This window comes from Watersipora subatra, chromosome 8, assembly GCF_963576615.1.
Source record: "Watersipora subatra chromosome 8, tzWatSuba1.1, whole genome shotgun sequence".
NCBI lineage: Eukaryota > Metazoa > Bryozoa > Gymnolaemata > Cheilostomatida > Watersiporidae > Watersipora > Watersipora subatra.
The window spans coordinates 32,034,841-32,106,929 of record NC_088715.1 but is presented as its reverse complement, the minus strand read 5'-3'; the positions used below and the strand labels follow the sequence as shown (position 1 = coordinate 32,106,929).

General features: G+C 32.3%; 1 pseudogene; it reads right to left on the bottom strand.

The window, feature by feature from the left end:
• Positions 1–53,212: 53,212 nt before the first annotated feature.
• Positions 53,213–62,083, bottom strand: LOC137402463 (octapeptide-repeat protein T2-like; annotated as a pseudogene).
• Positions 62,084–72,089: the final 10,006 nt, after the last annotated feature.

Genomic DNA, 72,089 nt, shown 5'->3' with positions numbered 1-72,089 from the left:
GTGCTAAATTCAACGAGTAAACTTTTGCTCTGCCAAAAGAAAGAGCAGAAAAAGAGTTGAGGTCAGAAAACATTGTGGAAGGTATTGGACAACCAAAAGTTTGTTTGTTCTATCAAAAGTAACATTCAGAACGCAGATATTCAAGCAAATGAGACAAATGTTTTTATTTTGAAAATGTTGATTTTTGTTTTTCCATGTAATGTAAGTATGGTTTGTTTATGCCACTTGTTCACAAATATGTATTTGTAATTTTTGATAGATTATCATTACATAACTTATAAAATTGCCAGTATATAACATATTATGTGATAGAATCATTACAGTAATCTGATCTTACAATTGATCTATTCTCGTGACTCCTTTTCTATTGCACATAAAAAGCTAGTTTTGGCTACAAACTCTAGCAAACACATCAATAAGTACAAGGAGTTTTTATGCAACATTAGTAATATAGATATAAATATGTCTTCAATATATTTGTCAAAAATGTTTAATATCGCTCCACCAGAAAAAGAGGGCAAAGAATAATCAACATTCGTTTCGCCGGTAGAAGGGCTAAAACTATCTTCTAAAAATTCGGATGAACAGTTTGAAACATACAACACTTGCCTCTTTTTGCCCGCCACCTCCAACTAGCTGTCACTATAAAGAAAAGGTTGGAAATTAAAGCGCCATTGCGTTCAATTAGAGGTTTTATGTAATTAGCATTATTATTTATAATTACTCTAAATCTTTATCTCATTGCAATATTTGCATCATTATATAACAAATGATGACAATGTTTTGTCCCTTTTACAAAGGGACAAAACAGTGTCTGTTGGAAGCAGGTATTATATTAAAAATTTGGTTTGAAATAGTCGAATAAGACCTGCCAAGATCTCTTAGATGTCATCTAAATTTCTTACCGTTAACGATTTTTTGTACTTTAAAAGTACAATATACAGCAGATTTTAGTTAGAACTCAATGCAGTGTATACCAATAAGAGAACATTTGGATATAGTAGCCACCACAGTAAACACACATTGCTATATGGACTAACTAGAGCAAGTTACATTTTGTTGTAAAACATGCACATCGCTGCATATAATAAGCGGAGTACACTAAACTGTACAGAAACTAATACACAGTGCCCTATATAATAACTAGAGTACACTACAGTATATAGTAGCTGATACACACTGCGGTATATGATAACTATCATACACTACGGTATATAGTAGCTGATATGCATTGCAGTATGTTATAACTAATTAACTAATAACTAATTTTGTACCATATAAGTCGCTACAAACTTTACAAACCTGCGGTGAGAAACCTTCGGAAGACACTCGGAGGCTATCACGAAGGCAGCCAAGACAAGAATAACGCATCGGAGTTCTACAAATTGGTAGTAAAACAGAAATAAGGATATCAATATTCACAAAGACCAAACTTAGAGCTTTTATATTTAATTTAAAATAAATATGTTACATATACTGCATTAATGAAGCATTTTCTTCTTGACAAATGCTATTATTTCTTGTTTGACTCTAAAATCACCTCTAAGTCCTTATATTAAACAACTTAACACAAACTGTGATTGATGCATATACATGTACAATAGGTACAACAACTAAATGGTTGCATTAAATTGTTGCAATTGAAATACAGTAAGTTGTGAAAATTGAATCATTGGTACTATCAAATCATCCTCATAATTTAATTTGAACCAATAGTTGCCAGCTAAACTCTTTCTAGTAACTAATGCTGTTATTTTTTTAATACCAAAGTAGACTGTAAACTAAAAATACTTATCCTGTAACTAAATATGGTTAATGAAATTATTTGAAAACAACATGATTTAATTTTATACAACAACCAACGTTCAAAAAGTACAGATAATTATATATATTTGCAACTTATACCTAAGATATCATAATTATGTTCAAGTGAGTTTTTGTGACAATGCTTAACAACAACAATCAATACTTTGAGTAATTTAATACAGCAATAGAGCTGATGTTTTTAAAAAAATTTAAAAGCTTCTATTATATGTAAAAGATAATTGATAAATTTATCATGAACAAACAATTCTATTGCTTTTTTTACTTTAAGGGAGCCTAAAAATGTGGCTTTATATTAAATGTGAGTGATGGAAATAGCAACACAACTTACTCTAGTTTACACTGATTCAAATTTAAATCTTTAGTTATTTTTATATATAAACAAGTAATATTTTATGAATTGTCACTATTGTTAAAAATTTTCTTTGAACAAGTAATAAATGGAAAGTTGCTTTACTAAAATTATCAAGCCGAACAGAATAGTAAGTCTATTACATAAAAATAAAAATAGTTTATCACCTTTATTGCTATGCCTTACACTATTTTCACTCGATGTGCTCCGAAAAAAACTATTGGCATTACTGTTTGATTTAAACTCTATCTAACTTACCCATTATTCTTATCAACTGTCTAAGGAATGGCAGCTAGAGTAAGACAGTAGGATTGTTCACAACTGAAAGTCATCTCAAAGCGTCTCTTGCTGCCTTATATACCCAGCAGACTATAAACTTCCTTAGGATGATTTGCTCCTTTCAGGGTTTATGAAAAACACTGCATAAAAAGTGATATAAATGATTTGAAGGCTGACTGAATAAGGTCGAATGAAAGGTCAACGAGTAATGGCTAGGAAGCTTGTTATTGAATTAAAACACTTAATCAGAGATACTTAGTTATCTGCTGTATGCATGTGAGACTGAGTTCAACAGTCATTTAGCAAAAATAGAGCTCGGTTATGAATGAAACTGTTTTCATCAGGTATTAAACAAAAAAACTATCTATTTCGTAGTATGCTCCGCAGCGTTGATAGAAAACTATAAATAGCTTTGTCATTCAGCAAGGCAAGGTTAATTTTGCTATATATGTAAAAGGAGCAGGTGTGTGTTTTAAACAAAACTGGCTAAATATAGGATTTGAAAAATTCATTGGCAATTTCAATTTAATTTTCATCACCATTTTTTCAGCTCAGTGTACCTTCCTTTCCATTGTCATGTAGGTACAGTGCTGCTTATTTACATGTAACGTTCAACAGAATTTGTTGTGTGAAAAGTTGCAATGTTTTGCAAGCGGAGTTATTCTGGCTGTGTGACCTCATCTTATCTCATGTTGTTAATTAGAGTTTGAGGTTATAAGGAAAGCACAAAATTAGCTAATCAAATCTTGATTGAGCTTTAAATAAACAGGAAACTTACCTCGGTGCATTTTTTTTAAATGCAAAAGTTTATTGAAGACTTAGTTTCATTGCAAATGCAAACTTGTGCTATAAAGGTTTGAGTCGAAAACCTCTGGTCTGGTTGTATTCATGTCTGCGTGTACAGCTGTACATTGCCTCAATAAATAATTACTCCTTTAACTACAGTGCATCTTGGCAGCGGGAAAGCAAAGTTGATGGAATATATTTATTAGATTTTTACTAAATCAATAAAAACAAAGGTTAAAAAGAAAAACTTATTAAAAGAGGTCTGAAAGAAGGATGACACCGAGGAGTAATATTTTAAAGACGGACCATTATGTTTGCTTTTTTGCTGCACTTTGAAGCTGTGCTTGTTCATAAAGATGTTGTTGCACAAACAATGTCTTTGTTGTTTTAGCCAATAACGTTTGATCTCACTGGCAAAGAGTCCCAAAGACAACATATACATGGCCAGTTGTGCGGGGAATTTGGGGTTAGATACCATTATTTAGCTACTGGTTTGCAGAGTTGGTGCTCTATAAAACTGCGGTGTTTTTAAAGCGCAGAGAGAACAATATATCTTAATATAGCAACCCCTAATCTTTCTACACATAAAAATACTAAAGTTCTGAAAAATAGTTCTAGAGACCATTTTGCTATTTTATTTAGCGGTTAGGTATGTCAAATAAAAATTTACGATTAGGCTATTTAAACTTTAGTTAACTAATGAAATTAGGCTATAGAAAATTGATTATATAACTACAGCTGCTGTTTCTTATCTTAGGCACATGTGCAATAGCTCGAAGACTGATTATTATTTCTGTAATTCAAGCTATGAGTACAGATGTTGGCAAAAATCCAGGTTAATGATCAATTTCTTCTGACTCTCTATATTCAAAGCACCTGTTTATATACTTCAAGTATTTTTGCCGCATTTTAGTGTCAGTTTTGTGCTTAAGTTTTCTTGGATTTGCTGTTTCGTGGGTGTTTGAGTAGAGAGAAAAGTAGTAAATTGAGTGGAGCTGAGAGGTAAGTTTAAAAGATAAGCTATGATTACCAAACTATGAGAAAAACCAAGGGGTATTTAGCTTAACCGAAGTTAAAATCCTTTCAAATGTTATATAGTAAGGGAAGGTTATAAGATATTATTCTATAGCTTTTGTGGTGTGTGCTACTACCCTAGCAGATTTTTTTCCAACTGCATCAATTCAATCGCTAACGCTTTGTAGCATCTAGATCTTCAGCGATTTCGCTAAAGTAAAGTTGCTCAAATATAGTTTGGATAAGGAAAATTGCCCAAGAAGTTATAAATTGTTAATGATATTCCTAATTTGATGGATAAGTCTGCATGTGTTCATTAGATAATTTTAAGACTCAGATGGGCGTGAAACAATGCACCCTCACTTAATTGCAAACAATGCTTAGTTTTTAGTCTGATTATCTTGTAATGCTAAAGCTAATTAGCCTATATTTATATATGCCACAACAAAAATCCTAATTTGATAAAATAACATATTATTTAAATACCAGTTATGGAAAAAACCGTGGTAGATTTTTCTGTTTTACATACCACTAGATTTGCTTGCTGAGCATTTGTTTTCTTAAGTGAACTTTGAAATTTTGCGTGTAGTCACGGCTTCACCATTACGTTTAACCCTAAAACGCTTAAGTTGGCGGTAACGTCGAGGTCAAGCTTTTGATTTGGTGAATGAATCACCGTGTGATGGAGGCAATAATTGCTAGCACGGAAGCAATACGAATCATCACAGCTGGCTGTTTTTGCCTATGTATTCTTTGTGACCCTGATCATGCATCAAAACAATGCAAACGGTTATTTATAAGGTGTCAAATACAATAAACAGAAGTAGTTGTCTCAGCTTAACACTGATGACTAAAGGCTTAAATTTTATGTTCTAAAACTAGATTTTATATGCCTTAAAATAGGTGCTAGAGTCGCATAATAGTAAAACAACCATGAGTTCAAGCTTTTCAATACATTTTGAGTTGTTTGCTGGTTTGGTTAGTTACGCAGGATTAAAGGCTTGTAGGATCAGAGCGAATATGGCTACGAAAAAAAATTTAATTTCACATGAAAAAAAAGTTGAAAGTGATCTTTTTCGATTGTTAGACACATCTACCCAGTAGTTCAGACTGATGAGTGTCATAATTACTGGAATATTTAGGCACGGTTTTTAGATAATTCAATTCATGTTATTCTATTTTTAGATTATTCTGTTATATTGTTAATATATTTATTTTGTACTATATTTTGTAAAACCTTATTTAAGTTAGATTTAATATTCAAGAAGAAAACAAATTCTGAAGCAAATAAAAATCGGTCCTTTGGTAATATTTTAAGGCATACATTGTTTAAGGTGAAGTCTACTGTATATTACTACAGAGTTTAATCTATAAAAAAAGAATGCTTAATTATTCATAATAGCATTTTGTTGGTATTATTCATTTATATTATTATACTTATAAAGCTCTGATTGTCATGTAGTCTCACTTGAAGCCATCAGTCAGAAAAAATAGATTACAAGGTAATTAAAGTGCTTAATAAAAATGATTTGTGGTTATCCAACAAGACATTCAGATCGCTAGTCTGAAAATTATGGAATAACATTTACTATAATGAGAGCGGTATTTCATGATGTTTAAACTTTTTGTGTGGGGAAGAGCTATAAAAGCGGACTGCCCGAGCTGTACATGACACCTACAGCTGAGCTACTGTAGAAAAGTGGTATCACTTACAGCAATGCTGGGCTCGATTTGCAGTCATAAAGCTTTCATGTTCTATTATAACATTATAATTGAATTCCGCATAAATCTCTGACTATAAAACATCTTAGTTTGAGTAGCCCACCCTTCGAAGGAAAAGGCTGAAAGATAAGTTTATGTTCCTGCTCTACTATATGAAAATGCTCCATAATTAACCCACTTAAGAAACTCAAAAATGTGCCTTTGCCCTTGCATAATTAAGCATATGTACCTTCAATTCCACTGTATATGGTTTTCTGCCATGAAAATAGGGTAACAATTAGCATTGGAAAAAAAGAAAGCTTGATCACAGCTAAACCTAATGCTAGTAATATGCATAAAAACAACAAAACTTTCACTTAATTGTAACAAAGTTTTTGAAGAGCAGATGCATTATGAGAATTGGTAAATGCCTTAGTTATGCTTTATACAGGCTGTCATGAGTTGCTGCGTAGAAGTTATTAAAAATAATTAATCAACAGGGTTTTATTTTATCTTCATGCAAATGGCAGACCTTTTGAGACTAATTTTAGTTTCTGTTTTCATGTTACTCAAAAAATGAAATCTCTAATATGCCTTGCAATTTCACAAGTTTAATTTATGATTAATCAATTATCGGTATAAACTCTTTGCATCATCATTATTATAGTCTTATGCTGATAAATCTATGTCTATGTATCTATGCTTCTGGTAGCTATGTATCTATGTATATATGTATATATGTATTTATGTAACTATGTATCTATGTTTCTATGCATCTTCATGTAAGTACCTATGCGCCTTCGTATATCTGTACCTATGCATTTAGTTATCTATGTATTTATGTACCTACATATATATACCTATCGTTCCATGTACCTATATATTAATGTATTTATATATCTACAAATCTATGTACCTACATGTATGTACCTATGTATCTATGTACCTATGTATTACTGTACCTATGTAGCTATGAATATATGTACCTACATGTATGTACTTTATGTATCTATGTTCCTACATGTATGTACTTACGGTTCTATGTACCTATGTACCTATGTACATATGTACCTATATACCTATGTATCAATGTACCTATGTATCTGTATACCTATGTATCTATGTACATACATGCTGTACCTATCGTTCTATGTACCTACATATTAATGTACCTATGTATCCATGAATCTATGTACCTACATGTATGTACCTATGTATCTATGTTCCTACATGTATGTACCTATGGTTCTATGTACATATGTACCTATGTACCTATGTACCTGTGTACCTATGTACATAGGTGCATATGTACATATGTATCAATGTACCTATGTATCTGTGTACTTATGTATATATGTACATTAATGCTGTACCTATGGTTCTATGTACCTACATATTAATGTACCTATGTATCTATGAATCTATATAACTACCTGTATGTACATATTGTTCTGTGTGCTTATGTAAATATGTACTTATGTACCTATGTATTTATACAGCTACATGTATGTACCTATGTATTCATGTGCCTATGTATCTATGAATCTATGTACCTGTAAGGTTGGATTTCAATTCGCTAGCATTGATTTGATTTTCATTTATGGCCACTGAAACCTTCTACCCTACTAGGCCAAGGCAGAACTCAATTTGGTATGCGCATGTAATAACCGGCCTTAACAGCCAGTTGTCTTTCTAAAATGTTTTTCTTTGGTGACTAATTTTTCTGGGTATATTATAATAAGCAATGGCTAGAAAAATGTTGCTATACCTACCTGCTATACCTGCTATACCTACTGTAGATTAGGCATAACAACTTTCAGTGTCAATTGCACCTACTTATTTTAATAGGCATCTCTTTCACAGCCTCTCAAAGTTATGAGCACTTGAATGTCTGTCAGACATTTAATGAACAAATAAGGAACTTGGTAGGATGAATATAAATAAGAGCTCAAGATAAAATTAAATAGGTCCAAGTTTATTTCATGAATCCATAATAACAAGTTCAAAATGTAAGCAAACATTTGATGTTCAGAGATTCACTCAGGGAACATGTTCTATTTAGTTTTGAAGGCACCGTAACAATGTTAGTCACCACTGTAATCATCTACTTTTATAATATGTTGTTCAAGAAACTTTTAGTCTTTCAGTTATCTACCTGCAAATGATCTGTTTTGGAGTTCAGGCTATTTGAGAGAGCCAACCTAGCATTATCAGCTCATATGCTTTTCTATTGCTTAAATGACAGTATCTTTATCTTATAAAAGGACAATTCGATGCATTGAATTACGCAGTTAATTTATGTAGACCTGTCTTACCTAAGAAAATTGTAGATCTCTGACACCCACGTTATTGAACAGTACTGTTGTATATCATGCCTCACTAAATTAAAATTTATTTAAGTTTTTAATGTGGACACCTTAACATAATTGCGAACAAAGCAAAAAGTGGATGTTTGCATTCAAACCATAATTCATGAGCTAATCTAAAATCACCTGAATTTTTGTTGTAAACTTTGACATAATTTAATTAAACAATAAAAAGTTTTAGCCAAGGTCAGCTGATCATCATCATTCTAGCCTGTGTGTTACAAATTAACATATATGTGTGTACTGAATTGAACCAGAATATGATGCAATACAAGTGTAAAGATGATGCAATTGTGACTTTAGAGCAAGTAATTAATTTAAACAAGTGCGATCTTATGTAAAAATCAGACATGACTTCTGACTGCATCGCTCTACTTTTATTAGACTCTAGTTGCTCTTCATATCACCTTCAAGCATCTATAGAGACGAAATTAGACTCAGATCTTAGATGATTTAAAGATGCGGGCTTGTATCAGCTACAACTTCAAGGAAATACTTTAGCAAGGTCTTCTCAAGGTCATGCTTCCATCTCAGAGGACTGGCTGACTAGAGCCTTTGAGTTCAGAAACAGCATTTAGAAGTCTACAAAATAGCTGAGCAATCCCTTCCACAATATAATGTTTTAGGTACTATGTTCATGATTTTTTACCCTTTACTTCTGATCAGTCGTATCAATATTACTGTTTTTTAGTTTAAAAAAAAGGCTAAGCTTGATTGGTAATTTTCTCACAAATTGTTTCAAAAAAGTAGACTCTGGGGGCCCTTCTACTTGAGATGTTCACATGAATAATTGTTGTTTTCAGTATGATACATTTATTCAAGAGAGATAAAATGAGTGCAGCGTAAGCACACAGCGACAACAAGCTACACATGCATCAACATGGCTTATGATTTTGACAAAATCCGAAGAAAAGAAATCAGAAGCTGTAAATATTTTGGGGTTTGATTCAAAAAACAATTAACTGCTCATTATTTGTGCATGATAAACTTGAGTGATTAATTCCAGAGATCTTTAACCCGGGACCGTTTGTTCCATTAATTCTCGGCTAGCGCTCTGACCTTTTAGTAAAGCTCATCGCTAGTGCAGCCGACCCTTGTGAGTGTCTTAACTGACATCAAGTTATGTCAATTTTAATCTTTAAACATCCTGGTCGTCAGATCGCCTCAAACATTAAAAATAGTAAAATACCAATACTTTTAGATAAAATCCATTAAAATTTTGCACAGGTTCTGTATTAAACACAGCATATTTATTTTCTGGCTTCAACTTTTAAATTAATCTGTGCAATGATTTGCTAGTATTAAAAAGCTTCTACTAAGCACTGGAATTACGCCTGACCAAAGTCCCAGGTTCACTCATGGCCAGGCCAACTAACTAGCAGGTTCCTGGCAGAAATAGCATTTGGAGGCAAGTTTCACAAAAGCATAACCATCTGATACTTGTTCAGTGAGCTGTGCGAAGAACTTAAGGCTACTCTTATTGTAAATTATAGGCGTTGAGAATGGATATGGTTTAGATTGTGGTCTATTATAATAGCATTGTGTTCATATATGTTGGTATGCAAGCTCGCAATGTTGTGTTGCGTATAATTTATAGGGGAAGCATAAAAAATAACAAAAATATGAACATAAAGCAAAAGGGACTGTCTGGTAGCTCTCAACTTGCAGCAAGGCAGCCTCGCTAAATCTACTCTACTATTTTTAACTATTAGTGATTTGATATTTTAATAATGATTGAAAACACGAGTTTCATACAACCTGTTTGTTTTATTTCATCCCGATTATCTACTGGGTAAAGATAAGAACTGCTCATTGCACAACAGCATGTCTAATTGAGGTGCAACTCTAGTCATTGAGTCATCAACACAACTGTCTTTTCAATTAAGGACTAGCTTAGTGTGTCATTTGTTTCTCACAGAGAACTATCCACCAGTACTTTTGAAGAGATGCAATTTCAATAGCAGGCTTTTAAAAATATGTCTTTCATATGACATGCGTGGAAGCACCTATTAATCTGTCTTACTCAAAGCAAGCCATGTGAAAATGCTATTTGACTGCTAGATCTTGAGACTTCGAACTAAAAAATCAATAACGTGTTTATTATGAGCTTATGAATTTAATTTGATAAACTTCCTCTTTAAGCTTATTCAATTTATAATCTTTGCAATTAATTATTTTACAGACCAAATGCTAAAGACAGATCTTACAGTAAACTATGTCCATGAAGAGTTTTTGTTTCCATTTTACGTTACAGCTTACTTCTTTCTTGAAAGCTTGAACATTAACCTTTTGAATGTGCCTGGCAGCGGCAGCATCAATGAAAGCACCGGTAATTGTAACAGCTGGCTGTGTCAGTGAAATCTCATAGAAGCTGTTAGTTTTGGCAAATATCCAGGTTGAAGGTTAATTTTTCTTGACCTTCCTTGAGACAAATTCAATTAAGTTTATGGATTCTAAGAATCAATACTCTGGTTAAATTTAGAATGATTGTTAGGATGTTTTGGTGTTGAGAGGCTAATATATCAGGATACAACCGTTGATTTAACCATGTTTATCTCCTTTACAGGGAATAGCTAAAGAGGGGAGTGTAGTATGCTGGCTGAATGAGTTCAGTCCTACATCAACATTAACTTTTCGTGCTATCATTGGCAGCGATACAACGTAACTAAAACAGATATGGCTTAGCTTCCACAGTTTAGGCAAGTAATAAAACGTTTTAACTCGCTCTTTGATGATATTTTTTATCACACCCTGCTGTAGTGAAAACTTTGCATTATATATGAACATGCAACAGTTTTTTTTTTAAATCAACTTTTTAAAATTCTTTATAAAGCAATTTTTCCAATCATGATTTTATTTCAAAGAGCTATTTCAAACTATTTTTTGATTTTTATTGTAATTAAAACTGACAATAATTATTTACATCTTTACTACGCATAATAATAATAATAACAATACTAATGATGAAAACAATCTGTTTCGTCAGCCAAAGCAGATGGGATCAAATCATATTTTCACTTTTTTAGCTGACAGGTTGTCAAGTCTTCTCTCATGCCATAAAATATATGAAAATTGTTGAGCCATAAACTTGTTGGAGGTTACCAGACATCTACAATGTTGATGTGTTTTATGCTGGTTATGAATTACATAGCATGCCCGCTGACTGCGCTTTTTGCTGATCAAACTTGTTTTTCGCTAACTTAGTAATAAGCTGGTAATAGTTTAGCATCTAATGTAACATTTGACTTGACAACATTTTTAAGGAAGCAGTAATTAGTAGCAGTGGCTACAAACAGACCCATCATATTCATATATTTCTCCATGGCTATAATATTAGAGAAAAACAGTGCCTCATACAGAAATTGAATTCTCAACATTTGAATTACCATCCATGAACTCTACCACCTGAGCTAATAGCTGCAGAATACTTATCTAGGTAGTTATTACACATGACAATCAATGCTAGTATATTGATAAAATCGGAGTTTATTTGTTTTTATGCTAACAATAAATCTCCCAACATAATATAAAGTTCTCCTGAGGCAGCCATAAGGGTAAATTTATAACTGAGCAAATCTTTCAGGTATGTTTGATAACAAGTTATATGAAAATTTTTACATCACCTGATTAGATACTAACAATTCCAACTCAAATACGTCAATATAAGAAAACCCTATTAAACTGTCTGTAGAATTGTATATTCAGTATGAGCTGTGGAGCAAGATAGAATAAACTGTAGCAGATTTAAGCTATAAAATTAACTTAATTTAAAAACCATATAACAGATCTTTCACCTGACTAAATCATATTGGGATTTTATTTATACTTATTGTTGTTTTTCCTATCAATAATATATTTAATAGTAAGCTCATTTTAGCTCATTGAGTGTTATAATATGTTAATAATATAATTGAAAATTTAATTATCTCTGCTTTATGAAAGTTACATGGTTTTATCCACGCTTGTGTAGAAATAAGTTCAACTCTTCATGTACCTGAACACTCATTTGCTCAATCACGCTAGAGAAATTTGCAATAGACACTGTCAAGGTGGAGCAGGGATTTCTAAGTAAATTTTTTAAAAACTTCTCACAACAATTTATAGTTCATATAATTACTCAAATTCACCAGTCTAAGTTCTGAATTTACCAAAATTGTATTTTATAGTCAAAATTTTTTAATTAAGTCTCCTTTTGTAAATGGCTGAATGAATAAATGGCTAAATGCTTTTTTGAGAATAGTAAAAGAATAACCTTGCTTAAACTTTAAGGAGAGAAAATCTTTCCCTCACATTAGAGCTTTTATCTTCGCAAGGCTTCTTTGTTTGTCAAATCCTTCTGCCGCTTTACCTGATTCACTCTAGATAATAAATGTTTGCCCGACTGACCTGTCAATAACTTTATTGCTGTGTTTTGGTGACAGGCAATTCAACTGCTGATCAAGTAATCTATATATCTTTTCTGATAATACACAAACACCTCATCTATTAAAACTGGTTCCAGAAGTTGATCGTATGAACTTGAAACAGTTAAAGCAGCAAAGGGCGTCAGCAGTTTGAGGCACAAAGCTAATGAATATAGAGTTGACTTCTCATCTGACCCGAAGCACAAAGAAATGATGCTTTTCCACCAGCATAAAAGATTGTTTTGTGCATAATTGAGGCTCCAAGAAATCTGATATCATTGTTTTGTAGAAAATCTGCATCATATTGTGCCAGCTACAAAGCTCAAATCAAAGTTTATCTCCGCAAACATTCCTAAAATATTTGAAAGCAAATGTCAAAGCACAGTTTGGCATTGATGTGACAGAGAATATAAACTTAGCGAGGTGTTGTCTACTTCTGAAGGATGTCAGGCATCATTCTAAAATGACAGCTATAGTAGCTGTTTACCTAGCTTATAAAATGTCTAAGTAAAATCTTGCCTTGTTCTACATTCTACAGTAAAAGCGGATCATATGTTTACCAATTGAACTTGTGTTGTTTCTATCCCACTCATTTGTGTCTGACTGTCTATAGAATCCACTAGCATTGCGTTTAATTGGAAAATCTCTAAGTTTTTTATTTAGAAATATATATATATAAATTATAGATACATGGAAATATAAATAGAAGGTATAAATTCATGGAAATATAGAGAAAAATGTAGATATATAGAAATATGGAGTGAAAATATAGATATATAAATGTTATAGAAATATTGATAGGAAATATAGAGATATGAAAAAATTGAGAGAAAATATTGGTTATTCAGAAATATAAACAGAAAGTATAGATTCAAAAAAATATTGATAGAAAACATAAACACATGTATATAGCAATGCAGATAAACTGACGACAAATAATACTCTATCAATTTTTGAACTAATACAATTATTATTTCAATCTCGAGTAAATTAAATCAGTAAGTATTAGGCAAACATTACTAAATGCACTGACAATATATTACAACTTGTAAGTTGCATTTCTTGGACTAGAATACAATTGAGAGATGTTTGTTTTGTTTTAAATAGATTCACTATAAATCAATGCAGAATTAATGCAAACCAACAGAGAACTAGTTTATTAGCTTTGAAATTGACAAGTTGTTTGCTAAAACTTGTGAGGGCAAGCTATGAGAATAAAAAGGAGGAAAGAAGCCAGTGCTGCTGGTTCATGAACTTTATGCTCAAAATATTTCTATGCTGATCTTAACTTGATTTCAAATAGTCAGTAAACGTATCATCCATTTAAATACATGAGTTTGAAATAACTATTCTATTCAAGAGCTTTCCATTCAAACTAATTTTACATGTAGTTGGTTAGCCACAGCACATCAGAAAAAATTATTTTGCCACCAGGCATGAAATAATTAGCAGCTAAGCCATATTAGATTACATAATTATAAATTATACATGCAATTATCTAACCTGCTACTATGGATTCAATCAGACGGAGCTTCACAGAAATATTCAATATTTAGTCAAAGCTTGCACTATTCCCATAGAAATGTCAAGTTATTACCACTAAATATCATCATTTGAAAAATCAATTGTCAGTCAATCTTTTCTTCTAGGGGGAGAAAGAAGGACGCTCTTACAACCCCATAACCAGAAGTACTACAAACAGTATGTTTTTATTCTTATTTGCATATCATAAATATACAATAAGTAGCGTTAAAAACAGCAAGCAATATTATGGTTCTACATTTAATAAATTTTAATATGATCCAGATGACAAGAATGTAGTAAACCATATATAGGAATGCATGTTAAAACCAATGAATTGATATTAATTTACATTATTTTATCAGTTATTGATAGAACATGCAACAAATCATTTTAAACTAAGCAGAATTGAGCATACATAATCAAACATAATTAAACAAACATATTCATAACTTAAATGCGTTAGAGGTATGGAATTCCAATAAACAATGAAAAAACTAACTAGCAAGTGTTTTGGTTACTTTTTCTTGCTGACGCATATTTGGGTTGGATATGCTGGTTTTCTTGGTCTTCTAGTCTACTCTGACTTTTGAAGCTGTGTTGATGAAGGTCTTGTATCCGTCACAATGTCTTTTGTCCCTGCTGCCTCTTTTTTATTTTTTGGTTCAAAATTTTCTTTCTGTGAAACCTTTTTGTAACCTATACGCTGCCACGGTTGCAGGTTTTTATGTGCAAGTGAAGAGGTCAGCTTTAGACTCTCACAAGATGTAGAAATTTTTGAACATTCACTGTAGAGGCAGATGCCTAGTTGACTTCATCATGGCTGATACTGTTGTTGCATGAATGAGTACTTTTAGTTTTAATTCTCTGTGTTGTTGTCTGGCCGCTTTCTGTTGTCATCACACCATCTGTCATTGCTAGGCAACTCAGTTAGCTGGCATAGCTCTCCATAAATGCTTCATCAACTTTAATAAAGTTTTCTAACTATTAATGTATTTGCCACATGAACATACAGGACGAAACAGGACGACCTGTAACAAACAGGAGGCTCGTTCAATCAGTAACATAGCAAATTATAAAATAACATAATATAAATTCATAAAATAATATTTTATGAATTTATATTAAATTCTATTTTCGTTAAATTATATGAAAATAGATTTAATATGAAGATCAGATTACACAAAGATATCTATAATATTATGCTGTTTAATGTAATTTAATCTTAGATTCCTAAATTTTAACATACACTGTATGTGTATTATGTTTTGGTTATGTGATTTATTATTACAAAATAAAATTCTAAAAGGTCATAGAGTGGTGGTAATAATTTATGTTGTACTGCAATTTAGCAAGAAATATGATATAACAGTATTTACACCTAAAGTATGTACTACCTAAAGATTGTCAATTGGAGCACATTTTAGAGTTAGGTTATGAGGTTTTATGAGTGGTTGTCTTGTTAAATTTCACATTTTATTTTAACCACAAATTCTAGTTTCGGACAAATGCACGGAAAAACATGCACAATTTTTTTATATTACTATGTGTTTTTTCCTAGTTTTATAACTATAATAGTCCTGTAATTTTATTTTTGCAACATTCAATAATTTACTACTAAAATAGTAAACTATGTCCCCCTGTAATTTTCAAATTATTAATAATGATTATATAATAATAATAGTATTGATTATTCTCCATAACCTATTACACTATGTTAGAATACTCCTCTAATGTACTTCATATTTAGCATCATATTAAACGGCTAGCAGTATATTTGTACTGACATGGTCTCTGGTCCGACTGTCCACATTTCAACCTTCTGTGGTGTTGTGCTGGTTTAGTCTGTTTTAAAGAGCGGAGGTAAAGGATTGGTTTTAACAGTTGGAGAGTAATTATTACTTGCTTCTCTCATCTCTCCTAAATTTTTATAACTAACAATTTATCTGCCATCCCTTTTAACTCTTTCTAATGGATGTTAAAGAATCAGGAATATGTAGCACGTAATGTTCAAAAAAGACGCAGTGAAGCTATAGTAATAGAAAATATTATATTTTGTAGCATTTGACTAGACACACTGCTACACGCATAAAACTTTGAGGTTGCATTACTTTTATTTTTTATGCTAAAATGTAATTTGTCGGTTACTAGGAAATTAAATAGCTAAACATAGTTTTCATTCGCTGCTCTGTTTGAATTTTTTTCATTTGTTTATCTTCTCATGTAAATAACTTAGATTCTTTAACTCTTTCAACGCTGACCATTTTTGTGAATAGATGTCAGTAACCCTGGTGATTTGTCTAATGATAGCAAGTTTTAAACTTTTGAAGCTCCCTGTTGTACAACTTACGTGATAAAAATCTGGCACTCGTGATTTTCTGATAGTTTATAACAAATAATTGCAGTAAAATATTTCGTGTAGCAAATGAAATAAGTTTTATCGTATTTCACTTTTTTCCTAACTTGTGTAAAATTATATAAAATTTTTGCGAATAAAATGTTTAGTACCGATAGATGCGGCATGCACAAGTTACCAGACTTTTCGAAAATAAAGGTAGAAAGCTATAATTTATGACTAATAAATTTTACAATATGTGCCAGCTTTCTTTAAATACTTATAAAACATATTATCTTTATTTAATAATAAAACATATTATCTCTATTTAATTTATCATTCAACTACTAGCTCTTACTCTGAGTCAACTCTTACCTTTTCTAATAAGGAGTTATTTATATGTAGTTTATAATTCTACTAAACTTTAAAAGAATGTGAAAATTGATCAGCTAAAGATTAAAGAGCTCTTAAGAAATATTTAGCATGAACTTTATAGCATTAACTGGCACAGTTCATATAAACTGCTCTAGAAAATGTCCAATTTTAAAAAAGAGAGGTCTAAAAACTTTGATACGTTTTAGATAAATTTCCAAAACATTACTTCAAACTGAATAAATATTGTTTGCAGCTACAGAAACTTTGAAATAAAGTTGAAATGAAATTCTTAAAACAAAATCATAGAGTCACTTATACACGAGTAGTAGCAATAATCGTAAGTGATTATTGGTAATTTTATATTGTAGACCGATAACAGCAAAACTTAGATTGGAAATTTTGTAGCCCAGCTTTATTGTTCATATTGGTCCAATTAGGACTTTTAAGTATAAATCTGAAATTCTACATTTAAAAGATGAAAGTCTACAAAAAAATAAAAGGTTAGTTGTAAAAAGCAGAACCATAGCAATTGTCTTGAAAAATAAAAAAACATTTCACATGAAGCCTTTGCGGACCATATAATTTTTTTAAATTTTAACATTATAAACTTTGCCACAACTATGAAACAAAGGACTTAAAAGCAGACTAAATAGAACTTGTAGCTGTACTAGATGTTGAAAACTGGTTTAATGATATTTCATAATGAAGAATGGCCACAGCACTAAACAGAAGAGCATCTAGATTTGTTTAGTTCCTCATGGATTATCTATTTCAGAAAACCTAACTATATTGGAGGGATATATGACCAGAATATATTATGAAAATCTTTATTATGTTGAAAGGGTACTGACCAAATGCTTACATGATATTAAAAGATGTTTAGCTCTATCAAGTATATTGACAAGATTCTAAATTAAAATTTGAATTAACATACACTTTGCATCTTTTGGTCAGCCCGTTTAGTTCCTGTGCATCTTTTGTCAGCCCGTTTAGTTCCTGTGTATCTTTTGGATGCCGAATTAAAGTAAATTAGCTGATTCTATTGCTGTCTCTTGCATTGTTGTTGATGATTAATTCTGCATGACTGGAATCTACTTCTATCTTATTGATTTTTAATTTTAATCAAAAGAACTTACACCTGACACCCTTTACACTTTTCTTTGTTTCTGCCGATTTTTTTTGTTTCTGTTCAAATACCACAACATTCCGGCTTTCACGGTTGTTGCAAAGTTTACCTATATCGTAAGTATAAGCAATTTTTAAAACATATACAATAATATTTTAATTTCAAGTTTTTATTTAAAATTATCGAGTCGGTTCTGTTACCATTGTTGGGGTTGATTCCCCACAACCAGTTCTCATGATGAGCCCTTTTATATTTCATCATTGCTTAATTTAAATCAAAAGAACTTATATCTGGCACTTCTTTTTTTGTGCTTTCTCTCTTTCTTCCTGCTCTCCAAAGAAGAAGAATTCCATTTCCAATTGTTGCGGCACCAGCAATGGTTACTAGTTTGGTCTAACTCATCATGCAAAATCTGTTATAAGACAAAGAAAAAATAGGTTCAGATGTTAATTAAGGTAATAGTTGACCAAACATCACAAATATTATATCTGCTTCAAGAAATTGAAAAAACTATTACTGTGAATTAAAATTATTTTTATTTTATCCTATCAAAAATTTATTAGAATGTAAATCAGACATTTTGAGAAGTATAAAGTTTTTGTTATTTATATTTAGTAACTTTAAATATGGTAAACATGAAGAATGATAATTTAAAATCAAACTTTTTTCTTACTCTACATATTTGTTTATTTTGCCATTAACTAAAAACAATATTTTTATCTATTTTAATGATTGATTTTTGCACAATATTTTCATGTGCATATGGTGAATGGCAAACTAAAGTATAGTAGCAGGCTGTGTTGCTGTCACTTGCATTCTCTCCAATGATTAATTCTGCATGACTAAAATCTATTTTCATTTTATCAATTTCTAATGCAATTAGGTTGAACTTACATCAAACAGCCTTATCTAAATAAAATTGGTATGATGTAAGATGTCAACGATTGCTACAAGTCAATTGTTGACTAAACAGTTAAAAACTTAGCAGCTCTGACTGATTTACAAACCTTGAAAATATAAAAAAATTGACCTAAATTATCACTTACAAGTATTTACAAAAAGTAAAAACTAAATTAACTGATAATAAAATCTATACCAAAAGAATCATATTTATTAATTATTTTTAGAATATAACTAATAGTAGATATTGATGTGGAATGTGATCTGAGAGCTGAGCCTAGGGCTGAGCAAAGCAGAGCTGGGCTGTGTTCAGTCATGTCAAACTATGAGATGAAGGGAGTTAAGCCGAGCCGAGCCGAGCCGAGCCAAGCCAGTTGAGTCCAATCAAATGGAACAAAAGGTGGGGGAATGAGGAAGTGGGTTCCCCGTTATATAAACAAAAACGTTCACAGGAGAGAGCAGAGCTGTTCTGTCCCTGTTCATTACAAGTTGCATGCTTTCCATTGTAACCCTTTATGAACAAAGCAGACGAATATATGTATAAACTCTTGCACTGACTCTTGTACTAGTGGAGCAGTAAAGGTAGTGCACAAAACATTTACAATATAATGACTGGCCTAAGTACAAGCTAGTGTACAAAATTATTCGTTGAATATGTTTAATTAAATAAAACCATTATATTTTGTTAAACATTGTGGTTGTCTGTGGTTCTAAAAACTTTTGCTTATGAAACTAATATCAAAATTACTAGTTATCAACACTAAGAAAATATTATACCAAAAACAAATAGACAGCTTGAAGTTGTTTAAGGTAAATATGCCTACTAATAATAAAATAATATATAATATATTATGCCGGTTTTATCCGTAAAAATGTTAGTTCGTAAAACCAAATGCGTACTTACATTTATTGTCGATTCTATCCAAATTCCTTTTGCATGCGCTCAGTGTCTTTCATAAAGTAACTAAATCTATTTCCTGAAACCCAGCTTCTTAAACATTTGAACATAACAAGCTAGTGTACAAAATTATATGTTGAACCTGTTTAATTAAATAAACCAATTATATTTTTTAAATATTGTGGTAGCCTGTTGTTCTAAAAACCTTTTTGCCTATGAAACTAGTATCCAAACTATTAGTTATCAACGCTAACGGGATATTATACCAAAACAAATAGACAGCTTGAAGCTGTTTAATTTAAATATGCCTAGTAATAGTCAAATAATATATAATATATTATGCCGGTTTTATCCCAAAAATGTTAGTTCGTAAAACGAGATGCGTATCTACATTTATCATTGATTCTGTCCAAATTATTTTTGCATGTGCTCAGTGTCTTCCATGAATTAACTAACTCAACTTCCTGAAGTCCAGCTTCTCAAACATTTGCAAAACGATATCTGATTACAAATTAAAATTCATTATATGATGAAGTGTTGTTCTCAAATCTCAATTTCAGACGAATATTGAAATTATTGGTTCTCCATTTTCCCATGACCAAACACGAGCGGAGCGATTGGTTGGAAGATTTAAGATAATTGCACATGTGCACGCAACTCATTAAAATTATTTATTAACGGCCGTCACAAACAATTGTACTAAAATCTAACTAACAAATTTAACCATTTTTCTGAAGAGTTGTTTATGTATAATAATGATACTAAACACATAATAAATATAAATCTCTTTAAATATGTTACCAAGCCATTGAAAGGTTACCACATTATTCTAAAACTAGTTCATATGATCGGATGACACATAAATAGACAGATTAATTCGGCCTAAAATTGAAATAGAAACTTGAGAAGCCTTTTTTAATCAAAATTAAGACTGGCCAACAAAAAGCGAATAAGGCTGTGCAACAAGTAGTATATATAACCATTAAGTCGTCTAAGTTTTATTAGAAAAACGTGCACATTTCACCAGTCTATAGCATTGTATAATTGCCGAAGATTTCCGTAATAAAAATAGACTGTTTGAAAATGTTGTACACTGTTTATCAGCCTATGTTTTTTGTCCAATTACCAAAGGTTTTTTAAATTATCTAGAACATTAGCCGGATTTCTTTACATCTTATCTACAAGCTAGGGCCGAACTACAACGCTCCTATGTGACAACAATATTTCTTTATTTCACTCCAGTTTGCGGAAAACTTCTAGACGTGTGAATGCTAATGCTTGCTCTTTGTTACATATCGCTGTCAAAGCCATTTTACATTCAACATAACCAACTTTCAAACTGTATATTACATGGCAGTTTGCCATTTTACTTTTAACATTGCATTTCAGAGATATAACAAACATATTTCATTATTACTGTTGTTAGTTGATTTACGTACAGTAAGTTAGGTCTGCAGCTTGAATTAATATCTATTTTATTGTTGTAAAACATAAGTTTGAGATGGTAGTAGATTAGGTCTGATTTTCATACAACCTTTTGTTTTGCGTAATTGAAATTTTGAATTTCATTTCAAAACATTTTGACAACTACCATGGACATACAACCTCCCCAAACACCACGTCGTCACAGTGGCCGTCTATGGAAGAGAAGAAATAGAAGGTCCTCACAGCAACCATCAACATCAAATCCTAATGTTCAACAACACGCTACTCAAAATAATAACAGCTCATCTGATTCAGAGAATTCTTCATTAGATGTTGTAGGTGATGTAAATGATATGGACTTGGCAGCTCTTTGTTTCCAGATGATGATCATTATTTTATAAACATCGTTGACCATGAAAATGTTGCACCATATATATTGCACAAAACAATGCTTCTCCCAACGCTGCCCTTCCCCATCGCACTCCTCATTTTCAAACTTTAGATTGTCCTGATTTTCAAGACCTGCGTAACAACTCTCTAGGCAGACTTGTCAACAACATATCACAGCTCACATGTACTGGATGTAATGAGAAACATTTTTTTACCTACAATGCTCAAATACCACTATGTCATCTGTGCCAACAAGTTAGACCTGACACTGTAAATAAATTCTGTGCATCTTATGATTTTAAATTTTAATTGATTTTAGTATAAATAATCATAGGTTTTAAATTTACATCTTATGTACAAGCTAGGGCTGAACTGCAGTGCCCCTTTATGACGAGATCATTTTTTTGTTTTGCTCCAGTTTGCAGAAAACTTCCAGACGCGTGAACGCTCATACTTGCTTTCTGTTAAAGATCGCTATCAAAACATTCTACATTCAACACAACCAACTTTCAAACTGTGTATATTACACAGTAGCTTGTCATTTTACTTTTAATATTGCATTTCAGAGCTATTATAAACAAATTGTTTTTTGTTAAATTACATACATTACAGTAGGTTAGGCCTACAGCTTTAATTAATATTTATTTATTTGTTGTAAAACATATGTTTGAGATAGTATTCTCTGTCAGTTCCTGCTGACAACTACTTTTTCAACGACCAGCTCTATACTTTCTTTTTTCCATTACCACTCATTCCATTATCAGGTCGTTTGCTGTATGACAGGGGAATTTCTAGTATATTATGTTCATCGGTTTGAACTTGGTTGAAAGATTTTCATCGCTTTATTGGTTTGTTATTACTGTGTCACGTTTGCTGAATTTTTCTATAGTTGAAAAATAGTGCAAGCCTTGAGCAATTATCTATCATTTAGTTTTCCTCGCTCAGTTTTTTCCCTCAAATGGTTGTCAGATCATCACTTTCAAAAGAAATTTCTGTGAATCCTTTACTCTTTGAAAATGAACCTATGCTTTGATTTAGAGCAAATTCAGTTGTTCTTCAGTATTGAATCGTTGTTATTCATTGCCTATGTTGCTATCAGTAAATTTACTAAAAATAATAACATACATATTTTTCGGTGACTAAGTTTACTGCTTACGTTTCACTTAATTTGCTATAACACATCGCCATGACTCTTGCGCTTATTCGTTCTAGATCTGTATAGAATCAAAAATAATAAACATGTTGATATTAATTTGTCATGTGATTAATCTTTATTAACTGGGTCTTCAGCAGCAACTGTGCTTAAATATAAAAGAGAACAGCCTTCTAAGTTTAGATTTAAGAAAACTGAAAAAGTACTTTATTTTGATAATTTTGCACTCTGCATCTCTGTCTGCCAGTCTGTATGCCACCTCTATCAAATCTCATTTTAACAATGGTTGAAAATTTCTCAACCTAATATAATATATAAATTGTGATGGCATTTAAATTTTAAAATTTTTATTTGTAAAACTATGCCATATGTTGTAATGAAAGTTGAACATTAGTAATCTAACTGGGTAACAGGTGAAACACAAAAACTTTAAAGTCTGATTTAAATTTGAATAGCAAATAGATGATTTTAATATTTGAACACCATAAAAGGCTGCAGAAAGTTTCACCATGTTAATTTTATTTCAATGTAAACTGTATTGATGCAGAAAATTAGACAGAGGGGTTCACGTCACACCATAATTATTAAGATGTGTATTATGATAATAATATCTAATAAGCAATGTGTATTGTAATGTAATTTGGTTAAACATTAAATACTGTAGCGAAATGTGCTTAGGTCTTTTTTGATCATGTTTTTTTAACAAAGTAAACTCTTTGAAGCAAGAAACATTGTCGAAAAAGTTGTTACCACAAGGATTTTTGTGTTTCATGGATTATCGCCGTAAGTTCAAACAGTGTCTTAACACAAAAACATGAAAGTGTTTGAGGTAGCAACAACTCTAAAAAAATTAACACTCACATATTTAAAATGAAAAAATGATAGATTTTTTCGCATGCCAAAATATTCAAAATAACTTGACAAAGTGACTGACTAGGTTTTTTTCAGTCAAGACATTATAACCTCATAGTCTGAAATTTATGTAGGTTTTTCTAGTCGATTTAAAATTGGCAACAAACAATCCTATTTGATAAATCAACTGAGCTCATAATGCATGCAACCATGTCATAGCTTATTTGGTGGCACACGATGTACCTCTGTACATCTTTTTTCCTTTTAAATGACCTTCAATAATAATTACTACAACAGAATAAAATAAAGCCTAAATATTTCCTTGAGACACCAAGCAAATCTCACAAAAAAAATTGCAAAAAAAGCAAACTTACAAGTTTTTTTTTCTTGATTAATCATATGATTAATAATATGTATTCAACTGAGCAAAATATACCAAAGTTATGTAGCTTGGTGAAACATTTTAAACCAAATTATATGTTTCAAAACAAATTGCTTGTTTTGAAAATCCCATTGAATTTGCAATGCTACCAGCCAAAGTCTTCAAAATTAAAATGCTTTACGACAGACTTCTTTAAACACATTATGTATTCATCTTTATTTATTTTGTGAACTTTTGGTAACTTTGCTCAATGAAAGTGAAACTATTTAATATCTACATTAGAGACTATACATGTACTGTATATTGATGAGTTTGTAGCACATTTAACTAACATTTGATAAATAATTTGTGCTTTAACATTCTTAATTGATCTAATAAAAAGTTGAAATTTTGCTGCCACTTTTGTTTAAGGTTATTGTTTGGAAACATTTACAAAAGTAACAAAAAAGGTAATTTGGATTTAATTAAAGTAACATAAATATGTAAAATACATTTCACATTATGGTATTGTTTTAAGATAATGTGTATACACATGCACACACATCTATACATGCCAACACATATGTTTACCCTGGTTCACATGCTTGAATTCACAAACACAAAAAAGTAACCAACAAAGTATAGACTATGATATATGTATAGTATAGACTTTTGTTCAAAAACTATAGATCATATATTACGTGTGGCAGCTTGTAGTTCTTAGATTAAAAACTAGAAGTTATTAGTTATGTTGTATAGATACTGTACTAAAATTTACAGGTTAGACTTTGTAGATTTGCAGATTTGAAGTTATGTATTGCGTGTTACTTTAGAATTTTAAAGATATGTCTCATAGACATGTATATATATACTCAGATAGCATAGAACTATGTGCCATACCATAGATTATTGGTTATAAGTTTTACATTTTACAATATATATAATTTATTATTGATTATTATTCATATATTACAATAGTTTAATTGTAGGCTGTGTATCACTGATTACAAAGTATATGATGTAACTAAGTCAATGCCCAGCATTGCCAGGGTAAAAAAGGTCTTTGCAAAACACTTCATTCCATATTAACATATAAAACAGTTACCATTCTAACTTTCCAGCTTCACATCATGAAAAAGATGAATTGTGTAGTTTAATTAGTAGCGGAGAAAAAAATGTGATATTTTCCCATTTTGTCAAACAACATGGATCTTGATTTTCAAATTGTCAAATTTGAAAATTTTGGTTTAATGAAAAAAAAGTTTTGTGCAGACCAAATAAATTAACAAAAATCTTTATAAAAGGGGTTAAATGTAAACGTGAAATAATTAGCAAATAATAGCTAAACTAAGCCTTTTTAGCCACAATTGCAATAAAAGATGATTCGGTAATGATACAATTATTACAAACTGAGAAAACAAAATAATATACCTGAATAGGTTGAAATAATAGGGACAATTTGTGAGCAGAATAATGTGTGTATAAATAATATTTACTGCTCCAGCACAAGTTATTCATCAAAACTCTGAATATGACGATACTGGTACCTCTCGATACTGGTACAAATGTAAAAACGAGCTATTTGACTGTGTTTGTCTGACGAATGGCGAGAAATTGTTGAGGCTGTGCTTATCATTATTGTATTCAGGCGTATTTTAATGTAATTATTATTGCATTAGCTAAGGTGTATTGCGATGTAATTCTGTTGAACATTAAACGCTGTAGATAAGTGTGCTTAGGTCATTTTTTATTTTTTTACAGCAAGATAAACTCGTAGAAGCAAGAAACATTGTCGAAAAAATGCTACGACAAGCATTTTTGTGTTTCATGGATTTTTACTGTAAGTCCAAATGATGTCGCAACACTAAAAAACATAATAGTATTTGATGTAGCAACAACTCTTAAATAATTAACACACATATTTATAAAAAAAGATAAATCTTTTGGCAAGCGAAAACAATCAAAATAACTTGGCAAAGTGGCAAATGAATTTTCTTTCAGTCAAAACAACATACCATCATAGTTTGAAGATCTTGTGAGTTCTTTCTAGTAAATTTAATTTAGCCACTCATAATGCATGCAATCGTGTCTAAGCTTTTTTGCCGGCACACAATGTACCTCTGTACATCATTAATCCTTTTAAATGTCACTTACCTTCAATAATGCCTTACCTTCAACAAAGTTTGCAATGTTACCAGCAACGCTGGACAACCATTTCAAACATTAGACTTTTAACATTTCATGTTTCCAATTTAATAAAATATCTCCCATTTGTCTATTCAGTTCTCCCATTTACAGATATTTACAAAAGATAGTAATAGAGTAGGTTTACATTTGGAGTGCACTTTTTCGCGCACGCCAAGTATACACTATATGATAAGTGCAACATATGTATGAAGTCTGCATAGCTTAGTCGTTACGCGTGCGGATTGGAAGTAAGTGGATGCAATCACTGCGAGTTGAAATACAGCAAACGGTGATTTTTTAATCCAAGATTTTAGTAGCTATAGCTAGACATACCAAATTACAATCAGGCCATAAAAAACATATATATATATATATATATATATGTATATATATATATATATATATACATATACATATATATATATATTTTCCAATGTAGTGTGTTAAAGCCGCCAGATAGTGCTCAATGAGTGGTCAGAGCTTAAATATAAAATTTATTTATGTAAAACCTTAGATAAAAAACAACTTCATTACTATTAGTTTCATGTCTGTTACGCAGACAATCATCAGATAAAATTGTTTTGGTCCAACTAAGTTATATATGTAAGAGAGGTGTAATTACTATAACGACTGATAGCTACATGTATGTAATTGCATTTCGTAGTGTGTATTTAGTAGAATGTCGGCATGTGGAAGCTAGCTCGTTACGCTTGTTGAGTGAGCTCATTTCTGGTTTTGTGAGGATGATGTACTTTTCTGATATGCACAGGTTACAACGCTTGGTGGCTGGGTCGTATGGCCTTGCGTGTTGAACGATTTTTCATTTAATTGTATACGGTGTGTTCAGGCCTTTTAGCTGCCAGATGTAGTTACTAAGCTCTGTGGCAGATTGCTTGTCCTGGTGCCTGAAAGATGATATGTGGCCGCTGAGTCGTGTTTTAAAGGTATTTTCTGTGAGGCCAATATAACTTTCTGGAGGTTTGCTACCGTCATCTGCAGTGACTACAGCTTGATAAATGAGCGACTTGCTAAGACAGTTTCCTTCGAGAGGGCATTCATTTGGTGCGCGACAGTTGCATGTTTTGTTGTTTGCTGGGTGCGTCGAGGCGTTGTTCAAGAGCTTCTTATTGTGATTGTTGATGGTTTGTTTGATGTTAGGCATGCAGCTGTAGCCAATCTTTGTGTTGTTTTTATTAAATAGCTTTCTTAGAGGGTGATTGCTCGGAAAATATTTATTTAATATTTTGATGAATGTCTGGCCGATGTTATTTGCCACATTTCTGCTATATGGTGGGTTGAACCATGCGATTTTTCTTTGTCGCCTGTGTTGTTTAGTTGATGTAGTGGTCTCATGGGGTGCGAATTTCAGCTGGTGTGTATATCCGCTTGCTGTCAATGCCTGCTGGTACGGTGGTGCTGCTCGGTTGAACTCATTAGCATCGGATGAGATTGCTGATAGTCGGTGGTTGATTGCTTGAGGTAGCTGCTTTATAATGCAAGGTGGGTGGTTGGATTGAGTGTGGATGTATGACGGGATGTTATTGGGTTTGTTGTACGGTGAGTATTTCCCAGTTGTTAGATCGAAGGTGACGTCTAGGAAGTGGAAAATCTAGAACGTCTAGGAGTCAAAAATTTCTCTCAAAATTGAAATCAGACAGTTGGTGTACCGATTATAGAGAAAATTACTAATGTGGCACTTGCCAAAATCCCACCCACAATGCATGAAAAAGATGTTCAGCTATAAGCAGTGTAAGCTTTAGTAAAAAGGAATACAAAGCTTTTGCAAGTAGTTGATAAAAATTTAGCAAATCAAAAATTTAAAGTTTAGTTTTTCCACAATGATTAAATGCAAACAAAATTTGCTTATTTTCTTTGTTTACACCTTTTACGTTATTTCTTTCAACCAAAATTAAATCTTCAGTCTGATCTATTTTAAACATCTTTATTTGTATGTTTATTTGCTTTTTTTATTTAACGTCTATTTTGATATGGATACAGTGTATTATATATAATGTATTAACACATGTACTTTTATTTCCTCATTGAGCTAATATTTTAAGTTAATTACGGTTGCTCACCACGGTGAGTATTCAGGTAAGGAACTCATCATGGTGCTTTGTTGTGTTTTAGCTTACACATCTTTCCTTAGAGACTACACATTTTTTATTCACGATTGATTTTACATTTTTGAACAAACATAGTTACATTACCACTTCACTGTACCACGGTGTAAGACTATAATAAGTATCAGCTATTTTTCACTCTGTTATATTTAATTAGTGACTATCACATTTATAAAACTTTTATAATTTCAGAACTCGTAAGTTCATAAAGTTTTTAGCATTATTATTATTGTTTTAGAGTTGTGCTTTTAAGTACAGTTTGAATAGAATGTTTTAAGTCTAAACTTTTTGCTTCGTTTCATGTACAAACTTAACTATTGGCCTACTGCTAGCCATTTTATTAAAAATTGCCAATATTTCTTTATGATATGAATACAAAATCTTTTAAAACTCCATCTAGCACACTTTTCCCACGACCAAACAAGCGGATGTGAAGTTAGGGAGTTTTTATGATAAATGCATGTGCACACAACTTATGAAAATTATTCATCAACAATGAGACGAACCCTTGTAATCAAATTTCATCAACAGATTTAACCATCGTTTTGTAGATTAGTTAAAATATAATAATGATACAAAACACATATAGGCCTATTAAAATATGTTACCAAGTCACCAATATTTACCAAGTTGTAAATTATCGAAATTCTCTTAAAACTTACCCATCTGATCGGATTATACACAAATAGACAGATTAATTTGGCTGAAAGTCGTTATTAAAACTTGCTAAGCCTCACTTTTTTAAAAATTAAGACCGGAAATTGAAACGCCGAGCGACAGTGAATAGAACGATTAAATCTTGCGCATTTCACGAAAAAAATAACATGCATTTTTCACCAGTTTATAGCATTGTCGAATTGCCGAAGGTTTCGGCAACTAACATAGGAGTACAGAAATCATTTCATTTTTGCCGATTTCAATTTTTTCATTTTCATTTGCCGACCCATTTGAGTACTTTCATATTCTAACTGAAGTCCAACGCAGTTTCAGTAAAGGAAATGGTAGTATGGAAAGTAATGGAAAGTAATGGTTCTTATGAAATTATTGCAATTATTAATTATAGGTTTGCATGACTACAGAACAATGACTACGTATAGTACAGATTTTCTAAAACTCTATATAAATATCACAACTTTGTGATATTGTTAGCTATGACGTTTTGAAATGTAAACAAAATTGTGCATTGGTTTTATATTATTACTATATTAATAATATTGGTTATTCTAATAATATCAGTGCATTTTACTTCAAATATTGACCAATTCTGCATTTCTCTTTTTGCAGGAGGAGAGATATAAACATATAATCTTTTCCTTTCATTATTGCTATTTGTTGTATATAATAACACCCCCACCCAGTACATTACAGCTATCGTTGCAGTTATCCTATTTGACTGCTAATATTGCATTTCTCAACCATCAGTACCCTTTCTTTTTTCAAATATCAATTTGGTCGCGGGCTGTATGACAGTGGAATTTCTAGTGTTATATATTTTATTTTGCCAACACATTAAAAAACACTGCTATGCAAAGAAGTTAATGTATCAATACTTTGTGCATTGATAATGCTAATCCCATAATCAAACAGAAGCGGAGCAATAGTTTGAGAGATTTATGATACTTGCATGTGCACACAACATATGAAAATTATTCAACAACACCATCGCAAACCCTTGTACCAAAATCTCCAACAATTTTACCAATTTTTGTGTAGATTTGCTTAAGTATAATAATGATACAAAACACATATAAACATATTTAAATATGTTACTGAGTCTTTAAAAATTGTTGATAATATCCTAAAACTTACCCATCTGATCAGATTATACACCATTAGACTGATTAATTCTGTCTGAAATCGTTATTACAACTTGAAAAGCCTTATTTTTTATCAAAATTAAGACCTGCAAACAAAACGCTATGCGCCAAAGAATAGAATGAGTAAGTCGTGCGCATTTCACAAAAAAACCGTGCACATTTTATTAGTCTATAGCATTGTCGAATTGCCGAAAGTTTCTAATATTTTTCCGTTTTTAATATCTTGCATAAATATTTAATAATAAGAATAATTATTTGATTTTATAAAATCATCATAGGAATAGTTATTCGAATTTGCTTGTCTGAAAGTTTCTGTAATAAACATAGACCGTTTGAGGCATAGACCGATTCACAGGTACGAAATTGTGGTACACAGTCTATCAGCCTATGTTTTTCCTCAGTTGCCAAATGGTTCATTGAACTATTTAAAAAATTAGCCAAAATCTTTTACGTCGTATGTACCAGCTAGGGCCAAACTACAATGCCCCTTTATGATGAAAACATTTTTTTATTTTGCTGCAGTTTGCAGAAAACTTCCAGACCCGTGAACGCTCATACTTGCTTTCTGCGAGATCACTATCCAAACCATTCTACATTCAACACAACCAACTTTTAAACTGTGTATATTACACAGCAGCTTGCCATTTTACTTCTAATGTTGCATTTCAGAGATATAATAAACATATTTCCTTATTGCTGTTGTTAAATTACATACAATGCAATAGGTTAGGCCTACAGCTTTAATTATCACTCATTTAATTGTTGTAAAACTTAGGTTTGAGAAAACAGTATATTAGGTGTGAATTTTTACAACCTTCTGATTTGCATAACTGACTTTTTGAATTTACTTTCAAAAGAACTTGACAACTACCATAGATATACATCTTCCCAGAACACCAAGTTTTGGTTGATGCTGTGGTCGTCCATGTGTCTCTCAATTATTGCAGCTCAAAAGGAAGCTAAATAGAAGGTCCTCAAAACAAAAACCAAAATCAAATGCTAATGTTCCACAACACGCTACTCAAATTAAAAACAACAACTCATCTGATTCAGGGAATTATTTAGTAAATGTGGTAGGCGATGCAAATTAAATTTACTTGGCAGCCCCTTTTTTTCCAGATGAGGATGATTTTAAGGAATCATTGACCATGAAAATATTGCACAGAACATTATTGCTCCTCCCAATACTGCCCCCTCCATCGCATTCCTCATTTTCTATGTTTAGAGTTTGTTGATTTTCAAAAGCTGCGTAACAACTTTCTAGGCTGATTTGACAACAACATATTACAGCTCACATGTACTGGTTGTAACGAGAAACATTTCATCCCAGGACCAAACGAGCTGATGCAAAGTTTGGGAATTTTTATGATAAATGCATGTGTGCAGAACTTACGAAAAATATTCATCAACAATGAGACAAACCCTTGTAATCAAATTTCATCAACAAATTTAACCATCGTTTTGTAAATTAGTTAAAGTATAATAACGATACAAAACACATATAGGCCTGTTTAAATATGTTATTAAGTATTTGTATATTCTCGAAAATCTCCTAAAACTTACTCATCTGATCGGATTATACACAAATAGACAGATTTATTAGGACGAAAATCATCACAAAACGCTTTAAAAGCTTGGTTTAATAAAAGTTAAGAACGGAAATTGAAACGGCGGGCGACAGAGAATAGAACGATTAAGTCGTGTGCATTTCGCGAAAAAATAACGTGCACATTTCACCAGTCTATGGCATTGTTTACTTGTAATGGGTTTTATTCGAAGGTTTCTGTAATAAACGTAGACCGTATGAGGTGTTGACCGGTTTATAGGTACAAAATTGTGGTACACAGTTTATCAGCCAACGTTTTTTTGTCCAATCACCGAAGGTTTCATTTTTTAAAACGTTAGCCGAAAATATTTACAACTTATGTACAAGCTATGGCTGAACTACAACGCCCCTTCATGACGAGAACATTTTTCATTTTGCTGCAGTTTGCAGAAAACTTTCAGACGTGTGAATGCTCATACTCGCTTTCTGTTAAAGATCGCTATCAAAACCATTCTACATTCAACGCAACCAACTTTCAAACTGTGTATAGTACACAGTAGCTTGCCATTTTATTTCTGATTTTGCATTTCAGAGTTATAATAAACATATTTCTTTATTGTTGTTGAATTACATACATTACAGTAGATTAGGCCTACAGCATTATAACACTTTTATAACAGCTTTTATTTTGCTGCAGTTTGCAGAAATCTTTCAGACGCATGAGCGCTCGTAGGTTTGCTATTATTGCTGTATTACTATATTAACAATATTGGTTATTCTAATAATATCAGTGCATTTTGCTTCCAATATTGGCCAATAGTGCATTTCTCCTATTGGAGGGGAGAGATTATAATATACATATAATATTTTCTTTTCATTATCGCTGTTTGTCATGACCAAACACTTTTTAAATAAATTTTCTAAAAATCTATATAAATACCCCAACTTCTCGATATTGTTAGCTATGACGTTTTTAAATGTAAACAAAATTGTGCATTAGTTTTCTATTATTACTATATTAATAATATTGACTATTCTAATAATATCAGTGCATTTTACTTCTAATATTGGCCAATATTGCATTTCTCCTATTGCAAGGAGAAAATATAAACATCTTTTCATTTCATTATTGTGGTTTGTTGTATATAATAACGCCCACACCCAGTACATTACAGCTACCATTGCAATTATCCTGTAAAGCTGCAGTGCCATTTAACTGCTAATATTGCATTTCTCAACCATCAGTACCATTTCTTTTTTTTCTAATATCACTTTAGTTGTGGGCGGTATGACAGTGGAATTTCTAGTTACATTCAATGCTCAATTACAACTATGTCATACAAGCCAAAAAGTTCCCTTGTCAAATTCCTTGATTACTAGAATTTCCTTTTTAAAGTCGTGCCACCACAACGTTATTTTATATCACTTTGAACAACTCTCACTCACACTATACTCTGTCAATTCTTGCTGACAACTACTTTTTAACAACCAGCACTGCCATACCTTTTTTCAATCATCACTTATTCAATTATCAGATTGTGGGCTGTATGAGAGGACAATTTCTAGTTGATAGTTATGCTCGGGTGAAAAGTAATTTTGTAGCAAAAGATATAAACTGATAGTTTATACTGACCACTGTGAAAGTAGTCATCTTTGTTATAAAACAGTAAAATTTAAAACCAGGACCACCTAATAGGAAAGAAACATGCCTACCATTGAATGTCAGGTGGGAACACCTTTGGTGTTATAAAAGGAATCATGTATCTTCTTCGTTTACGGTCAACTGACAAATCACCAGTACATAATAGAGGTTGCACCATAATTGTTTGCTTCTGTTCTGATTTGTACAGTTTACCATGTAGTGTGCAGTCAACTCAACTCGCAACCACAATCTCTTTCAGATTAATTGGCTTTTTTGTACTAAAAAAATTAAAGACTGTATCATTATTCTGTATTGTTTATTTTTGACCAATGTTTATATTCTAAATAAGTAATGAATATCTGTATGGCATTCATTCAAAATTGCAGACTCGTGATTTTAATAGGGACATATAAAAATGTTCCAGTTGGTCGTATAACTATACAAAGCAACAGCAGTACAAAATATGTGTCAGCTCAACAGAATAATGATGAAGACCAACGGGATGATGACTAAATATACAGGCACAACTGACTGAACACATTTGCTAACTAATCTGGCTTGCTGTAATTGGTAGGTGTCAGTAATTCTAAAGAGTTAGATGGATAAAAGTTTACAACTCAACAAATACACAAACTGTTACAACAACTCCATTACAAAGTTATTGTAAAACTATGTTCAGGCTTACATTTTTCCTCTTTATTTGTTTATTACAAACAGTTAGCAGGAATGTCACATAGGCATAAAGCCTTTTTATAGCATAGAGTTTATTACATATAGTTTATTACATACATTCAGTAGGTATCTCACATAGTATAGAGTTTATTACAAACAGTCAGCAGGTATCTCACATAGTATAGAGTTTATTACATATAGTTTATTACATACAGTCAGTAGGTATCTCACATAGTATAGAGTTTAGTTATGCTTGTGACACTCGTGCTTACCTGTAGTACACATTTACAACAAATCAATCCCTGCGCACACACCTGTCTCTATCATCTGTGCATCAAAGTTTCTCCACCACCTAGCACTGATCTATGATTGCTAGTGAGTGGAATGGAATTTAGTCTAAACCTCTATTTCTACCAAATTTGGATTGGAAAGTTTTCTACTGTTGTCACTATCCCAATTAAACACTTTTTCATTTTAATACATGCAATTTTGCTCGAAAAGTTGTGTAAAGTTTACATTGCATAAAGTTTAGTAACAAAGCTTGTTCAAAAATCTAAAGTCTGAAAACTGACCAAGGCCTTAGTGAATGAGCATTTTTAAAACAATTTTAAAACTTACGAATCCTGTTACTCAATGCTTCCACTGCACAAAGTCACTGCAAGTCGCCATGATTAACTAGGTTATCATAAGCACCTGCTCTTGTTGAGTGATCTTAAAGTTCTCACTATGCCTTTTCACTAGCATACTTTTGTCTTTACTGCAGCCAGTCAAAAATTTGAGTAGAAAACTCAAACTCAAAACTCAAAAATTATTCATTAACGGCTGTTGCAAACCTTTGTACCGAAATCTCATCAACAAATTTATTGATATTTCAAAAAGTATCTTAAAACTTACCCATCTGATCGGATTATACACAAATAGACACATTAATTTGGCCAAAAATCGTTAATAAAACTGGCCAAGCCTTACTTTACTCAATTTTAAGGCCTGCAAATGAAACGCCGAACAACAGAGAAGAGAACCATTAAATCGTGCGCATTTCACGAAAAAATAACGTGCACATTTCACCAGTCTATAGCATTGTCGAATTGCCGACAGTTTCTGTTTTTAATGTCGAAGTACAGAAATCGTTTTTCTTTTTTTGCCGATTTCAAAATAACCGACATTTTGGAAACTTTTGAGTACTTTGGTATTCTAACGAATGTCCAAAGCAGTAAGAGTAAAAGAAATTACGATGATATTTTTTTCTAACGATTCATATGAGATTATTACAATATTAATTATAAATTTGGATGACTATTGAAGTATTGTAGTCACGCAAACAACATCGATGATGGGCAATATGTTACTGTTGTTATTTTTTCTATATAGTTTTATTAAATAGATTTTCTAAAAATCTATATAAGTATCGCAGCTTCTTGATATTGTTAGCTAAGACGTTTTGAAATGTAAACAAAATTGTGCATTGGTTTTCTGTAATTACTGTATTACTGTATTAATAAGATTGGTTATTCTAACAATATCAGTGCATTTTACTTCTAATGTTGCATTTCTCCTACTGCAGGGGAGAGATATAAACATATAATCTTTTCCTTTCATTATTGCTGTTTTTTGTACATAATAACACCCAGTAAATTACAGCTACCATTGCAGTTATCCTATTGCCCTGCAAAGCGCTTTGACTGCTAATATTGCATTTCTCAACCATCAGTACCCTTTCTTTTTTCCAATATCCCTTTGGTCGTGGGCTGTATGACTTAATTTAGTAGTTTAGAAGTTAGTATTATTGTTATTGTTTCAGATTTGTGCCTCTAAGCACATTTGGAATACATCATTTTAAGTTTAAGCTTTTTACTGCCGTTCATGTACAAACTTAACTATTGGCCTACTGCTCACCACTTTACCAAAAATTGCCGATATTTCTTTATGATGTGTATACAATATTGTTTCAATTTCAAACTATATCTAGCACATTTTTGTTATATATTTTATTTTGCCAACACATTAACACTGCTATGCAAGAAAAGTTAATGTATCAACAATTCGTGCATTGATAATGCTAATTGACAACTATGTTCGAGCATAAAGTAGTTTTGAAGCAAAAGATATAAACTGATAATTTATACTGACCGCTGTGAGAGTAGTCATCTTTGTTATAAAACAGTGACATTTAAAACCAGGACCACCTAATAGGAAAGAGACATGCCTACCATCGAATTTCAGGTGGGAACTCCTTTGGTGTTATAAATGGAATCACGTGTCTTCATTGTTTACTGTCAACTGACAAATCACCAGCAGATAATAGAAGTTGCACCATATTGGTTTTCTTCCATTCTGATTGTTACAGTTCATCATGAAGTGTGCAGTCAACTCGCAATCGCAAAAACATTCTCTTCGGGAGAAAATTGCTTTTTTGTACTGAAATAAAAGACTGTATCATTATTCTGTACTCTTTATTTTTGGCTAAAGTTTATATTCTAAGTAGGTAATCAGTATCTTTATAACACTATTTAAAACTGTGGATTAATTAGTTTAAATAGGAATGTATAAAAATGTTCCAGTCGGTCGTACAACTGTACAAAGCAAAAGTTGTACAAAATATGTGTTTGCTCAACAGTATAATGATAAAGATCAACAGGATAAGGACTAAACATACAGACACAACTGATTGCACACAGTTACTAACTAATCTGGCTTGCTGTAATTGGTAGGTGTCAGTGATTTTATAGGGTTCACTGGATAAAAGTTGGCAACTTAACAAAGACTCAAAACTGTTACAACAACTCTATTACAAAGTTACTGTAAACTATGTTTAGGCTTACATTTTTCCTCTTTATTTGTTTATTACAAACAGTCAGCAGGTATCTCACATAGTATAGAGTTTATTACATACAGTTTATTACAAACAGTCAGTAGGTATCTCACATAGTATAGAGTTTAGCCATGCTTGTGACACTCGTACTTACCTGTAGTACACATTTACAACAAACCAATCCCTGTGCATACACTGTCTCTATCATCTGTGCATCAAAGTTTGTCCTCCACTTAGCACCAATCTATGATTGCTAGTGAGTGTAATGGACTTTAGTCTATACCTTTATTTCAACCAACATTTGATTGGAAAGTTTTGTACTGTTGCCACTCTCCCAATTAAATAATTTCTTTTTAATACCTGCAGTTTTGCTTGAAAAATTGTGTAGAACTATCATTGCATAAAGTTTAGTAACAAAGCTGGTTCAAAAATTTAAAGTCTAAAAACTGACCAAGGCCTATTTAAATGAGCATTTTAAAAAAAATTTTAAACTTTTGAAGCCTGTTACTCAATGCTTTCTCTGCAGAAACTCACTGCAAGTCGCGGTGACTATTTAAAGTACCAAAAGCACCTGCTCTTGTTGAGTGATCTTAAAATTTTCAGTATGCCTTTTTACTAACACACTTATTGTTTTTATTGCAATCAGTCAAAATTTTGAGTGAACAACTCAAAGCATATCATGAAGAGCATTTGGCCTAATAAATTTTCCAAAGTCATATTTTAAAAACTCACTTAATTGAAGCAAGCCTGTTGAAGATGTCCATCTGTTCCGGATGCATCACAATTCAGAATACATGATCTTATTCATAACACTACAAAAGTGTTATCATTTTTTGGATTCAACGAGTTTAGAGCTTCTAAAAATTCCTCCACTGCTTATTTTGTATTTGATCAACTCTATGTTACTAAGCACCGGAATACACCAATATGGCTCTTGTTTCTGTAATTTAACTAAAGTATAACATACATCTGTCAAACTCTGCTGCTGACACCAATGTACTGTCGTCTCCTCAAAAAGCTTCTTCATTCTTTGCGCCATCATTTTAATTGAAATGGTTAATTTTTCGCCATACTGGTAAAATATTTTAGAAATCAAAGGTCTTCAAAAGCAAATTAAACACAAATGCACAGATCCTTTGCTGACTTATTTTAGCATGAGCCTCCTAGCAATCAATAATTACGCAACATTTTTTGCTATAACCATACAATTATTTTGCTAACATGCTGGCAGTTTTTCAAAAAAGAAAGGTTACTCTCACTCAGTTTTACTAAGATAGAACATTATTTTCTATGTAGTGAGCTCTGCCATTTTCTTGCAAGCCAACAATAATTATATTGATGAAAAAGAAGTCATCTGCAATCAAAATTTGTCTATGTAGTAATGATTAGTTCAGTCAAAGATTACTGTAATATATTGGTAAGAATTGATATATTTGCTGATCAAAAATAAATTAAAACTACCAAAGTTCAAGCAATGAAGTTTTACTTTAATGGAATTAACTAAAGTTTTAAGGTGCATCATCAGTCTTGGTTGATAAGCATTCCTGATCTGAAGAACATTCCAGAACATTCTCTGAAGTCATCATTCCATGTTGATATACACTCAGTGAGTAGGTTAGAATTATCTTGCTTTAAAAAAACATATGATGAAGTAATTTAACTTTGAGTAAAAAAGGAAACTATAAAGTTTCTAATTACAAAAACTGCCAAAAATTCAATCTCAAAATAGAAAAATTAATTTTTTTATCTCATGGCAAAATAAACAGAAGTTCACACTACTAAAAAGTTGTAAAAAATATCATTCTTTATCTTAAAAAATTTAAAGTTACTTGCTAGAAAATATAGAAAGTTCTTAAAAAGTCGCATTTACATGTACATTCTGATGCATATTTTAATATGATAAAATCAAAATAACTCTAATTTGCATTATTAACTTTTCAACAATCTTCAAGCAGATAAAAAAACATTTGATGTTTGGTAAACTATTGCCTTATTATCTGAACATGTTTATTCTTTGTTTTGAAACAGATATTGCATAATGAGTTTGACCAAAATTGTTACGATTGCTTTTGCTGCAACAATTGGCAGCGGAATTCTTTTCCATTGGAGAGCAAAAAAGAAAAGAGAGAATGAAGAAAAGAGTTGCCAGATGTAAGTTATTTTGATTTGAATTAAGAAGCGATGAAATATAAAAGGGCTAATCATGAGGAACCGGTGGTGGGGAAGCATTTCCAACAATGGTAACAGAACCGACTGGTTAACTTTAAATATAAACTTTAATTTAAAATATTATTGTATATGTTTTAAACGTTGTTTATAATTACGGTATTTACGAAATATGTAAGTTTTGTGCATGTTTTCTGTCATGGTTTCAAATTCTAGCAATAATTCCATTAAAACCCCTTTTGAAAATTCTACTAGGATTGCATTACCTGATGAACTTTTCAGTAGGCAGAAACTTTTGAATCTGACCAACTAGGTTGAGGGGCAACATAAAATAGTTAAAATAATGCTTTAATCATAGAAAAAGTCATTATTAGCAAAAATTTGTTCTCCTTTTTGTTATACATTTATGATGAGGTACAGGGCTGCCCAAAATAATTAGTAAATGTGCTAAAAACGTTCATGGAAAACTTAGTTTGTAGTCAAGAAAGTATTAAGCTTGCCTCACTAAAATATTTCAGCTAAAGTTAGCTTATCTTAAAAATGAGAAAATTTATCAGTCTCAATTATAACTCATTCTGGCGTGATTGGAAAATTTTTTGCTGAAATCTCCATGAAATTTCTCAAAGATCAACAACATAAACTATGTTTGCTAAATTGCTGGTACGAACGCAGCGTGACATGTGAATATCAGTTCAAGGTCATCTGTGTAAAACTCTTTTAGTTTATTAGTTGTTGCTCTTTGAAATTGTAAGATATGATTGGTAGTTGATTGGATTTAAAACACATTTTTAAGGATATTTTACTACATTCTGATTTATCTAGCCTAATTTAAAATTTATTAATTCTGGTTTTTTACTACTCATTGTTAATAAATTGTTGGGAAAATGTGAAAACAAACCTGGAGTTTGTAAAGACAAATATCAAAATTGTTGAAATATGTTTCTAAAAAATTGTTAACTTTAATAAATTATTTCAATTTTTAAAACTGTGGCAGATAAAGATAATTCTGCCTAAAAAAGTAAAAAAAATTGACAAATATGTCAAGGAAACATAGGTACCAATAATTTGAATGTTTCATTTTTCTAGAAAAGTTTATAATTTCATAGTGCAAGAATGTTTAAAGAAGCCATATCACAAATTTATAATTAGCACCATACAATACAATAGCAATACGATATTATTAGAAAGTAATGCCAGTAGAAACTAAATATAATTATAATACAGTTTAATACAATGTACACATGATATAACATAAATACAAACAATAAACGATGTAAATGCGTATTAAAAGAATCATAAAACAATACTCAAATATGAATCCAATATACACTGTACATATAAATTGTTATAACTAGAATATCAAAAATATAATAAGAACCAGATAATGCTATAATATGTTAGAAATTAATAAATACCAATGATAAATACCACAAACACAAAAGTAAAATAGTTTTAATTTAAACGTTATTTTAAGCATAAAATACATGTACATGTAATATTAAAATGAGATATTATAGATATATATTTTATAAATAAAGCTATTGTATAAATATCCATCTGGGTAGAAAACTTAAAATTATAATGCATAGAGTAAAAAAGCACAGCAGGTGTAAATATAGTATAAATGTATTACAAAATGTAAAAACAAAGATGTGATTTATTTGAAATATATTAAAAAACAGAAAAAATTAAAAAGAACAGCAGAATAAATGCAAATAACTATCCAATTGAAAAAAATTGTAAAAAAGAAACTTCAGAATAAAAGTTTTTTTTAACATGGAGTTTTTAACGGTAGATAGTAAACTCTAAGAAATGAAGATGAATGCAAAAATTAATAAATACTTGTATAAATATCAACATTCATGTTAAAATATCGTTATACAACATTAAATAACATAGCGAAACTCAATACAACATACCATAATATAGCATGTGGTAACATAAATGTCATGTAAAATTAAATATTATTTTGTATCTTAAAATAAATTATATTGCTTATAATATTACAAGGAGTATATGTGATATATAGTTGTATACTAATAGTATATATATATATATTGAATACATATATACTTATATATTTCAAAAATATATATCTTATACATACATATAAATATATTTCTGTACCGTACCGTCATTAGGGGCCTAGCGCTTGTTAACTAGCCTACTGGTGTTTTCTATTTGCATTGTGCCAGGCTAATAACAAGTGGTAGGCAACTCTCATCACTTCTCATTGTTTGTGAGCCAATTTTAATACATTTTTCCATTGGCAATGTGCCAGTGTAGAAAAGTAAGATAATGTCAGGGATAGGCAACTCTCATTAACTCTCATTGCTTACAAGCGGATTTTTAATACCCAGGCAATGTCAGAAGGCACATCTAGTGCATATATATGATTTGCTATACACATTACATATTTCTCAAAGCATTTGTGTGAATATGTGTCATCTTGGTTATATATATTAATATCTTGGAATAAATAATCCATATTGAAGGAGATTTGATCATGGTCCTACAGTTCACAAATCTGAGGCCGTACCCATTACTCTTTTGTGTACTGAGCAGGGTGATTGCATGAGTGATTGTCATTAGTAAGCTTACTAAAAATTTTCTCATGACTTGTGGTTTGAAAGTTAGAATGGCAAATTTTGTTATACGTGAAGTACAAATCAATTTTTTGACCAAAGACTTTTTTATTACCAGGGCAACACCGGGTAGCACAGCTAGTATACTAATATTATCCATATAGGTTATACATATGCATATTATTATTTATACATATAGATATATACATGTATATATATATATATATGTATATATACATTTATATATATATACATATATATATATATACATGTATATATAAATATAAATATATATATATATTTATATACATGTATATATATATGTATGTATATAGACATAAATATAGAAGGACATGTTTGCTAGGACTGACAAGCATGTCCTAGCAAACCAACCAGATATAGTGATGGTAGACAAGGAGAACAAGAGGGCTACTATAATAGATATAGCAGTACCCAATGACTACAATATAGCCAACAAAGAAAAAGAAAAGGTAGAGAAATATCTTCCTCTTGGAGAAGAGATTGGAAAATGCTGGAATGTAAGAACAACTGTACTTCCAGTAGTCATTGGGGCACTGGGCGCAATAACACCGGCGCATAAAATGTAGCTTGCCCAGATACCGACAGCAATCAACACAGGTGATATGCAGAAAACTTTGCTATTGAGAACAGCTAAGATCTTGAGGCGAGTGATCTATACTCCCAGGTTTCTGGTAGGGAACAAGAGTTAAAGCAGAAATTCCCACCCATACTGGTTAACTAGGGTGAGAAAAGAACTTGTTTATGTACTGTATAAATACATTTATGTACATAAATAAATATATAAATAAATATATGTAATTATATATATCTAAACTAGCCCTAATACTAGGCGTTGCCCACATAATCAAAAAGTCTTTAGATCAAAAGTATATTTGTATTTAACATAATATAACAACATTTGCAATTCTAACCTTCAAACTACATATCATGATAGAAGTGTTTTGGGTAGTTGAAATAAAATAATATAAAAAGCTGAGACAACTGTATAGGTTTCCAAACTTGGTCAAACAACTATAACTGTCAACTGAACTACCATGAGGAAAATGTTTTGTGCAAGTAAATTAAATTTTAAAAAAACATTATAAAAATTTTGAAATGAAAATGTGAAATAATTAGCAAGTAATAGCAAAAAAATTTTGTTTTGATTAAAACAAAAGAAGTTTTGGTAATGATACATTTAATACAAACTGAGAAAACAAAAAAATTATCCTGAACATGTTGAATTAATAACATTAATTATTGTATAGAAGTGTATGTGTATGTATAAAAAAGGTTACTGCTTCACCAGAAGCTGTCCAACAGAACTTTGAATATGATGATACTGGTACTTCTCGATACTGGTACAAGTTTAAAATTGAGATATCGTATGATGATTCTCTGACTAAACAATGAGAAAAACTCGAATTTTTTTTAGTGAAATAATAAAATTTTCCAAATGAAAAAAGTTGGGATTGACTGCAAATATAAGAATTGAATCTTACAAAAAACCGAAAATAGAAGTTCAAGAATACACAAAAAGCATTTAGTTTCATAGAGCTAGTAGAGTTCATTGAGTTTAAAATAATACGTTATTTAGCGTGCTCATACACTATACCATATATGCTGGAGTCTATAGTAAATATTTCTTGTATAGCTCAGTGGTAGAGCGTGTGGATTTAAAACTTGGAATTGTAATATCTGTGAATTCAAATCTATGGTAATGTGCATTTTTAAATTCCAATATTTAATAGCTATAGCTGGACGTACGCAAACGCAGATAGGCTACACAAATATACAGAAACTCTGAGAAACAAATTAATTGTATTATTAATATTTATTAACATTATTTTTTTATCGATCACAAAATAAATTCATATTTTCTATTAATATATTAATTTTAATTAGCTAATAGGCTATTACCAGGGCAAATTTCTAATGGATAATTTGAGTAAGCTTTCTAATCAGCTTACTACTCGTCTCCATGACATCACGCATTCATCCTGCTTAGTATGCAAAGCCTTTGGGTCTTTGCTTCCAGATAGCGACATATATCACCTAGTGAAGTGATCGAGCTTGCGTGGCTGAGTTGGTAAGAGTTGTTACGGGGTCTAAGTGAGGAATGAAAAGTCGAAAAATTGGTCTTCTGGGATACAAAATTGGTTTCCAAGAATTCAGTAGCTATTGCTGAACATACTGAAAACAGACTGACAGACAACAAACTTTGAGAAACGAATATATAAATAAGATAATATACTCAATAAAACAATATTAATAGAAAGTATAAACAAAATAGAAGTACTAGAAGTAAAGTAAATTTTCTGTAAAAGTGCTACAAATCTTTTTGTGCAATGCACTCCTCAGGCAAGGTTTGATTTTATTCAAACCGCCCAAAAATATTTGTAGCACTTCTACAGAAATTTAAATTACTACTAGTATTTGTTCTATCATGTATATAGTGTTTAAATATATTGTAACACTTTGTAGCAATTTGAATGAAGGACAAGTTTACTCCTGATATTTTTACTATTAGTCCACACTCCACTACTTATTCTTTAGATTTTTTAGGTCGTGTCCTATTTTTATAAGTTTTTGAACCCATTTTTAGTTACCGTACTTTTCGGACTATAAACCACACCACGATATAAGCCGCATCTGTTTTATTTAAAAAAAAGAGATAATATAACAATACATAAGCCACACCTTTGTATAGGCCACAGAACTCAGCACTGTGCTTTTTAACGCGACAGCAACTTTCCTGTTTAAAACGGAACAGTGCCTAACGACACAGTTTTTTATTGACCGACGCTTTTTACCTTAGTGCCTAACGGAACAGTACTGTGAGGCATTGTTTTGTATTTTCTTTTACGCTAGAAGCGCACTAATTGGAGATTCTCCTTTTATGCGAATTAGCGGTAGAAGAAAAAGCCACAGATTAGCCGCACCCTTATGAAAGCCGCATGGCTCTAATCATCAGAAAAAAGTAGCGGCTAAGAGTTCGAAAGGTCCGTTACTTTAAACATATAAAAACATATGTACATATATAAATGTGTATAATTGTATATAAGTACATACATATGTATTTGAACATATACATATGTACATAGAATGTATGCATTATGTGTTCGCATTATAAAAAATAGATGTATGTACATTTATATATATATATATATTCATATCTACACTATATCACTATATAAACTTTTAGAAAGAATCTAAATGTATATTTTTCAAAGTATGTCCGTATGTCGTATGTCGTGCGCCGTATATCGGTCGGTTTTCTGTCTATAGATCTTAAAATCTCGGAATTCCGCATTCTGATGGATTTGAACTTATGGTGATTTTTGCATCGACGAGTGTTCTATCCGGATGCTCTACATGTATCATTGAGGTAGAACGCCATAGTGATCAGATATGTTTCCATATAATATACAGCATGGGCGCGCTCATTATTTTAGTCTTGCGCTTTCACTGGAGAACTTGAGATTTTTTTGCCTCGGAGCTTGAACATAATTTTGGTTTTAAACTAAACCCAAGCATGTGCATTGCAAATAGCAAAGCTCCGGAAACGCTTGGAAACAGATAAGAATTTTACGCTTCATAAAATCTTTACAAAAAGGGAAAACCCATGTGGGACGATGCCACCTCTACCAAAGAAATTTGCTAGGGAGATATCCCCAAGAGTCGAGTTACCCTAAATTGTTTTGGAGGATGAGCCTCCTTTAAAGATGTAAAATAAACAGGCCATTGCTGTTTATATGATTTTTCCTATGATTTTTTTAGTTATAACTATCTGCTGCACTTTTTGCTGTTTTATTATCATTGCAATTTTTATTATTGTATCTTAACCCTAAATGCTTTGTATGTTTTAAGAGCCAAACCTTTTTTACCAAGCGTTTTTTGATCAAAAATATGACCGGCCAACGAAATGCCAATAAGGCCATGCGACAGAGAGTAGAACCATTAAGTCGTGCGCATTTCATGAGAAAAGGTGCACATTTTACCAGTCTATGGCATTGTCCAATTGCCGAAGGTTTCTGTAATTAACGTGAAAGTACTGAAAAGTAATTGTTTCTTTTTTGCTGATTTCAAAGTAACTGACATTTTGGAAACTTATAATGAGTAATTTGATAATCCAACTGATGTCCACAGCAGTCAAAGTAAAGAAAATGAACCTGATATTTGTTAATGATTCTTATAAGATTGTTACAATAGTTAATTTTAAGAATAGGTATACGGTTTTATAAGATTTAATTATAAGAATAATCTTTCGAATTTACAAGATCGAAATATATAGTGACCGATGTTGGGCAATATGTTACTGTTATTAATTTATCTAAAAAATTTTGTTAAATAGATTTTCTAAAAATCTAGATAAATATCACAACTATTGATATTGGTTGCTATGATGTTTTGAAATGTAAACAAAATTGTGCATTGGTTTTCTATTATCACTGTATTACTATATTAATAATATTGGTTATTCTAATAATAACTGTGCATTTTACTTCTAATATTGCCTTTCTCCTATTGCAGGGGAGAGATATAAACATATAATATTTTTCTTTCATTATTGCTGTTTGCTGTACATAATAATAACCAGTACATTGCAGCTACCATTGCAGTTCCCCTATTGCACTGAATTGCCATTTGACTGCTAATATTGCATTTCTCAACCAACAGTACCTTTTCTTTTTCCATTATTACTTTGGTCGCAGGCTGTAGGACAGGGTAAATTGTAGAGGTGTAAAAGGTTGAAAAAAATACTTTACCAAAGTATATCTCCGACTTTACTAAGTTTTTCTCATCTTGGAACGGATTAAAATCAACATAATTTTAGTTTAGGAAACATTTTGGAACTTATGTATATGCAGCACGATGCTTCTTCGTTTTTATTTCGTTAGAGCTAATGTATTCAGTCCCACGATATCGACAATAAATTTTTTATGAACTTAAAATTTGGCGAGTTGTGTACTGATTAAATACGTTATTAACAGATTCAGTTGCTTGCAATGACAAGTTCAGCGTTATTCCTTACGGTAAAGAGGTTTCGCAAACATAAAGCCAATTAATGATAAGATTTTAGCTAAATGACGTATTTATTTATACTATGCGCCTACAGGTCATTACACCCCCATAAAAAACGATGCTTTTTGCGAACTGTATCAACAAAAATTTCTCTCTCGAAATAAATAATTGGCGACTTTTGTAGTACTTTTCATTTGGTCATAACGATTTTTGTTTTCACACTTGGTATTAATTGTATCATTACTAAATAATGTTTCATTGTTTACATTCTTGCTAATTATTTTACATCTTCATTTAGCTCTCTACTTATTTATTACAGCTGCTCAGAATACTTTTTTCAAGCTACAACATGTTTTTTGGATTTTGATTTGGTACCTTGCGCTCCACAATCATTGTATAGGAATAAATATGTTGTTCGTTTAAACAATCTGTTTACTTTATTTCTTTTAGTTCAAGTTAAAAAATTTTTGTTTGTATGTTCTTATCAGTGCTCGCTTTGTGTATCAACTTTTACATCTTTTATTTTAAACCTAACCAATTAGTAATTCATAATAAATTTCACATTTCACAGCAAACATTTGGAAGATTACAGCAAGATTGTCTGTTAGGAACGATTATTTTTTGAGGAACAGATTTTTACCTTCTAATTTCTCAAGTTCAGTTTGAAATTCAATAAATATTGAATTACAAAAATATCTGCTGTTTTGTTTCCTGAAGACTACATATTGTCTATATATCAGAGTGTGAAAGTGAATAGAAACTTTTCGATTTTTTCAATATTTGTCGTTGAAACTTTAGAGAATTCTTTAAATTGTTTTAGTGAGAGAGTTTTGAATGATGCGTCTACGGAGATGACTATAATGGAGAAGATAAACAAAGCGTGCCAGATGTAAGTTTTTTTTTTGTATTTTATACTAGTTATAACTTATAATGAGCTTCCAAAAATCTAACAAGTTCTGGAAGTTGGAATCCGGAATCGGAAAAGCGTTAAGACAGATAATAATTTTCAGTTCATCTACTGCTTCATCTACTTGGGCAGTTCATCTACTGCGTTTGTTGCCGCATATAGAGTTTTACCCAACTCTCTGAGTTTCTTCCTGTTGCCAGGAAGTTCTTCTAGTAGGATTGAAGCCGCCGTTTTTTAGGCACGCCTTATCTCATGTTTCTGGCAGGGCTTTCAGTAGGTTTATGCTCCTTTTCTAAGGCAGTTCATCTCCTGAGTTTGTTGCTGCGGGTAGGGTTTTACACAGCTCTCTGTGAGTTTTTTCCTGTTGCCAAGAAGTTATTCCAGTAGGAGCAGCGCTGCCGTTTTTAGGCAGGTCCTATTCCGTGTTGTCTTTTTTTTCACTGTCACTTTGAAGGCAGCAGAAAATTCATCTAAATATCTAGTGATCCAGTATGAGTCTTGTGGTAGAGTTCATATGGGATCGACCTAATCCGACTGCTGCCACCTGTGTAAAGGTTTTGTGCGTTACCTTTATTGCTTTACCAGTACAAGATTCAGTGCAAGAGTTTATACATATATTTGTCTGCTTTGTTTATAGAAAGTTACAATAGAAAGCATGCAACATGTAATGAACAGGCCCAGAACAGCTCTGCCTCTCTATCACAAATGTTCAAGCTTATATAAACGGTAGCCCTGTCTCTCGTTACAATCGATTAGACTGGACTCGCAGATACACAAATATACAGAGAGACTTTGAGAAACATGATAATTTTATAATTAATGTTTAATATTTATTATTATAATTATTATTTATTGATTAAATAATAAATTACTATTTTTTATTAATATACTAATTTTAATTAGCTAATATGCTATTACCAGGGCACATTTCTAATGTATAATTTGAGTAAGCTTACTAATCAGCTTATTATTCATCTCCGTGACATCATGCATTCATCCTGCTCGGTACACAGAGCCTTTGGGTCTTTGCTCCTACATAGCAACATATATTACCTAGTGAATTTATCAAGTTTGTGTGGCTGACATAGTAAAAGTTGCTACGGCATTTAAGTGAGGACTGGAAGGTCAGAAAATCAGTCCTCTGCGATATGGAGTTGGTATTCCACGATTTCAATAGCTATAGCTGGACATACTGAAAACATATAACAGACAACATACTTTGAGAAATTTATACATAGATAAGATAATATACAAGATACAAACAATATATATAGAAAGTATATAAATAATAGAGGAAATACTAAGAGTGAAGTAAATTTTCTGTAAAAGTGTTACAAATCTTTTTTGTGCATTGCATTCCTCAGGCAAGGTTTGATTTTATTCAAACCGCACCTTAAGAGTGCATTGCACAAAAGTATCTTTAGCACTTTTACTTTACTTTATTCTTAGCATTTCTTGCATTACGTATATGTGTCTATATATGCATGTACATGTAATACTATATACTATATAATACAATATATATACATAATAATCCATTATGCATATAGTGTCTATATATATTGTAGCACTTTGTAGCAATTTTAATGAAGGTTTAGTTTACTCCTAATAATTTTTCTAATAGTCCACACTCCACTAATTATCCTTTAGATTTTTAAGCATCAAGTCCTATTTTTATAAGTTTTTGCACCTGTTTTGAGTTACTATAAACATAAAAAATGTATGTACAGTGCATATATAAATGTAAATAATTGTACATATAAGTACATACATAGGCCTATGTGTTAAAATAGTCATGTATGCACTTATATGTGTTAGCATTATCAAAAAGTATATGTATGTAGATTTATATTTATGCATATCTATATCAATGTATAAACTTTCAGAATGAATTATGTTAAAAATATTATATGTATACAAATTTGCATTTACATATATACATGTATACCATACTTTTCGGACTACTAGCCGCTACCTTTTTTGATGATTTGAGTCATGTGGCTTATATAAAGGTGCAGCTTATCTGTATGTTTTTCTTTCACCGGTAGGGTGCATTAACCAGAATCTCTGGATTGTGTGCCTCTAGCGATGAAAGAAAATGCGAAACAATGCCTAACGGTACTGTTCCGTTAGGCACTAGGTTAAAAAGCGTCGGTTAATCATGCGGTTAATCATATAAGCAATGCTTTTAAACCTAGCAACTTTACTGTTTAAACAAAGCAACTTTGCTGTTTAAAACGCAACAGTGCCGTTAGGCACTGTTCCGTTTTAAACAGAAAATTTGCTGCCACGTTAAAAAGCACCATCATGAGTCCTGCGGCCTATAAAACATACAATATTGTTTTATTATATTTTTTTTTAAATAAAGCAGATGTGGCTTGTATAGGGGTGCGGTTCATAGACCGAAAAGTACAGCATGGTAAAAGTAGTGATACAATTCATGGAAATGATACCTGCACATTCTGAAACATAGATGCTAAGCTAAGCAAACTACCACTACTCATGAGGATTTACATGTATGTAGGTTAACATACACATAGCACTCTGCGTTAACCAATGTCACTCGAGCTTGTATTCACTGCTTTTGTTAGTAAGTTTCACCATAAGGTTAGCAAGTTACTCAAATTAGTCATTGGCATTTGCCAGACTAATGACAAGTGGCAGGCAACTCTCATTGTCTGCCACTTTTTGTAAGCACGTTTTAAGCACTCTGAAAAATTTTGAGTGTATATTTTCATCTAGTACTCTAGCGAAGCCATGTGCCTTTAAAAATTGGCAGATGTAATATGTATACCAACAATTATCCCAAAGTATAGCATCATGGAAACTACTATGGAAATTACTGTGAAACTAGAGTTTTTGTTTTCAATCGCAAATCAAAGTGGCATTTTTTGTTTTTATCATTAGCAAGTACTGCCAACCTGCATATTTTTTATAACTGGACTCACAAAAGACTAGCAGGATAAAGACGTGAACGTATATATATATGTATATAAAAAAAAGAAAAAAAAGTGTTTCCTCACCCCGAATACACCGTATGGGTGGTAAATTCTGCTCTAACTCGGGTCTCCTACCAGAGACCTGGGAGTTTGAGCACTCGCCTCAAGATCTTAGCTGTTCCCAATAGCGCACTTTTTTGCAACTCACCTGAGTTGATTGCTTTTGGTATTCGGGCAAGCCACATTTTATGCGCCGGTGTTATTGCGCCCAGTACCCCAATGACTACTGGGATTACAGTTGTTCTTACTTCCAGCATTTTTCAATTTCTTCTCCAAGAGGGAGATATTTCTCTACCTGTTCTATTTCTTTGCTGGCTATATTGTAGTCATTGGTTACTGCTATATCTATTATAGAAGCCCTTTTGTTCTCCTTGTCTACCACCACTATATCTGGTTGGTTTGCTAGGACATGCTTGTCAGTTCGGATGTAGAAGTCCCAGAGGATCTTAGCGCGGTCATTTTCATTCACCTTACCAGGAGCTTCCCACCAGTGTTGTGGTCTATTAAGGCCATACTCATCACATAGACTTCTATACACAACACCTGCGACATGATTATGCCGCTCAGTGTATGCGTTTCCTGCTAGCTGCTTGCATCCCCCGATGACGTGTTGGATGGTCTCAGGTGCATCTTTGCACAGTCGGCATCTAGAATCGTCTCTAGTGTGATAGATTTTTGTTTGGAGTTGCCTTGTTGGGAGCAGTTGCTCCTGGGCTGTCATGATTAGCGACTCTGTATTGGCCATTAGGTTTCCTTTGTTCAGCCACATATATGTCTGGTGAAGATCGCCAACCATATTTGTTGGTGGTAAGCAACATGAAGAGGTTTCGTGTGCCAGTCAATTTCCTCATTATCAGGGCGTAGGTCCATTGTAAAAGCAGCCGATTGAAATTCAGCTAGCAACTTACCTGAAGTGGCAATAGAGGCTGCATATGCTTTGATGCTTTGCTCCTCCTCTTTCACTGTCTGCTGCACACTTTAGAGTCCCCTACTACCATATTTCCTGTCGAGATACAATATAGTAGTATCAGATTTTGGATGGAGTGCTCCATGCATAGTCAGCAGTTTACGAGTTGCTACATATGTCTCTTTGATGGCTTCCTAGGTCTACTTTATTATGCCCGCTTTATATATATATATAAATATATATATATATATATATATTTATATATATATATATATTCAACTGTTTTAAAATGGGTTTCTAGGAGCGTATTTTTGCCTTCTAATTTCTCCAGCTCAGTTCGAAGTTCAATAACTATAGAATTACTGAAATTTCTGCTGTTTTGTTTTTTCAAGACTACATATTGTCTTTATATCAGAGTGTGAAATTGAATAGAAACTTTGAGTCTTCCAAAACAATTCTTTAACAGAATCACGGTAGTTTCTCGACGTTGAAGTTTGATAGGTAGGTTTAATTTTTTTTTAAATCTGGGAAAAAAAAGATTTTGGTAAAGTGGTCTAAAAAACTTAACAAAACATTAGCAAATATGTTAAAAAAACTTGACAGCAGTTTTTTTGTTGAAACTTTAGATAATTGTTTAAATTGTTTTAGCGAAAAAGTTTTGAATGATGCGTCCACTGAGATGGCTATGGACAAGATAAACAAAGCTTGCCAGATGTAAGTACTTTTTTTGTATTTTCTACTATTTATAACTTATAATTAGTTTCCAAAAAATCTTACAAGCTTCTTAAAAGTTTAAATTACTAATGAACCATTTCATCTGTCGTCGCTGAAGTGCAGCTTGACCCTGTGAATAAAATATGTATATGATTGAGTGAATAAAATATAAAACTATAAAAGACCCAGTTTGTTTAAAATTTTATTTATAATTAATTTTAATATATTTATAATCTATTTGTAGTCTATTTAATCAAATTTTAATCAATTAATTCTAAGATAAGTTTTTTACTGGCTATGTACCAAGTTCAATCTCATGTTACTTACCAAAGCTTATGTAGGTAGTCAATTGGTAATTATTAATAGAATATCTCAAAGCTGAAACAAAACCTGAATACTGAGAAGAGAATGAAGACCTCAATAGATACGTTTTAGAACATTTTTTCATATGTCTGTGTTATTTCCATGACAGCCTAAGACACTGCTAGTTTTACAGTTTTTTAATATGCAGCCGCCTACTATTTTTAAAATATTTAGAACTTAGTTACTTTGGTACACCGATGAACACTTGTCGTACCTTTATGCATTATTGAAACCATATACTGTACTTATGACTATAGAATTGTTATATTTTAAATAAGACACCACACATCAAAGCTTACACACAAGAATATAAACTCATCTAACACAGCTATGATATGCTTACACCCTTAATGTACTACCACTTCTCAGCTGGCACCTAAGTTGACACATTCTAAAGGATTTTAGCTCCTCCAAGGGAAGAATACTGAGTTCAATAATTAGTTTCTTGTGTAAATTTTTTGATGTCGTAAACTTAGTGACTAAAAGCAATGAAGTTTGAGTTGAGATCTTTACTTCTCTTTTTTGCTCTTTCTTTCGATCTCTCTCTCTCATTTCCATTTTGATCCGTTTCTCTCTTTTTCTCAATTATTTTCTCTCTGTCTCTTTCTTGATCTCTCACTCAATCTTTTGATATCTCTCTCTCTGTGTCTTTCTCTCTCCCTTTCTCACTCCCTTTCTCTCTCCCTTTCTCGTTTCTCTTTCCCTTTCTCTATCCCTTTCTCTCTCCCTTTCTCTCTCCCTTTCTCTTTCCTTTTCTTTCTCCCTTTTTTTCTCGCTTTACTTCCCCCTTTCTTTCTATCTTTCTCTCTCAATATCTCTCTCGATTTCTCTTTCTCCTCTCTCCTCTCCCCTTTTCTCTTTCTTTCTCTCCCCATTTCTTTCTCTCCCCTTTTCTTTCTTTGTTCTCTCCTATCTCTCCTCTCTCCAATCTCTTTTCTATCTCCCTCTCTCCCTCTCTCCCTCTCTCCCTCTCTCCCTCTCTCCCTCTCTCCCTCTCTCCCTCTCTCCCTCTCTCCCTCTCTCCCTCTCTCCCTCTCTCCCTCTCTCCCTCTCTCCCTCTCTCCCTCTCTCCCTCTCTCCCTCTCTCCCTCTCTCCCTCTCTCCCTCTCTCCCTCTCTCCCTCTTTCCCACTCTCCCTCTCTCCCACTCTCCCTCTCTCCCTCTCTCCCTCTTTCCCACTCTCCCTCTCTCCCTCTCTCCCTCTCTCCCTCTCTCCCTCTCTCCCTCTCTCCCTCTCTCCCTCTTTCCCACTCTCCCTCTCTCCCTCTCTCCCTCTCTCCCTATCTCCCTCTCTCCCTATCTGCCTCTCTCCCTCTCTCCCTCTCTCCCTCTCTCCCTCTCTCCTCTCCCTTTCTCCCTCTCTTCCTCTCTCCCTTTCTCCCTCTCTCCCTCTCTCCCTTTCTCCCTCTTTTCTCTCTCCCTCTCTTTTCTCTTCTCTCTTTTTTTCTCTCTTGTCCCTTCTCTCTTCTCCTTTCTCCCTTCTCTCTTTTCTCTTCTCCCTTCTCTCTTCTCTCCTCTCTTTTCTCCCTTTTCTCTTCTTTCTTTTCCCTTCTCCCTTCTCCCTTCTCTCTTCTCTCTTCTATCTTCTCTCTTCTCTCCTCTCTGTTCTTTCTTCTCTTTTCTTTCTTCTCTCTTCTCTCTTTTCTCTTCTCTCTTCTCTCTTCTCTTTTCTCGCTTCTCCCTTCTCCCTTCTCCCTTCTCCCTTCTCTCTTCTCTCTTCTCTCTCTTCTCTCTTCTCTCCTCTTTCATCTCTCATCTCTCCTCTCCCCTCTGTCCTCTCTTTTCTACTCTCTTCTCGATCCTCTCTCCGCTCTCCTCTACCCTCTCTTCTCCTCTTCTCCTCTCCTCTCTCCTCTCTCTTCTCCTTTCTTCACTTATCTCGTCTCCGCTCTTTATCTCTCTCTGTTTGCTCTCTTTCTATTTATTCTTTTTTTCTCTCTCTCTTTTTTTCTGTCTCTCTTTGTCTTTTTTGTCGGTTTTTTTGTATCTTTTGCTTGCTATCTCTCTTTTTCCCTTTCTCTCCCAATCGCTTTCTCAATCTCTATTGATTGCTTTTTATCTCTCTTTTTTTCTCTCTTAATCTCTGTCTTAAAGCCCTACAGCCAGTTAAGGTGACTAAACCTGTTTATTGTTACGGCTTGTGTTTAATGAAAAAACTCCTCTCAAAAGCGTCTGATCAAAAAACATTGTTTGATTTGAGCTATGTGAATGAAAGAAAGTTTAACCTTTTTTTGGAATTTTCACATAAAATAGTTTTTAAATAAATTTGTATAAATGGTAAAAAGCAAATGAAGTATTGTATACCACAATCGCTAACTTGGTAACTAAATTGATTACTGCACCTGTAAGCTTTTTCTAATAACAATATCATGGTTCTCAACAAAATACTTAGTCAGCTTTAGGCCAATTTTTTTCTAAAATAACATGAATCGGAGTATAAAAACAAATGCGAACAATTTTCTATGTAATATATTCGGTTTGCATTTAACCAAGTGTTTAGCATAATTTGTTGTTCGTAATCAAATTGTCTCAAATTTTTACATTGCGTGATTGTTAGCTGTGGCTTTGGGTAATATACACAAACATCATACTTCAAACAGTCATTCAAATAGAGCTTACTGAACTGCACAAATGTTTTTTATAATATTACAGTGGTAGAAACATGCAAGAAAGAGAGGCCCAAACAACATGTACAGTTGGGAAAAAGCTAAACAAAGGTGTCCAGCAGTAAGTTGTGTTTAGTACAGTATTCACTACTAAACTAATGCAATGCGATGTTCATCTACCTTTTACTTTAACTAAGGATTTCATGTAAATTTTGAATCAAGTTACGTAAAAACTTATATATAACATAATATGTCAGGTCAGATTAAACTCTCACAAATGATAGGATTATCGAGAGCCTATAGCTTTAAAATACTGGTTTGTCGGCTGCAGCACTTGGAAGTGATAACGACGCATCAGATTTTTTTGTTATGTATTACTACTCTGTCAATCTAGAGTTTTGGTGAAGCGCAGAAAATAAATAGCTGTAAAATTAGGGAGGAAGCCATTATGTAAGAATACTTGTGTGTCGGCTTCCCAAGCTGAATTTAACGAGGTGGAACGATTTTCTTTACTTGTATCTCTAACAGTGGTTTCAGACAGACCGGCAGACAGTCAGATGCCAATCATATTATAGTGAAAAGAAATTTAAAAAAAAACTTCATTCTGAAGGATGCAAAATTCTTATTTTTTTCTTTAAAGCATAGACCTTTACGTAAAAGAAAAAATAACCTAAGCTGGCATTGATTGTGTGCACTCCACTTAACTCAACATAAAACCACTGTGATTGTGAACTCGTAAACAGGAAAAAAACTTGTTGATTCTAAACAATAACACCACGGCTGCAGTAAAGTCATCGACATAAAAACAGCAGCATTTTCCTTTTTTGTAAAGTGGACAGAATGTTTTGGAAACATCTTACAGCATTTAAAAGTGTTTGTATGCATATTAAGTTTTTTAAAATGTAGAATATTGAATTAGATTTTCACAAAACAGTTTATTTATGTTGTATGGGCATTTAGTGTACCACCAAGTTTTTCTGCAATTCAACAAGACAGTAATTACTTATCTGTTGTGGGTTTTTCAGCAAAATCGGACACCGTATTCTAATACTAGCAGATTTTTTTTTTCGGTCGTAAACTATGGTAATTTGTAAAAATATAAATATAAATTTAAAAAAAGTTAATTTAAATAGAACTTAAATAAGAATCCAAAATGAACAAAATAAACATATTAAGATATGTCTAGACGATGAGCTAGATAAAGTATCGTATCACAGAGTATGGTTAAAGCACCTGATTAAATCTAATCAACCTCTGTTGCAAACAACGACTTTGCAACTTGTTTTCCTATTCGGAATTGCACTGAAAGTTTTCCCCAGCAAAATCTAAAAAGTTCTAAATAAATTAAAATAATCATTATTGTGATTGAACAGCTTTAAAGCTTTACCTTTGAGCACGGACAAACAAAGAAAGCAGCAAAGCAATGCAGCCAGTAAATGACAAAAAGGACAGAGTATGATTTAATGAAGGTCAAACAAAAAACTGAATGCAAAGTAGGAAAAATAAAACTGTTGAAAACTGAAGACCAAAAGACCAAAACATCAACAGACAGCAGCTGAGAAAAAATGGCACAACTGAGGAATGCCTGTACAAATACACTGTAAATCTCAATTCAAGATTGTATACATGTAGGCTAAGAACAACATTGTTGGTATGAAAAATACCATGCTGTGCACTTTACAAGTTTAGTTTACATGAGAGAAAGGAAATACGAAGGAACCTCAACATGAAAAAAACAAAAGTGCAAGTTGGTGGTGGGGCCAACATGGCAGAACATTCAGCAATGTGGAAAAACTACCATGGACTTTTTCCGGAATAGTTTATGGCCAACCGTAGACTATGATGAGCTGTTCATTAATCGCATTGAAAAGTTGTAACTAAATAGAGCAAACACATCCGAGAATTTTTTACAAGTTTTACTACTATAAAAATTGTTACAACTTAGTAGAAATATAAAGACTATTATATAAACATGATGTAAATTAACTGATGTGTAATATTATATGAAATAAATACAATATAACATAAATTCAATACAATATACATAAAACAGCAATATAATATTAACATACAAGTAATATCATGTGATTATATAAATCTTAAAGTTTGTTGTCGTTCATCTGTGGTTCAGTTTGTTCAGCCATAGAAAATGGTGCCTAGCAGTGACAAATGAAAACTTTATCTTGAAACCTCCTGTTATCGGAAAATAACAGGAGGTTTTAAGATAACATAGCTAACTGAGTCAGCCTATGTGTTAGCAAATATAATTCATTTTTGCTGTTTGTCAAAATCGTCAACGACTTGCATATTAGCAATACATACTTTAGTTAAGCAGTATGCCAGAGTAGATATCACCCTGTTATCAGTAACTACCATTTCTGGAACTATAAATGTTTTTCATAATAAAAACTGTGTTTTTCACCTAAACTACAGTAATGTCATTATGATAAAAAAGATTGCACCACGCCGGAGTCAAACATGATTCACAGATAGATTCTGTGCAACTATACTGCTCAAGCAACAATTCAAATATGAGAAGAACTGTGTACATAGCTATTACATGTGACAATCTATCTCTCAGACCACGAAACCGCCTGCATTCTAACATAATACCAACTAATTATAGCGGACATTTAATATAAATTTAAAAAATGAAAAGCACATATAGAAGTTATAAAGCAGAGTTCAGTACAAACGGCAATCACAAAAGAATTATTTTTTGTTGTAATTGAGTCATTTGTAATACTATTTTGTGATCCCATCTATTGATCTTTTTCTATTTTGGGTTTGTAAAAACCAAAAAACTTCAGAGTGACTGTCAAATGGAGAGTCAATTACTCAAAAGATGGGGCGCTACTTTATATTCCTTTTCCTCTTGTGATGGACAAATAGAAGTGGTGTTCAAAGAAAGCTTGCATTTAAAACATGTTTCACAGTATATGTTTCAGATCATAATCATTCATGACATATGAAACTGTTTGCACTCTAGCTTTAACAATTGTTGGTTAACAATTAAGTTGGTGGTGAGGCCAACATGGCAGAAAATTCAGAAATGTGGAAAAACTACCATGGTCTTTGTCTGGAATAATTTAAGGCGAACCGTAGACTATGATGAGCTGTTCATTAATCACATTAAAAAGTTGTACCTAAATAGAAAAAACACATCCGAGAATTTTTTACAAGTTCTACTACTATAAAAAGTGTTAGAATTTAGTAGAAATATAAAGACTTTATAATGTAAATATGATGTAAAATAACTATTGTGTAATATTATATGAAATAAATGCAATATAACATAAAATCAATACAATATACATAGAACACCGATAGAATATGAACATAATATCCTGTGTTTATATAAATATTAAAGTTGGTCGTCGTTCATCTGTAGTTTAGTCTGTCCAGCTATAGCAAATAGTATCTAGCAGTGAAAAATGGAAACTTTATCTCGGAACGTTTCTGTTACCGGAAAATAAGCTAACTGAGCCAGCCTATGTGTTATAATACTCATATATATATATATATATATATATATATATATATATATATATATATATATATATGTATATACATATATTTGAAAAATTATTGCGAAAAAAGTAAACTTTTAGTATTTGCGATACAAATTTGTTTCGTGTGGAGCACTCATCAGACGCGATTGTACTAAAAAAGTTGAGAAGTACAAGTACATTTTTAGTACAATCGCGTCTGATGAGTGCTCCGCACAAAACAAATTTGTAACGCAAATACTAAAAGTTTACTTTTTTCGCAATAATTTTTCAAATATTTCATACTCCACTAATAATCTTTTAGGTTTTTAGTGTAGATTTCTTTTTTATATGCTTTTGCACTTGCTTTTAGTTAATTATATATACATAAATATATATATACATATATATATATATATATATAGGCCTGGCCTATATATATACATATGTACATAGGCCATATATATATGTATATATGTATATGTATATATGTAAATATATATATATATATATATATATGTATATATAAAATAAGATCAAAGACTTGCGCAAGAAAGTTAGTAGGCTCAGTGAGAGATCTAACCACAGTTTGGAGCGTCCAAAAAGGGAAGCCACAATAGAAGCTCTAGAATCTGCCAAACAGCAGCTAGTAGCACTCTCGGCACGACTGAAGCGGTACACCAAAGAGCGGGATAACAAGAGAATGAACAAACTGTTCATCAATAATCCATCTAGAGTGTATTCCTAGTTCAAAGGCAAACTGCAGAGGCCAATGTCTGAGCCTCCCCGATCTAGCACTTCAAAGTTCTGGAAGGACATCTTGGAGAAAGAGACTACTCATAACACCACTGCAAATTGGCTGAAGAGGCTTAAAGAGAGCCATCAACACACTGTTGCTCAGCAAGGACTCACCATCAGCAAAGAGGACATCAAGTGCAGAGTGCAGCGTATGAAGAACTGGGCAGCACCTGGCCATGACATGATTCAAGCCTTCTGGTTAAAGAAATTGGCACCACTTCACACTAGAATGGCTAAGCAGATGGAATGCCTAATAGAACAAGGTGACCATCCAGAATGGCTAACCAAAGGACGGACTGCACTTTTGTTAGGCGGTTTTGAGTAGCAGGGGCAGTTTTTCTGAAGGTGCCCTGGCCAGCCGCAATCCAAGCAAAGAATAGCTGGCTGGCTCCCCTTTTCCATCTGAGTGTGGACTCGTTCCTGGAGTCATTCCACTTTTTCCATGAAGCATTGGACTAGCCGGACTAGTTTGCTGATGACGTCGGATTTGGCCGAAGTCGCCGGTCAGGGCGTTCCCCTCAAAGCCTCTCACAAAAAATCTGGCAGGTTTGCGGTCACCTTTTTGAATCTGGATGTAATTGTTTCCAGCTTGCACAACACCAGCTAGTGTGGACCTCTGTAATGCCAACACGTGTCAGTGCAGGGCAGAGTCCCTTAGTCAGCATCAAAACGCCTTCATGGCCATGTTATTTTGGTGAGGGCTTCATAGGTCTCGCTTTCTATCTCCATGGCAAGCTCCTGGAGTGACGTTTGTTTCTTTTCCTCTAAGGACATTGAGCCAGTTTACCGCCTGTCTAACGGACAGCCGGAATCTTGCCCGAAAAGCATTGAAAACGGCTTCCGGATTCTCGGCTCGCCCATAGTCCTTGGCCTGTTCGAACAGTGCCTCCCGGAGGTGCAATAAGGTTACTCTTTCCATTCACTGGTTAGCGTCCGCCCTCTCCAGGAAGCGAGTGATGAAGTATTCCACATTTTTTTCCCCTGTACAGGGGAGTCTTGAACCGTCATGCTGGTTCCTGGGCCCTTGGCATCAGTAGCACTCGTTCTAATGCTTTATCTAGCCAGTCCAGTCCTGGCTCCGCGCTTCGTGTCCTTCTATTGGCCATGTTTTTTCCGGCGAGGCTTTCAGTAGGTTTCTGCTCTTTTCTTAGGGCAGTTCATATACTGAGTCTGCTGCCGCAGGTAGAAATTTATCCAGCTCTTTTTGAGTTTCTTTCTGTTGCCAGGGAGTTATTCCAGTAAGAGCGTTGCTGTCGTTTTTCAGGCGTGCCCAATCCCGAGTTTCTGGGGGTGTTTTCAGTAGGTTTATGCTCCTTTCCTAAGGCATTTCGTCTACTGAGTCCGTTGTTGCAGGTAGGGTTTTACACAGCTCTCTAGGTTTCTTCCTGTTGCCAGGAAACTATTCCAGTAGGTGCAGCACTGCCGTTTTTTAGGCAGATTCTAACCCCAATTGTCTAGGTCTTTTTACTGCTACTTGAAAGGCAGCAGAAAATTCATTCAGATATTCAGTGAACAACTATGAGTCTCGTGGTGGAGTTAGTTTGGGATCGTCCTAATCTTACTGCTGCCACCAGTGTAAAAGTTTTGTGTGCTACCTTTGCTGCTCCACCAGTACAAGACTCAGTACAAAAGTTTATACATGTGTTTGTCTGCTTCGTTCATAAAGAGTTACAATATAAAGCATGCAACATGTAATGAACAGGTGCAGAACAACTCTGCCTCTCTATGACAAATGTTCAAGCTTATATATTGGGTAGACCTGTCTCTCATCACACTCGATTAGACTGGATTTGGCTCGGCTTGGCTTGGCATGGCTCAGCTTAGTTTGGTCCATACATATAATCCATTACAATATCACCAAGCTGAAATTACACCTGAATACCGAGAAGAAAATGAAGACCTCGATAGATATGTTTTAGAACAATTTTTTCATATGTTTTTGTTATTTGTATGACTACCTGAAACACTGCTAGTTTTATAGTCTTCTAATATGCAGCCGCCCACTATTTCTAGAATATTTATGACTTAGTTACTTTTTGACACTCTGAAAAACACTTTTGCTCATATCTTTATGCATTATTGAAACCGTACTATTATTATATCTACTCGATTATACCATACTATTATTATCTGACCAAACGGTGAGAAAATGTTGAGGCACTTTATAGTGAAATAAAACAATTTTCTACATTAAAAGAATTGGCATTGGCTGCAAAATTACTAAAACATATTGTATTAATGTATTAGTTGTATAATTATATTAAATTATACTAACTTACTGACTACGCTATTAAAAACCGTACGCCGCTGAAAGTTATCAATTTTTAAATTTACAGTGGTTTAAAGACATTTACAGTTGTGTTATTTATTTTTAATTTAGTTGTCCTGCACGAAACCTTTTTCTCATGATATAAAGTTTGAAAGTAAAAGTAGTTTGAAAAAGTTTGAAAACCTTTAAAGATGTAAAGTAAACTGGTCATTGCTGTTTGTATTTTCTTTTTCCTATGATTTTTGATGTAACTATCTGTTGCATTTTCTCCTGTTTCATTACCTATTTTTGCAATTTTAAGTATTGTACTTTAACTTCTAATGCTTTGAATGTTCTAAAAGCCAAACGCATGAAATGTTCACTTTTGCCTTCCATCATCATAAATATAAAACATTTTATTAAAATTAAACACGATCTATATATACCCGCATCTATTTATGGTATGTGATATACAGTACAGCTTATCCCATGACCAAACACGAGCAAAGCAATTGTTTGGGAGCTTTATGATAAATGCATGTGTGCAAAAAACTCCCAAATATTATTCATCTTCACCGTCGTAAACTCTTGTACCAAAATCTCATCAACAAATATTAACCATTTTTCAATAGAGTTTTTTTAAGTATAATAACAATCCAAAGCACATATCAACCTATTGAAATATGTTACCAAGTCTTTGAAGTTTGCAAACAATATCCTAGAACTAAAACATCTGATCGGCCTATACATGAATAGACTAAATAATTTGGCCTGAAATCGCCATTAAAACTTAAACTCTCGCCAGGCGACAGAGAGCAGAACCATCAAGTCGTGCGTTTTTCAAAAGAAATATGTGCAAATTTCACCAGTTTATGCCTTTTTTGAATGATTCTGTAACTAACATAGAAGTACTGAAAAGTAATCGTTTAGTTTTTGCCAATTTCAAAGTAACTGAAAATTTGGACACACATAATGAGTACGTTGGTATTCCAACTGATATCCAAAGCAGTAAAAGTAAAGGAAATGATGATGATATTTTTGAACGATTCTTGTAAAATTATTACACTGTTTTATTATAAAAATAATTATTTGGTTTTCTAAGATTTTATTATATGAAATAATCATTCGAATTTAAAAGATTGAAATATATAGTGACCAATGTTGGGCAATATGTTACTGTAATTAGTTTATCTAAAAAAAATTGTTAAATAGATTTCCTAATGATCTAGATAAATATGATACTTCTTGATATTGGTTGCTATGATGCTTTGAAATGTAAACAAAATTGTGCATTGGTTTTCTATTATCACGGTATTACTATATTAGTAATATTGGTTATTCTAATAATATCTGTGCATTTTAGTTCTAATATTGCCTTTCTCTTATTGCAGGGGAGAGATATAAACATAAAATATTTTTCTTAAATTATTGCTGTTTGCTGTACATAATAATAACCAGTAAATTACAGCTACCATTGCAACTACCATTAAAGTTATTTGTCATTTGACTGTTAATATTGCATTTCTAAATCATCAGTACCCTTTCTTTTTTCCAATAGCACTTTGGTTGTGGGCTGTATGACAGAGGATTTTTTAGTGGTGTAAAATGTAGAAAAAAATACTTTACCGAAGTATATCTCCGAATTTACCCAAGTTTTACTCGTCTTGGAACATATTAAAACGTACATAATTGTATTTTAAGAAAAATTTTGGGACTTATGTATATGCAGCACAGTACTTCTTCGACTTTATTTTGTTGGGGCTAATTTTTTCAGCACCATGATATCGACAATAATTTGTTTAGGAACTTAAAATTTGGCAAATTGTGTACTGATTAAATAAGTTACTAAGATATTCAGTTTTTCGCAACGGAGAATTCAGCATTATTTGTTGCGGTAAAATGGATTCGCAAACAAAAAATAATTTAATGATAAATTTTCAGCTAAATGACGTATCTATTGTAACTATGCACCCACACGTTATTACGCCCCCATAAAATACAATGCTTTTCGCCAAACGAAATCAACAAACATTTCTCTATCGGAATAAACATTTGGTCACTGTTGTAGTGCTTTTCACTTAGTCATAACGATTTTTGTTTTCAAACTTTGTAATAATTATTGTATCATTACAAAATGATATTTTTTGTAGTTTACATACTCGCTATTTATTTCACATTTACATTTAGCTCTATACTTATTTATTCCAGCTGCTCAGAATACTTCTTTCAAGCAAAACTATGTTTTTTGGATTCTGATTTGGTACCGTGCACTCCGCAACCATTAATTAGGAATAAATATGTTGTTCGTTTAAACAATCTCTTTACTTTATTTCTTTTGCTTCAAATTAAAACATTTTTGTTTGTGTGTTCTTATCAGTGCTCGCTTTGTGTATCAACTTTTACATCTTTCATTTTAAACCTAACCAATTAGTAATTCATAATAAATTTCACATTTTACAACAAACTTTTGGAAGATTGCTGTAAGATTATCTGTTGGGAACGATTATTTTTCAAAAAACCGATTTTTGTCTTCAAATTTTTCTAGCTCAGATTAAAAATCAATAACTATAGTATTACAAAAATAACTGTCGTTTTGTTTCCTGAAGACTACATATTGTTTCTATATCAGAATGGGAAATTGAATAGAAACTTAGAGTTTTCAGAGACGAATCTTTAACAAAATCGCTGTAGTTTCTCGACGTTGAAATTTGATAGGTGGGTTTCATTTTTTAAAGTCTGTGATGAATAAGATTTTTGGAAAGTGGTGTAAAAAAGTAAACAAAACCTTAGAAGATATGTTAAAAAGATTTAACAGCAGTTTTTTTGTTGCAACTTTAGAAAACTCTTTAAATTGTTTTAGTGAGAGAGTTTTGAATGATGCGTCCACGGAGATGACTATCGAGAAGATAAACAAAGCGTGCCAGATGTAAGTGTTTTTTTTGTATTTTCTACAAGTAATAACTTATAATTACATGTACATGTAGCTTCCAAAAAATCTTACAAGTTTCTTCAAAGTCTAAACTACTAATGAACCATTTCATCTGTCTTTGCTGAGGTTAAACTTGATCAAAAACTAAAATATGTATATGATGTAGTGAAGAAAATATAAACCTGTAAAAGACCTAAATTTTTAGCTATAATAAGTTTTTTACTGGTTATTTACCAAGCTCAGTCTCCTGTTACTCACCAAAGCTTAAGTAGGTAGTCTGTTGGTAATTACTAAATAGGATATGGTAAAGGTTTTTGCCTGCTACTTTTACTGCTCCACCAGTACAAGACTCAGTACAAGAGTTCATACATATATTTGTCTGCTTCGTTCGTAAAGGGTTACAATAGAAAACATGCAACATGTAATGGAACAGGCGCAGAACAGCTCTGCCTATCTATGACAAATGTTCAAGCTTATATACTGAGTAGCCCTGCTTCTCATTACGATCAATTGGACAGGACTAAACATACATATAATCCATCACCTACTCCCCCCATTGGCGACTGTGGTCTCAAATTAATATCTTGGGGGAGAGCTAGCTGTGCCAGGCTTCGTGCTTGTAGGCACCAAAGCGGATGCTCCACTTCTTCTAATAGAAGCTGGCATTCTTGGCCCTCTAACTGCTCTCTGTGTATTAGACATTGCATGGTCTCTGCGGCCTTCTCTCAGTCCTGCACATCCTGGAATAGCAACCGGGCTCTGCTAAGCTGGGTCTGCAGCAGCGTCTGGTTAGCGGGTGCTTGACCCACTATCTCGGCCAGAGTATGATGGCTGAGCCAGTCCTGGTTTGTTTGATACAGCCTTGTTAGAACAGGACGTGTCCTAGCTGGTGAGTGGGGCAGTACCACAGGCCGCGGGGCTCTTCTGTGTGGGCTGCTTTGCCTTTTCCCTTTGGTAGTGAAGGTGCATGCAGCCATAGGTAGAGAGCCCTGCATGTTTTTTTGGCAGAACCGCTTACACAGGTCCTGATCGACTAGGTAGACAACTGGTTCGATGTCTCCTGGCCAGTGTGTAGCCTGGTAGATCAGTTACTTAATCTCGCCACACATGTTGCCAGTCGCATGGGCATACAAACAGTGCATAGCGATGCAATATGTGAAGTTTATAAAATATCAATATAAATATAATATAATATATATTCGATTACCTTAGATTTCGATATAATATATATATAATAAATATTATATATATATATAGACATATGTATATATATGTATTGTGTATTACGTATTACATATATATGTATATATGTATATGTATTACGTATACACATATATGCGTATACGCAGATATGTGTATTCAACTGTTTCAAAATGAATTTGCAGGAGCGTATTTTTGCCTTCTAATTTCTTTAGCTCAGTTTGAAATTCACTAATTATAGAATCACAAAAAACATCTGCTGTTTTTTTTCCTCAAGACTACATATTGTCTCTGTATCAGAGTGTGAAAGTGAATAGAAACTTCGAGTCTTTAAAGACAATACTTTAACAAAATCACTGTTTCTTTACGTCGAAGCTTGATACATGGTTTAGTTTTTTAAAATCTGTGACAAATGAGATTTTGGAATAGTGGTTTGAAAAACTAAACAAAACATTAGCAAATATGTTAAAAAAACTTAACAGCAGATTTTTTGTTGAAAATTTAGAAAATTGTTTAAACTGTTTTAGCGAAAAAGCTTTGATTAATGCATCCACTGAGATGACTATGGACAAGGTAAACAAACCATGCCAGATGTAAGTATTTCTTTGTATTTTCTACTAGTTTTACTGTAGATTCACTTGTAATTAGTTTCCAAAAAAATCCTACAAGCTTCTTAAAAATCTAAATTACTAATGAACCATTTTATCTGTTCTTGCCAAGTGCAACTTGACCCTGAAAATAAATTATGTATATGATGGAGTGACAAAAATATAAACCTGTAAACAACGCAAATCTTTATAATTTTATTTATAATTAATTTTAATCTACTTTTAATCTAGTTTTAATTTATTTAATCTAATTTTATTTTATTAATTTTCTATAAAGTTTTTTTACTGGCCATGTACAAAGTTCAGTCTCTAGTTACTAACAAAAGTTAAGTAGGTAGTCAGTTCGTAATTGCTAAATAAGATATCACCAAGCTGAAACTATTCCTGAATACTGAGAGGAGAATGAAGACCTCGATGGATATGTTTTAGAACAATTTTTTGATATGTTTTTGTTTAAGATCTTTACCACTTTTCAGCTGACACCTATGTTGACACATTCTAAAGTGTGTTTTAGCTCCTTCAAGGGAAGATTACTGAGTTCAATAATTTGTTTCTTGTGTAAATTTTTGATGTCGGTAAACTTAGTGACTAGAAGCAATGCAGTTTGAGTTGAGATCTTTAATTACTTTCTTGCTCTCTTTTTCGATCTCTCTCTCGTTTCTATTTTGATCCCTTTCTCTCCTTTTCTCAGTTCTTTTCAATCTCAATCTCTCTCTTGATTTTTCCTTTTTTTGGTCTCCCTCTCAATCTCTTTCTCAATCTTTTGATATCTCTCTCAATCTCTCTCTCTCCTGTCTCTTTCTCTTTTTCTGTTGTTTTCTATATATCTTTTTCTCACTCTCTCTCTTTTTTTCTCCCCCTCTCTCTTAATCGCTTTCTCAATCTCTCTTCTGGTTGCTATCTAGCTTTCTCTTTCTTTCTCTCTCTCAATCTCTGTTTTAACACTCTACAGCCAGTTAAAGTGACTAAAACTGTCTATGGTTGTGGCTTGTGTATGATAACAAAACTCCTCTCAAAGGTTGTCGATCAAAAAACATAGTTTTATTCAAGCTAAGTGAATAAATGAACGCTTAATCTATTTTTGTAATGTTCACAAAAAATTTTGTTTCAAATAAATTTGTATTAATGCTAAAGAATAAAAGAAGTAGCTCATATCACAATAGCTAACTTGTTAACTAAAATGATTACTGCACCTGTAATCTTTTTACTAATAACAATAGCATGGTTGTCAAAAAATACTTAGCAAGTTTTAAGCCACTTTTTTCGTTTAAAATCAAATGAATCGCAATAAAATTAATTGGAGTATAACAACAAATGCGAACAATTTTCCATACATTTCACTTGATTTGCATTCAACCAAGTGTTTAGCATAATTTGTTGTTTGTAACAAAATTGCCTCAAGTTTTTACATTGTATGATTGCTAGCTGTGGCTTTAGGAATTTTACACAAAACATCATATTTCAAACATTTATTCAGATAGAACTTACTGAACCACATAATTCCTTTTTATAATATTGCAGTGGTGGAAACATGCAAGAAAAAGAGGCCCAGACTACACGTACTGTTGAGAAAAAACTAGACAAGGGTGTCCAGCAGTAAGTCGTGTTCAGTACGATATGCACTATTAACATAATACAATGCTATGTTTATCTAAATTTCACTTGAACTAAGGACTTCATGTAAGTCTTTCCATCAAGTTACATGAAAACTTCTACATAGCATAGCATGTCAGGTCAGATTAGGCTCTCACAAATGATAGGATTACCGAGAGCCTCTAGCTTTAAAATATTGGTTTGTCGGTTGCGTCACTTGGAAGAGATAACGATGCATGAGAATGTTTTTGCTATGTTCTACTACTCTGTCAATCTAGAGTTTTGGTGAAGCGTAGAAAATAACTAGTTTTAAATTAGTGAGAAAACCCTAAAAGTCAATATGTTAGAATATTAGTGTGTCGGATTTCTAAGCTGAATTTAATGAAGTAGAATGTTATTCTTTACTTTTTCCTCTAACTTTGGCTTCAGACAGATCAGACAGACAAACAGACAGCCAAATGCCATACATATTATAGTGAAGAGGTATTTTTCTCTCACTTTATTTTGAAGGAAGCAAAATTCTTCTTTTTTCTCTAAAGCATAGACCTTTACGTAATGGAAAAAATGGTTTAAGTTGGCATTGAGTCTGTGCACTCCGCTTAACTCAACATAAAACCCTTGTAATCATAAACTCATAAAAAAGTAAAAGAAAACTTTTTGACCCCAAACAATAACCTTTTTGACAAATTTGATTAATAACAAACATTTTGACCACGGTTGAAGTACAGTCATCAGTTTGAAAACAACAGTATTTTCCTTTTTTTTGTAAAGTCGACAAAATGTTTTGGAAACATCTTACATCATTTATAATTGTTTGCATGCGTATTAAATTTTTTATAAAATAGAGTCCTGAGTTAGATTCTCACAAAACCGCTTATTTAGGTTGTATGAGCATCTAGTGTATCACCAAGTTTTTCTGCAACTCAACGAGACAGTGTATATTACCTATCTGTTGGGGGTTTTTCAGCCAAATTGGACATTGCTTTTTAATACTGGTAGATAGTTTTTTTCTGTCATAGGTTATGTCAATTTGTAAAAATATAAATAAAAATTAATAAGAAGCTAATATAAATAGAACATAAATAAGAATGCAATATAATCAAAATAAATATATTAATATATCTGTAGAAGATGAGCTAGATAAAGTATGGTATCGCACAGTATGGTTAAAGGCATGATTAAATCTAATCAATATCTGTTGCAAACAACGGCCTTGCAATTTGTTTTCCTATTTGGAATTGCACTGAATTGCACTGCTCTTTTTCCCAGAGAAATCTAAAAGATTATAAGTAACTTAAAAGACCCGTTATTGTGATTGAACATCTTTAAAGTTTTACTTTGAGAGCAGACAAACAAAGAAAACAGCTAAGCAATGCAGCCAGTGAAAAACAAAAAAGGAGGGAGTAATCATGAAAACAAAGAGTTAATGAATTTATAATAACAAATTACTAGTTTAATAAAAGCAATGAAATAATGCATAGAATGAACAATCAAAAGAGTGAATATAATAGAGCTGCGTATAATGGTCATTGTGAAAAAAACTAAAGCTGACAGATATAGATTAAATAGATCAAGAAATTAAGTGATTTAATAAAACTTAAACAAGAGACTGGATTTGAGGACATATGAAATGGCTGGCGAAACAAAGCATCAACAGACTGAAAAAAAAATGGCACAACTAAAGAATGCCTGTACAAATACACTATAAATCTCAATTCAAGATTGTATACATGTAGTTTAAAAACGAAATTGTTGGTATGTAAAATACCATGCTGCACATTTTACAAGTTTAGTTAACATGAGAGAAGGAAAACCCGAAGGAACCTTGACATGAAAATGACAGCAGTGCAAAAGTTGGTGGTGAAGTAAACATGGCAGAAAATTCAGAATTGTGGAAAAACTACCATGGACTCATTTATGAATAGTTAATGTCTAACTGAAACTATGACGAGTTGTTCATTGTCTGCATTGAAGAGTCATAACTAAATAGACAAAAACACATCCAAAAACTTTTTACAAGTTCTGCTACTATAAAAATTATTACAATTTAGTAAAAATACAGTCTTTAGAATATAAACATGACGTAAAATAACTATTGTGTAATATTATATAAAACAAATACAATGAAACACAAATTCAATACAATATACATAGAACACCAATATACATCAATATGAACATATGTTTATCATATCATATCATTATCATATATATCATAATATCATATATATAATATATGTACATGTATATCATATATATATATATCATATATATATATATATCATATATATATATATATATATATATATATATATATATATATATATATATATATATATAATATATACTGCAAAAATATAATATATACTGCATATATATAATATATACTGCATATATATAATATATACTGCAATATATATAATATATACTGCATATATGTAATATATATACTGCAATATATATATAATATATATAATATGTATAGGCGAGTGCTCAAACTCCCAGGTGTCTGGTAGGAGACCCGAGTTAGATCAGAAAGTACCACCCATACGGGTTAACCAGGGTGAGAAAACAATTTTTTTTATTTTTTTACATATATTTATATATACATATTCTCCAAGCAAGTATATATAAATATATATACTTCTATTCTATTTCTATATTGGAGTATATATATACATTCTTTGACATATATATATAAATATATTAAAGTGTATATAACTGCTAGAGCATATATGTATTCTCTAGCAAGAATATATTCAAATATAAATATATATATACTTGTACTTGGGTAGAGTAGAACTTTCTCAATTCTGATTTTGACATACCATGTATTAGTTTTGACAGGATCAACAGGTATTCCAATTTCTTGTTTGGTACTTGGTATTTTATTAGAACATCATTAAACTCTCTACAAAACTGTTTAACAAGAGGTCTACCAGTAAATCATATCAGGGCATTAGCTTGAGTGAATTGAGTATCGACACTTATCGTCGAGAAATTATATGTTTTCTATAAAAAAAAACAATCAATTGACTGTCAGAAGTACAATGGTACATAAGTCATTTTTCTATTAATTATATCTGTTCATTCTGACAACCCCGGACTACTTTGAAATAAAAAGGTTTTGTAGACATGGCAAAGTGTATTTTTAATGTCTACAATTTTGGGAGGCAAAATATTTTTTAGTGTATTTGTTTATTTAATTTTATACGTATACATATAATAAGATTTCATCAATAATTTTTGATGCAGATTTACCTTATTAGAAATATCATGATACAGTAGCAAAAAAGATTTCATCATGCACTTCTTACAATAAGTTTTTATGTCCTATCACATGGATTAAGTTTTTAAAAACTCTCCACTAAACTTAATGTACACACTGCAATGTGTTATGGTTCAAAGCACATTTTTAGATAAAATTACCTCACTATTCTACTGCAAAAGTACGACCAAACCTGCCAAAAACTTTGAAAGTTTTAGGTAAAACTATAAAAAAGAAAACAAGTGCATTGGCCTAACGCTACCGAATTGTCCAAGCTGTGCATGCAACTTGTTAACATCAGTGAAATGCTTTGAAGTGGTAGAAAAATCTTTTAGCAGTTGTCACTATTGCTTTATTCCTAGACGCATATAACAACACACAGGAAAAATATTGATGTAATTCAAGCCAGTGAATACAATGCAACTGATTAAAAGGAGACCCCTTTAGCCAGGCCCGTATTCCCTGGGGCGACTGGGCGGCTGAGCCGCCCCAACTTTTTAGTGATATTCGGGGCTAAATACTAAGAATTGCAGTCTAAACTCATCCACTTGAACTTTCCAACAACTAATTAACTAGCACCCAACACTAGGTCCAACGCTAGTTGCGCTCTAGCATGAGTAGCAATGAAGTGGAGATGCTCACTAATCTAGTATTGGTTTTGCCTGCCACTAATGCAGTGAGTGAGAGAGCCTTTTCTGCATTGAAGCGAGTCAAAACATCGATGAAGAGCGCTTTGGAGCACCGTCAGCTAAGTAATATTCTAATATTACACATATATATAGATGTTGAAATAAATACATGATC